General features: G+C 37.3%; 1 protein-coding gene across 5 annotated transcripts in view; it reads right to left on the bottom strand.

Moving 5' to 3' along the window:
* Positions 1 to 857, bottom strand: part of LOC122790431 (C-terminal-binding protein 2-like) — a 1,897,537-nt gene extending 1,896,680 nt beyond the window's left edge. For 3 of the 5 annotated variants that reach the window (XM_044057966.1, XM_044057962.1, XM_044057963.1), the window contains exon 1: positions 2 to 210. The gene's annotated coding sequence lies outside the window, so the exon portion shown is untranslated. Of the gene's footprint in view, position 1; positions 212 to 838 lie in introns of those variants that run through there. The other 2 variants (XM_044057965.1, XM_044057967.1) reach the window with 2 other exon arrangements.
* Positions 858 to 72,089: the final 71,232 nt, after the last annotated feature.

Raw genomic sequence — 72,089 nt, forward strand, 5'->3', positions numbered from 1 at the left:
CCTAAAACTGTTTAACGAAGCAGCAGCAACAGTACCGGTCAGTGCTCCCTGAATCTACCGGAAGTAACAAATCCGCCCGGAAACTCGCCAAAGAGAGAGACAGAAAAAAAACGTAACAACAAGCACAGCTTTCCCTCCCCCGCAGATAAAATGTGTCCAGAATGGCAGCAGCGCCAGCAAGCTGTTACCAGCGAGAATTTGTAACGCGCCCGCCCTGTTGATAATGTGCAAAGTGAAGCGACAACTGCTAATAGTCTTTTTAGAGAATCTCGAAGGTTTTTTGGTATCGCGTTACAGATCGTGACATAGAAACATACTCAAAAATTACAGTCTAAGGCAGTGGAATGATTTACTACCCAAACGCAAGTCTGTTTACCAGTGAAAACGTTTATATTGTAGAGCTGTCAGTCTCCAATAATAATACTAGTAACGTCAGATGTTGACAGACTAGGAAAATGAAAACAAACATGCATCTGAAGTTAAAGAAATGTTTGTAACTGTAATTATTGTCGTTATTTATTAAGTGCAATCCGTCGCATTTGCTTCTAAAATCGCCAGGTTTAGGAGGGAAAGAACAACGTTGTAATAAAAAAATTAGAAACGGGTAAACAATATGTCATATGTGTCAACATTGTATGCCCCAGATATGAAAAAATACACGCTAAATAGGATTTCAGCAACCGTAACTTTGATTAAAATGTGCCGCTGTGCACTTAAGAATATATGATCCACAGAACAGCATTACTTCAAGGAATTTTACTAGAAAGACAACGCATATATAAAAATATATCGTTATAGAACAGACATTTCTTTATGAAGTAGTAGTAATCGTTTTTACCAGTGCTTTGGAGTGTTGTGAAAATGCACTGCCGTTTCACCATCTTCAGAAGTGAGCTATCCACTCAAGTTTATTAAAATGTAATGTGCACAGCATGACTGAAATTATGTGGCTTGGTACAGCTGTAACCTCACTGATGAGACGCTACCCAGAAATTAATATTACAAACGGGAACTTCCCTTTATACTTTAATTTTCAGACCTGGGAGAATTTCCAATTTTCCAGAGGTGAACAGATTGACACTGCAAATGACTACCCTGAGTGCAGTCACTTTTAGGTGCGACTGGCCTGCATGTAGTGCGCCCTACCTCCCCATTCATCTTTTCCAATCTCGTTTTCACCTCACTTAACTACAACAGTTAACTTATTCATCGTGCTGGAGAAATTAAAAACCCCACGAGGAGAATAAACATTTCAAACTTCCAAGTGTGAAATCCCTTTAAGATTGCAGGGCCCTTTAGACTTCTTTAACACCTTTACTGAATTATCACTTAAAACATACATTTATATTATATAAAAGAAAACAAATCATGTTGATCTATACTATACCACAGAATTACAAAGATATACTTCTGGAGGGTTTTTCCCAGGGCCTCCGATGAAAATTGGCTTCGTTCCAAGTCGGGCTTTCCCGATAAACAAATGGTAAATAAATTATGCTCACAGTTACAAACGTAGTATATCGCATTTATTCTTTTATACAGTTATCATACATCTAATATTATATACATTACATTTATCTCTCAAGTGTACCTTATTACGAGGAACGTAACTCATTTGGGGTCTTAAAAAGTTCATGTTCTTCAAAGTTCCACATTGAAAGAGTGTCACACATTCAGTGTTAGGAATATTTTAAGTGAAATCCATGATAAATAGAAATTAATTAGATTAATTCATTAAAGGACCTTCTTTATAAGTAAAACCAGTATACTTTAACCATCCTATGACCTTCCCAGTTGAAGTTGTTGGTAAGCCGTTAGCAAGGGTTCCACATTTTGCACATTTGTTCCACAGTATGAAGGCGATTGTTCCTCATTTTGGAGATGGAAGGTTGAGAGCTATGACATTTATCAATTCCTGCATTCTCACAAAACTCACTCCTACTCCAAAACTTTATTCTGCATATGTTGTTACCACACTTTCCACTTTTTCTATGTAATTTGCTCCTAATCTTTTCTAAAGATCCCACTTCCAGCTATTTTATCTCTGTTGCAATATTCACTACTTCAAATACAGACTCGTGGGTGCTGGAACCATAGGGGGGGGAGACTCATGGGTGCTGGAACCATAGGGGGAGTCCTCCCCCCCATTTTTACAGCTTCAAGACCTGTCGAAAAAAAATTAAGTGGAGTTTTCACGCTAACGTGGATTCCCATGTGGAAGTTAAATTAACTAAACTAGCTGTTCCTGTTCTCTTATTTGCTCTTACAGGACTTATGCTGCCACTTTTCTGGTACTGCCAGACCCAGAGTCATGCCAGTAAGGAGAGTTTTGTTCTTTTATTTGCAGGGGTTATGCTGCTCCCGTGTGTCTGTGTGCGTGTATATAAAATGTCCCAGTTAGATATACCTGGTGGTTAGTGTTACTCAGGCTCAGACAAGAGCCTGAATTCTCTACCAATACCACCACTTGTGATTCAGGGAGTTGAGTCCATAGCTCTCAACTGTCCAGATTTTCACAGAATATTTGGCTCATACTTTTGGTCTGTTCCTCTTAAAATTTGTGGTTTTCTGGCAAATCAGTGAGAAATGAATTCACTAAATAATGATAGCCCTTTAAGTTTCAGTCTTCCTACCTTTCAGAAAGCACATGGTAACACAAAACACTTTATTTTAGCAACTTTCTAAGATTATACAAGCAATATTTAAAAAGTGCCCCCGGTTTTGGGCCTTTGCCACCCCCCCACCACCACCACCAATACATTCTGGCTTTTTCAAGATTTCTTGCCCTGCGAAGCTGAGAGATTTAGTTGAGTGTCAAGTGGATTTTACAAGTAGCTGAGAGTTTCAGAGGAAGAGAAGTTCAGTGTTACTTATGCTGTTGTTTGTGTTAGTAGCACAACAGGTAGTGTACTTGTTTTTGATGTAGAAAGCTGTGGGTTCTACTCTCACAGTATTCAGATGGATCACTGATACTGTACTTTGTTGTACGTTAAAGGGAGTGGATGCTGCAGTCCTATGAATGGCCTCCTTTGGAGGAGTTACCTAGTAACTATGTTTCTGTTATCAGTTTGCCATCCATTTCCCATTGCAAAATTACTAGTTTATCATTTTTTTTAAATGTAGCATAGGGAATTTATTCTTCAAGGGCAACAGGCACTTTATTTGTAGATGAAACTATGAAATATAAAGTTGTTTGCTAGCAGCAGCCTCTTCATTAGTTACAGATCCCTTTAATGTGGAATTATTTAAATGACTTACTTCTGCAGAGATTTTTAATATTTACTGATATTGGTGGATTGTAATGACAGAACTTTGAGTGACCTTTAATCGTTGAAATTTTCTGAAATGGGTAGTTTTGTCATTATTGGTTCATACATTTTGTTTCATTGCTTACTGGAAGAATGTTCCAAACTACAAATTTAAAACATTCTAACAAGTGGTACTGTATTATGCAAGCAATATAATTTAATACAATCAGGTTAATACTATCAGGAAGGTGAATCAAATAATGCATATATGTATGCTTGCTCACAGGATGCAGAAGATCAAAACAAGGGAAGAGACCAGTCACCCATGGACTCCCCCAGGGTTCAGTGCTGAGACTTTTTCTGTTTGGCATATGCATTTCAAAAGTAGAAGGAAATACCAAAGAGCTTTGGCCAACTAAGTTTGAGATGACTGCAAGTTAGGAGCAGTTATTGAATCCCCAAATGACTTAGCCATCATGCAGGAAGGTTTGTCCCAAACAGTAACTGGTGCCAGAATCATGAATTGAAACTAAACTCCAAGAAGTACATTATCGTATCCTTTGGGAAATTATCTACTCCAGGGAACTACCAAATTGACAATGCCCCCTGAGAAATAACCCAGTTGTTTGGCATTTGGGAACTTGTGTGTACAGTGACCTAACCTTTGATCAACATGTGCCCAGAGTCATAAGAAAGTCTTTCTATATTGCACAGCTTATAAACAAATTGATTTTGACTTGATTTAGAGATGTTATTGTCCTCCTTTACAAAGGCCTCATTAGGTCAATCATTTTGTATAATGCCCACTTTGGCATGTATCTGTCCAAACCCATGCAACAATTGGAATACCCACAGAGATACCTTACTAAAAGGATACAAGTCCTAAACAATAAGTCTTGCATGGGCCACCTCAAAGATTTATCACTATACTCAGTATCCTAGAGAGTCCTTAGAGGAGACATGACTGGTATACAAGGCATCCTCCGACCTAATACAGATGGACCTACTGAACATCAGCAAGTCAAATGGCATCAGAAATACTCAGTCCAGGTATCTAAACTGAATGTTGTGGAGAGATGGATATATATCACAGAGGCTACCACTGTTCCAGAACAGACTATCCATTCAAGTAAAACAAAGCTCATCCATGTCCACATTCAAATGCAACTTGGATCTAAGGATGGGTAATAGAAAATGTACTCCAGGATTGCCCGTCATGCCACTAATGGATAGAGAAAATTCTGAAATGCTGCATCCCTTACATGGGTCCCCTCAAATTATCTGTAGTATGATCACATTTATTCTCACTAGTGCTAATATACGATTATCAGCCATGGGATAGGTAAGACCAATCAGGAAATGCTAACTCAAGCAGCAAAAGGGAAAGTGCCTAAGCTTAAAATGTCCTCCAAGTGAAAGTATGTTGTGGTAGTAAATAGTTTTAAAAAAATGCCCTTTTTAGATCACTAAATGCCCCTCTCGCCCTCTGCCCCCCCCCCCCCCACTACCAGTTGTCAACAGCTTCTGGCACTTCTGAATACAGTTGGTTTAGACTTTGCTTTCCAGTTTTTAGTAAATTTTTTTGTAGCCACCAGAGTTAAACTTAACAAGGCCTTACTTTGTCTAGGCAGTTCAGATCCTGTATCCCAGCACCAAAAATAATTTCAGTAGTTACACCCTTTTGCTCACCCAGTATTTCTGGCAGAATACTCAGTCTTCCAACTCATTACACTTCCAAAACATATGTTCCCAGTTACCTCTTTCTTCACTATCAGACCTCCAATATTTGCCATCAACCTGAGAAAAAATCTTTGGAGTCTGCTTGTGGTATAGAAATACCTATGCAAAGACTTCCAAGCAAAAATCCTAAATCTTTAGACTGTTACATATTTGTGAGTCACACATACATCTTCCCATTCTTTCCTTGTGAATTGTGTATCCAGTCTCTCTCTCTCTTCCCAATCTTTTCTGACCTCCTCTGACTGATTCCTATAGTTATTGTACAATGTTTTATATGCCCTACAAATTATCCCTTTTTTATACCAACTTCTGTTTTAGATTAAATTAAAAAAAATTAACAGAGCAGGTCTTTTACTTAGGATTCCCCATCCTGTTTCTTTGCCTGTACTCTGATATCAACCCCATACACGGAGGCATTCTGTAGTATGTAGACCAAATGTCTTCTTGGCGTCTTTCCATTCTATTACATTTCCATCTGTAGTTATTTATTCCCAAGTTGCCATTTTTCCTCAGTAAAGTCCAGCCCCCTCTTGCCTATTCTCTGTACCTCTAATTGAAGTCAACTGCAGTAGCTATATTATTTTTACATTTATTAATGCTTACTTTAACATACTTTTAGCTTAAAAGTACTGCAACTGTTTCATATAGTTTTCACTTTTTAGCTGAAAAGAATGGTTTGACTTTGTTAAAGTTTATTAGAGTTTAGGAAACAGCTGATAAATTTTTCTTGTACTTTTATAATCTTGAAAGGATTGGAATGTCTCTGAGATAAACATGCTGAAAGTAAACACATAAACCATGTCAAGACTGGAGCTTGAGAATGTTTTAAGCTATCCTCCCATATGCATACATTTTTATCTGTACTAGGTTCATAGATTCATAGAATGTTACTAGGCTAATGGACCTAGAGCTCATACAAGCCTAGCCATGTTTATTTCTAGTTGCCCCAGTTGTCTGTGGTTAGGGGAGTGAAGTTTGCAGAGGTAAGGGTCTGTGGTAGTTAATAATGATATCCTCTGTCTAAGATGGGCACGGGCACCACCCCATTTGTGAATTTGCAGTCACCCATTCACTGACCTAGGTTGCTTTTAAAGAGGGCCATTGAGATGCTCTGTTTCACATGAATTGGAAGCTTGTTCCAGAGAAGTAGTAGTTTCTGGGAGATGTATCAATCTCTCCAGCATGACCTGTCAGAGGCTAGGTTTTGATGTAAGAATGTGCAGCATTTCCATCAGGGCCAGGTCAGAGACTGCCTGTAAGCCAGGCTCAGCTCAACCCTTAGAAATTTGTAGGAGACAGAATACAGTGACAGGGCTTTCCGCGTAAGATTTGTTTTGTGTACCCTATAATTTCTTGGTGAGAAACCTCTGTGGTCTCTCCAATTGTTGCAGCTGTCTGGTGAGATGCATATAAAAGGGAGCATGCACTCAATTATTCGTCTCATGAGGGCCGAGTATAATGGAATTATAACATCCTTGATCTAGATATGATGCCTTTACGTATAACATGTGCCACATAGAAGAATTTCCTTACTACTGTGGATATGTGGTGGTCAAATTTCAGGTTGCTATCAATCAACCTGAGTACCCAGATCACATACCATTGGGTCTACACTTGGGGAGGTGCTGTCTATAATGTAATTTGCAGGAATGTCAGTTTTTCCAAAGTGAAGAATAATAATGCATTTTTTGCATTTAGCTTTAATCCGTGGGTTTGGCATCAGTCATTTGTCTGTGGTAACACTCTCTGCAGTATGTTAATATAATTGAGGGACTCGATGATTGCTCCCAATTTGCAATTATCAGCGAACTTGGTTAGCCACAGGTCATCTAAGTTTGCAGGGACTTCTGAGAAATAAATTCCGATCAGTAAGGGACCCAGCATAGAAACAAAAAAAATTCTCTTTTCCCACCTTTGCTGAACTAGATTAGTCCAGTTTTCAGGTTTTGCTGAATTCCGGACTGTGGTATAGTTTCCTGTGTTGCCCATATCCTTACTTGGATAGGAGGAAGCTTCTCTGTTCACCAGTGAAAGTGGGGAGCTTTGAGCAGCCTATCTGTCCCTGGAGGAGTGGTCTCAGCCCTGAAACTAGTAGCTTATTGACCGTTTTGGGTCAATTCCTATCTCTTTCAGTTTTCCTGCTTTAAAACCCACATTTGCGTGGGTTTGCACGATTTTGCGCATAGCGCAGCATCGGGCAGTGCCGCTTAAACGGGTTTAAAGTATTCCCGGCTCCACAAAGTCTGCTCTTCACTTTTTCCCTTAGAACTCTTCTAAATCTCAAAGTAAGCACTCTATTTTCATTCTAAAGCCCTGCAGTTGCTCATATAAGTAATCTTATAAGTAAGCACTAATAAACTAAAGCACTGCACCCTCTTAAACTCCCTTTAAGTACTTGGCTCCCTATTGGTCCTTTTTGATCAGTCAAAAAGTAGTTCCTTATACTATTCTAGCATGTCCAAAAAGTTTCGGGTTTACTCTCCAGTCCAGCTGGTGAATCTGGGAATCTTGAGGCAATGTTACAACTGCCTTATGTACACAGACCACTCTCTCCTCCTCCCAACAAGCTCAAATATATGTGAGAGATGCAACTATATAGCCAAACTGGAGGCTGAGCCCTCTCAACCCAGTACTGGCACAGTCAGTCAGGAGGAGAAGGTAACCACACACACCACAAATCCAGTCTCACATAGACCTATTGCAACAGCAAACCAAACACATAAACACACAAAAACATACTCGGAGGTTCTAAATAAAAATCTGCCCAAGCAGCAGAGACCTCCAAAACAGACATCCAAGCAACCGCTACCTGGCATTTTAACAGGGGTGTGTACACTTCTTAAATCCCCAGTATCACTATAATAGCTGTGGAAGAAATTACTGAATTAAGGTAGTGGCCCCAGAAGCTATGTGGGTTCTAAATATTCTGAGGTGATTTTAGAGTTTGCTCCCAACCTTTTTTCATCCGTGATGGCTGGAACAAAAGTCATAACCAAGGAAAGAAATTCAGTTTTCCTTTTCAAGTTTGCTTTTTCCTGCATCCGTTCAACACGCCCTGCCCCATCCAGTCAAGAGTACAGCATAATAACTGTAGAATAAATATTCAAATTAAGCTGGGGAGTCTGGAATCAGCTAGGCTCCCAGAAGATATAAGTTTTTAGCTGATCTGAGGTGCATTTTAGAATGATTTTACAACATGTTGATCTAATGAGAGCCTGAACAAAATCATGATCAAATAAATAAATTCAGTCTTATTATATTTTTCTTTCAAATAAGAAATAAGTTCTTTCTGACACAATAGCAGTTCAATAGCAGTTCACAATAAACTAAGAATCTAAATGCTTACTAGGATATGTACATAATATTTGGTAATGGTGCTTGCCCCTCAGAAAAATAAATAGAAAGTCACTTTCTATGTATCTAGAGTTAGAATGAAATGATGACATACACTGCCACAATCATATATGTCAAGTGGCGTCTTTTAAACACATATACAACATGCCTCTTTACCACTACCAGCAAAAGAAACCAACCTCTGTGTACCACTCTGATGTCAGACTGGAACAAAATTGAAAAATCAATTTGAACCCAGTAATGTTTTCAAGCTGATGCTTTCAGATGCATCTAACAGCATATTTCCTTACCCCTGCCCCCCAAATAGCCGCTTGTACAAGCATTTGATGTTTGATTGTGAGTAAAGTGAAAATAATAACAATCACACTAAGATATTACAGCTTGCTGTTCCTAAATGGTGCACTGCCCCTAGCAAGCTATAGCAACCTTCTGTGCACGTCTTGAGCTTTGTTTGGTTTGATTAAAGAAATAATGAACACTCTGTCCTCTGCACCTAAAAAAGCTATAGTGACATTCTCTCCACACACCAGAGGGTTGATTTGTAAAAAAATGAAAACAGGAATGACCACAGCATCCCTAGCTCCCCTACAAAAGCTACAGTGATCTATACACACCTTTAAGCAGAGCCAGTTTTAAATTAGATCAGGTTCAGAGCAAAGGCCAGTACTAAGCTTGAATCAAAATCCAGTTGTACAGTATAGAGTGGGTCAGAAAAATTGATAATTCCAAAAGAAATTTAGTTCAAAAAGAAGTTGTGACTGAGAACCATGTGGCTTTTGGGTAGAAAGCAGACTGGGTTACAGTTGCTGTAGGACTAGCGTCTTACTCATTGAAAAATAAACCAAACACATGCTAAAATGTACAAAATCAGTGGAACACTGGATAAATATAACAAATCTGATAACAACGCACACAGTCTGATGATGTAATGAAAGTGCAGAAGTCAAAGGTTGGAATCAAAGAAAGAATAACAGGATATGAAGTTTCCCAATAAGATATAAAGCAGAAATTAGTGGAATTGGAAGATGTGCCAAGAAGAGGGAACCTGAGATTACCATCTAATCCTGAAAATGTTGAGAAAGCTGACCACATTGATTTTCAGAAAATTCTTAGGACCAGATGAAGTGGTGTTCCTCATCATAATCTACTGACTAAAACTTTGCAATTAAGAAACAACCAAGTTCAGTACAAGCAAAGTTGCAGACATGTCAGCAGGCAGACTTTTTACTAATTAAAATGGGGCAAAAAGAGGAAGTACTGAAAATTGGAGATATCACAATCTCTGTAGAGAATATTTTTTCTAAATTTTCCAGACAGAAAAGAAACTAAGTCATTGCAACAACCAGGGATTGCAAAGAAGTTGGTCTGTTGTTTAAAGTGTTATCTTAATCTTTTACAATATTTTTCACCAGTGCCACTCAGGCATTTATGGAGGCATAACAAACCTTAGGGGAGTTAAGAAAAGTTTGTGCAGCATGCAAAGAACCAGAAAGTGCATGGGGTCTCTTCAGATCAGTCTTCCACTATGAAGTCTGTTTTTTTCAGTTGTCAAAATGAGAATATGCTTGTCTTCAAGATGGCTACCCATTGATCAATGGGTGGATTAGAACCTTCCCATTGTGAAAACAGAAACTCTGGAAAGCAGCCAACGAAATCCATTTATTTGGGGAACATTCAGTCATTGGTTTGTCACTATACTGCCAGGATGTCAGCAGTGAGGAAATATGGAGAAAGAAAGGGAAAATCCACTTGAAAAGGAGAAAAAATGCTGAGGAGGAGCCCTGCAGCTGTTCAGCAAATAAATAAATTAAACTTCAGAAATAAATGCAATAAAATTATTAAAACTTAGTCAAACTAGAATAAGCTTTAATTAACTATCCATATGAACTGGTAAAGCTGCAGAAATTAGATGCTGAAATGAAAGAAAGACCGGTTGAATATGAAGTTACTCTAGGAGAACTTTTTAAAAAAATAGTAAAGCTGGAAGACAGAGTATACAGCAAAAAAATGAGATTTTTTTTTTGCTGTACAAAAGAAACTGGAAGGAAAAATTGCTTTAATTTTATGAAAGTGCAAATAAACATCTGGACTGGTGTTCCCAAGTAGGGCTATTTTAACTGAAAGGGCACATCGTGTCTACGCTCCAAATGTGGCTATGAGAAAGAAGCCAAGACCTACAGTGATAAAGATGCAGTCATATCAGCAGATAGAGCTGCCCCTGTCAAAACTGTGGCAGAAGAGTTTGTGGTCTGCACTGTAGTGGCAGAACAGGTAGCTTACATCCTTCTAGGTTGGGAACTGCTGATTGAGGGCTCAGTGTCTGTTATTCTAAAAGTGTATTAATTCTGGTTTAAGCACTTGGGCTTTCAGGCCAGTTATCTTACATTAAGAGGGTTCATGGTCTGCACTCTTGTGGGAGGAGAGGCTGGACTCTGCCCTTCTGAGCTGGGAATTTCTGGTTAAAGGCTTATAGTGCAGGCATATCTGAACTGCTTCTTACTGAAGTTGGTGCGCCTTGTTTGCTGTGGCATAGACTGGATTCGGGCCTGCTGGATCTAGTTTTGTTTGTGTAACTTGAGCACTAATCCAGGCATTCTCTAAAGTATTCAATTGTATTTATTACTGCTTGGTAGTAACTTGATTAAAGTGTAGCTATCATTCTAAGTCTTTTGGATTAAGCACTTGGGCTTCAGACCAGTTGTTTTACATTAGGAAGGTTTGTGGCATGCACTGTGGTGGCAGGACAGGTAGCTTTCATCCTTCTAAGTTGGGAACTGCTGATTGAGAGCCCAGTGTCTGTTATTCTTAAAGTGTATTAGTTCTGGTTTAAGCACTTGGGCTTCAGGCCAGTTATTTTAATTTAAGAAGGTTTGTGGTCTGCACTCTTGTGGGAGAAGAGGCTGGACTCTGCCCTTCTGAGCTGGGAATTTCTGGTTAAAGATTTATAGTGCCTGAATATTTGAACTATATCTTACTGAAATTGGTACACCTTGTTTGCTGTAGCATAGACTAGATCCAGGCCTGCTGAATCTAGCTTTGTTTATATGCTTGTTGTTTGTTTGCTTGTTATTTCCCTGGAACGCTAATTCCACCTAATACGCGGCTTCTCAGCGCTTCTGTGGATCACTAGTGATATCTGAATTGCTTACTGTACTTATTTCTTTGTTTCACTTGAAAGAAAGTTACTGTTTGTCATTTTTGCATTTAAGTTACCTGTAACATATTGCACTTAAGTTACCTGGCACTTGCTCACTAAAGCAATTATATAAGTCAGCACTAAAAATTAAAAGCACTACACCCTCACTCCCCACTGGCCCTTGTTTTCAATTATTAAGGAATTCCCAATATTATTCTAGCATGTCCAAAGGTCAGTTGTCAATCTCCTCTCTGGTCCAGCTGGTGAATCTGGGAATCTTGAGGCAATGTTACAACTGCCTCATGTACACAGACAACCCTCTCCTCCTCCCAACAAATTCCAACACTTGTGAGAGATGCAACCATATAGCCAAACTGGAGGCTAAGCTCTCTCAACTCAGTACTGGCATAACTAGTCAGGAGGAGAAGGAAACCACACTCACTGCAATTCCAGTCTCACATAGACCTACCACGACAGCAAACCAAACACATAATCACACAAAAACATACTCGGAGGCTCTAAATAAAGATCTGCCTAAGCAGCAGAGACCTCCAAAGCAGACACCCAAGCAACTACTACCCCAAAACAAAACACGTGCAACACATATCTCACAAAGCCAGTGTGCCGAACAGTCACGGCCCTTAAGGCTAAACAACACACCTGATACACTTGTAATAGGTGACTATCGTCAGGCACACTGATGTCCCGCTCACCAGGCTGAACAAGGAGAGGGTCACGGTGAGCAGCCTGTTGGGCGCTAGGATCCGCCACATAACAAAAGCACTCAGGTCACTCCAAGGCAAGTACAAATATGACTCAGTCATTGTCCATGTTGGTGTGAATGACCTGAGACGTACCTCCCTGGACTACATGAAAAGAGACATAAAGGAGCTCTCTGAGCATATAGTCCAGGCCGGTATGACCCTGACCTTGAGTAGCATCTTACCCTCACCAAGAATGATGCCACAATATGAAGACAAGATGATCAATTTCAACAATTGGCTTAAGTACTGGTGTCATTCAAAGGGGATCCAGTGCCTGTCAGCTTGGGATGATATGCTCGACAAGCCACGATGCTTCACTAGGGACGTCTTGCACCTGTCACCCCTGGGCTTTCGGATATTGGCAAAGGCTCTTGCTACCCCCATAGTGCCTTTTTTAGGCAAGGCTCAAAAGACAAACCCACCTCCATAGGTATCACAAGGGATACGAAACTAAGAGTAATGCTACTCAACGCCAGAAGTCTAAACCTCAAGATGCACGCACTCAAAACTCTCCTTAGCATGGAGAACATCGATATCTGTGCAGTAACAGAAACCTGGTTCAGGGCTCCCGAGAGCACCCCAGCACTACCAGGTTATACCTCATACCATGCTTTTCGGCCCAAAACTTGGACCGAACCACAAAAGGAGGGGGAGTATCGATATTCATCAAAGATACCCACACCTCCAAGTTGGTGGCAAAGCACGAAGCATCAGGGACTATCCATGTGCAACTAACAGTGGGTAAAACTGCCTTCCAGTTTATAGCCTGCTACAGACCACCCTCCCAAACCCAGGAACCCCACTCGGCCTTCCTGAGAACACTGGAAAATATGAAGGTCTCTCCAAACACCATTATATTGGGCGACTTCAACTACCCAAACATAGACTGGGAGCATTGCTCTAGCTCCAACACCCTAGCCCAAAGGTTCCTAGAATTTATAAAATCAAATGCTATGGAACAACTTGTTACCACTCCCACAAGAGGGGAAAACATACTGGACCTGATCATCACCAACATGGGGACTCTATGCTCCAGACCAGAAGTGTATCCCTCACTGGTAAGATCAGACCATAAACTAATCTCACTGGATATTCACATCCCGACCCCACCCCCTGCCCAGAAAACCACAGTGAAAAACTTCTCTAAAGCAAATTTCACACTCCTCAAAACCGAGGTGGAATCCTTCAAAGCCCCCAGGCCTGTGGAAAATACAGCCCAAACCGCAGAATCCTTTATAAACGCATTCTATGAACACCTTCAGGAATGCATGGATCATGCGATCCCAAATAAAACCAAGACCCAATCCTCCAAAGGCAGACATCCTGTCTGGTGGACCCCAGCCATAAACAAACTATACAATAGAAGGAGGAAGCTACTAAATGATAGAGCAAAATCCCAAAAAGGGAAGGCATCACTGATCAGTATTAGAAAAAAACTACGGGCACTCATAAAATTGTCTAAGGCCAGCTTCAAGAGAAAAATTGCACAGGACACTAAGGATAATCACAAGGCTTTCTTTAGTTATGTTAGGAACCTGGGTGGTAATTCCCAGATATGCTCAGAATTAGTCCAAAATGACAAAAAATACACTGAACCCACAGACATTGCCAACATCCTAGCTGACAGGTTCAGCGCAAACTTCTCCCCCCCCCTCCCCACCAAAAGGGCAAATATCTATCCCAGCAGAGTGCTGCCCCCCTGACATCTCAGATGCTCAGGTAAGAGCTGCCCACTCAAAAGCAAAAAACACAGCATCAGTGGGACCAGACGGTGTCCCAGGCTGCATCCTACATGAACTCCAAGAAGAGCTAAACCCAAACATAAAACTACTGTTCAGTCTCAGCCTTACTACAGGATATGTGCCCAAAGAGTGGCGTACAGCAACAGTGGTCCCTCTCCATAAAGGTGGTGCCTCAACGGATCCTGGAAACTATCGCCCCATAAGCCTGACTAGCTTGGTCTGCAAAGCTATGGAAAGGATCATCATGGACCTCATAAATAAAGATATTGGGGACCTACAGACACTGGATCCTACCCAGTTCAGCTTTGTTAAGGGCAGATCCTGCCTCTTAAACATGGTTGATTTCTTTGAAACAGTCACCAAGGCCATTGATGAGGGGAAGGTGGTCCACACAGCCTACCTGGACCTCGCAAAAGCCTTCGATACAATACCCCACTTGGGCATTATAGATAAGCTCACCAGCTTAAATATAAACCCCTATGTCACTAGATGGATTGCAAACTGGCTCAAGGACAGAACCCACATGGTTAGAATTGCTGGAGCCATGTCAGACTCCAAACCAGTTACAAGTGGTGTCCCACAAGGCTCAGTCCTGGGACCACTCTTGTTCAGTATATATTTCTCAGAGGTACAGGCCAACACGGAAGGACTGTGGCTGACCAAGTTTGCAGATGACTGCAAACTGGGTGCCATAATCAACTCTCCAGCCGACACAAGCATCCTCCAAAAGGGCCTCATAGAAACAGACAACCGGTGCCAGAGCCATGGCCTCAAGCTAAATGCCAAAAAGTGTATAATCCTCCCCTTTGGCAAAAACAAAGTTCCCACAAATTACCACATAGGTGGTAATCCATTAAGTACAGAAGAAGTAATTAGGGACCTGGGGACCCAAGTTGATAGCAATCTCTCATTTGACAACCACGTGGCCAAAGTGGTTAGAAAAACATTTTATATAGCCCACCTAATCATGAAGGGATTCACATCTAGATCAGGGGAGGTCATCGTGCCTCTTTACTCATCCCTCATCAGGCCCATAATTGAGTACAATGCCCCTTTTGGGATGTACCTTACCAGACACCTGCAGCAACTGGAAAGACCCCAAAAGTACCTCACCAAGAGGATCAAAGGGCTCAAACAGATGCCATATGCTGCCCGGTTAAAGAAACTCCAGCTCTATTCAGTGGCATACCACCTGTTCAGAGGCGATCTGTGCCTGACGTATAAAGCCATGTCCAGCCCAGAATTAATGGACATAGTGCACCTCAGAAAATCCAAATCCCATCGAGCTATGCACTCGAGAGACTTGAACCTCAGCACTGAAATAAATAGGACATGCTAGAGGGACAGATTCATAACCCAGAGGCTCCCTTCACTCTGGAATAAAATCCCAGTCCAAGTTAGGCAGAGTCCCTCATTGACTCTCTTCAAGAGGAATCTTGATGAGTGGATGGGAGATCGTAGGTTTACCCCGGGTATCACTTCTGTGTCACTGTTAGACAGAGGCACAGTATACTAACCTCGAAAAAGCGCATAGCAAAATAAATTTAAAATGGGTGGCGAAGGCCAAACACATTCTGGCTAGGCTTATAAATGCCCTAGGGCAGATAGCCTAGTATGAACCTATGAACCTATAAGAGTAAAGTATTACTAATATGGGACACCAGAGTATCCATGGGAAATGATTATTCACTGACCACCAGGCAGAAGAGAAGTGAGTTTATCCATGTAATCAGAAGGCAACTAGAGGCAGGTAGGTATAAGATTCAAGTTGCTATATCCATACATCTTTAGAATATTTTTGTCAGAAGAAGCAAAGATATTTTTGGATGCAGAACAGGCAAATAAATAAATAAAAAAGTTTACTCAGCAAAAAGTAAGCCAGCAAGTTCAAGGGGATTCTGCTTCTCATTCTTCTGATAATGGCACAGACCTTATACAGAACTTGTCAGTAAAACCTTTTTTTGGTGTTCCAAAGGAAAATGAGTGAATGACAGGAAAAAACTCAAAAATGGACTAGAAAGCTTGAGCCAAAGACTGGTGTTAGGTGGTCTAGATGATGAAGAACATGGCCAGCAGAGATATGAAAGTAGACAATAAATGGATGAACTGTAAAGTGTCATTTCCATAAAGTTCAGTTTGGGCATGAGAATTGTCCATCTGCAAGAAGTAGAAAAAGACTGAAAGCTGGTGGAAGAACTTAACAGTATAATTCCCATTTTGTCATTAAGGTTTATAAGGATAATAGGTTTATAGGCAAGTACTTGGCTAGCTGCCCTTGTGGGCAATTTTAAGCCTATACAATTTCCCCTCAAAGGTAAGAATCAGACAGCGCACCTTGTGTTTCTAAAGTAAATACCTTAACCATTATACCAACCCCAATGCATGCCAGAAGTGAAGTTGTAACTTTAAGTAAAAAAGTACCTTTTTTTTAGTAATATGTTTTGAAGTTGTGTTCCTATTGCATTGCAAAGTATACAGAGGTACTACAAACGTGGGTGCGGGGGGTTCATCAGTGACTGCTGATAGTACCAGTGATGTTAAAGTCAGACAGTCAACTGCAGTGTATCTGGGGTTTATATTGTGACGATAAAATATAGATATAAGCAGTATAATGTTGTGATCTAGGGTTGCTAAGGGGAAGAGGTTGAAGTGAGCTGATCATACATGTGTATATTAAATTATGCTAATTCCCCTGGTGTTGTGCATACAGGTAGAATTGTGCACTAAATCATATCAAATGCTAGTTTTCTAGCATTTCAGATGAGCTATGCCATGCACACATGTAGAACCATTAACTTGCCTTTTTACTCTACCAGTGGAGCTTTACAGGTACATATAAACTATATGCAGGCACAGGCAATTAACCAGGAAATTATTGAACAGTGAACTTTGAGGCATCTCTTTGGGGAGTCACTAAACTAGTACTTAAAGGAGATCCAATAAGCACTTCAGTGAATATAAATGAAGTGTGATATATTGAAGAGAGTACACGCTTAGATGCATTCCTGGTAACATAAATCTCTTCAGCATAACTTGCAACATTACAGAATCTAGTCAATTAATGGTAGCCAGTGCACTTTTTCTAATGGCTAAACATAAGTTGACTGAGAGTATTCAGGTTGTTTTTCACATCTGAGAGAAGAATTGAGATTGGACAAGAATGGATGTAGGATGGAAAACTAACTCTAACATGCAGTTTCAGGATTATTAAACCTAATTTTAGAATGGGTAAAGCTTGAGGGTGTAGCTGGAGATAGGGTTGGGGGATTAGTATAATGATTAAGGTGTTTAACTTGAAGACACAAAGTACAGAGTTTGATTCTCATCTTGGGAAGCCAGGTAGGCTTAAAAAGACCCCACAGGGTCATGAGCCTAGTAACTACCTATGAACTTATGAACTGCACATAGACAAAATGAAGCATAACAATTTAATAAGGAAAGGATTCCAAGGAGATTATTTGGTGGAGTGCTAGGGATTTATAAAAAGTGAATTAATAATACTAAGATGGAAAGGTGCACTAGTAACAATAGAAGAGGAAATAAAAGATAGTCATGGAAGAGTTGTACGGGTAAGAGGTTAGTGGATGTGAAGAAAAATTATATTGACATCTATTTACAAACCTCTTAAAAGAAACACAGTAGAGCTTAGAAAGATTTTAAATAAGATAACTTTCTTTCAACAAAGTCTTCTATTTATGGGTTTGACTGGAATATGCTATGCCCTAAGCAGGATATACGGGGGGGGGGGGTCAAGAAGAATGCCAAAGAAGCTGAAAAGTTAGGTGCACAAAACAGTTATGTGATCAGTACTTCTGTACAGTACAGAAACTTGGGCAGTGAAAGCTGCAGCTGAGGAAACTAGAGGTTATGGAGATGAAGTGCCTGAGATGAATAATAGGATACACACTGTGGGACAGTCAAAGAATGACATCAGTGAAGGAACCAAAGTAGCTCCATTTGCAGAGAAAGTCAAAGAGAACAGATTACCATAGTTCAAGCACATGTACAGGAAAACAGAAGATGATTTAGTGAAGAAGAATTCAGAGAAACAGGAAAAATTCAAAAGGAAACTAGAAAGAGGTGACAACAGTTTATACAACATGTCACCCCCATGTAAAAAATGGGAAGAAGGGGGTTGATGATGGTGATGATGATTATCAGGAATGCCAAGCAGTCCCATGTAGATTATAACTGGAGAAGAAAGGTTCTTAAAGACATGTGTGAAAGTATTTTGGCATAGAGGATGCTTCATGATCATTCAGGGACTGACAGGAGGTACATCATCTGTGCCAGACTAGTAAGAAATGATATTTCATGGGAGTATGTAGTGTGTGTGTGTGTGTGTGTGTGTGTGTATTACACATAAATATTATTTTTTTAATAAAAAGTTTGAGACCCATCCAATAACTGTGTGACTCCATGCTCCTTCCTTTTCTGACAAATTTGAGGACTTTGAGGAAATAAAAGAAAAGAAAGGCATTTCTGTACTTATCTCTTAAAAGAAAAAACTTGGTAATGAACAAACTATGGGACATTCTGGGAAAGAAATAAACTAATTTGGATGGTTTAGTTCTTGTGTGGGAGAAAATTAAATCAGATTTCAAAAAATCTAGTAGAAACAGAGACTAGAGAAATATGGGAGAAACCAATTTGGAAGGCTTAGCTCTTGTGTGGGAGAAAATTAAACTAGAGTTAAAAAAGAATCTAGTAGAAACAGAGACTAGTATTAGAAACTACTTAGAGGAGCTAACATATGTAACGATGTTGCAAAACAGTTAAAGGAGATTAAAAAAAACAGAAGCATGTGCATATAGTTAAGGAACAGATTAATGAACATGTGGACAATATAAAACTACAGAAGCATAGTAATTTAGCAAACATATTGGTAGTAATCTAAGAGCAAATACATTTTTAGATCAAACTATTATGCAACAGAAAGCAGAAAGGACAAAAGTAAACCTCAGAGGTCCATTTATAAGAAAAATAACAAGGGATCTGGAAGAAATACTAGAAATTATAAAGTAGAGGACCTAGGAGATTGAGCTAAGGAGCAGTTTGAAACATTTATGGAAGACCTAAATTTGCCAGCAATAATGGAAGAGGAGGCAAGACACTTAACAGCACATATCTGCAAGGACAAGATAGCAATGGTCCATAATCAGGCTACAGGAAAATCCTCAGGAGCAGATAGTATCACTGTATGTATTTTTAAATTAGGTACCAAGGAGCTAATTAAGATTTGGCTTATGTTACGCAATAGTATACTGAATGGAAAGAGGGATCTTTAGAAAATGGAAGGAATAAATTACATATAAGTAAATGGAATTTGTAAGAACAATACATGCAGAATAATGTTCAGGAGGAGGAGTGAGGTTTAAGGGAAGGCAGGAACTAAGCAATTTACATAATGTTGGACTGAAACATAGTTGTTATAAAGAAAGACAATGTAATATATAATGTGTGTAAATGAAAAGAAGTTAATACTGTATGTTTACTTTTCTGTTAATGTATGTATCTATGTGTTAAGCAATGATTTAATAAAGGTGTTTAAAAAACAGTATATTGATTGGGGGTGAAGAACCCAAAACATGGAAAAGTGCAGAGGTGACAGTACTACTAAATAAAGGTAGGGACCCAGCAGATCCTGTACTATACAGACTAACTTTAGTCTTGAACCATTGCTATAAAGTCTTTATGGCTATATAGTTTATATATCCCTCATTGTCTCTTTGTGAATTGCTTATCCAGTCTCTCTTCCCAATCCTTTCTAAGCTCCTCTGATTGATTCTTATAATTATCATGCAACATTTTATATGCTCTACTAATTATTCCTTTTTTTAACAGCAGCTTCTGTTCTAAATTCTATTAAAAACTGTACCACTGCTGGTCTTTCATTTAGGGCCGCCCTATTTCTTTCTCTTTGCCTATACTCTGATATCAATCCTTGATAGGGAGGGCAATCACACCTGCAGTCCAAATAAATTCTTGGTCTCTTCCCATTCTATTACATTTCCCTTGCTGGTTATTTGCTCCCAATACTTTCATTCCTTTGCCAGTTTTCTCCAATAAATTCCAGCCCCCTCTTGCCTGTTATCTGTATCCCTAACCACAGTCATCCCTATCAACAGAATCTCTTTTCTCCATTCTCGTGCTGGTTGAGTTCTTAGAATACTCCCTGCTATTTTATGAATATAATACTCTGTATGATTTTTTTTGTTCTCCTTAAGAGTCTGCATCAAAATCCCAGTCTCTCCTTATTTCATGAGCTTCACCCCTATATCATCATTATCATTCCTTTCCACTTTGAATTATAGTTTTTTGCTTGTGCTATGTATAAGAGCCTTAAATGTATTGCTCTAAAATACCCCCACAAATTGGGTAATCCTAGTCTGCCTTGTTCTATTGGAAGAATCAGCTTATCCCACTTGACACTTGCTGTCTTCCCTTCCCATATAAAATTCTTCAACTCTTTTTTAATTGCTATCCACAGCATCTCCTCTGGTTGATAAAAATATACCTGGCCTGTGTATAAGACTAAAGGGGCTAAAACATTTAAAATTGTTTGAATATTAGTATCAATATCCATATAACAAAGCTTCCAGTTTCTCAATTTTTGTATTATCTTGTATTTAGTCTCTTCCTACATATCCTTAGCTTCCATAATAGAGTCATTTCTAATCCATACTCCTAAATACTTCATTTTATCATGTCCCCATAATTATGGAAATTGTTGGACCAATTTGTGTGTGGGTACATAATTTACTGCTATTGCCTTTGTTTTAGCTTCATTAATTGTGTGCCCTGAGAAGATCTGAAGCTGTCTTAAAATGTTCCACAACACTGTAATGTCCCTTTTTGGTTTTGTCATGTATTAAATAATATCATCTGCAAATAGAGCCAGCTTTTTCTGACTACTATACTAATTGTATCCTTGAATTTCTGAGTCCATTATTTTCTTTGCTAATGGTTCAAAGTATAATGCAAACAACAAAGGGGAAAGCAGACAACCCTGCCTAGTTCCTCTACTCAAGCAGAGGTTATCAGAGAGGACCACACCCACTTTAATTTTCACCTCCGATCCCTTTTATATACTACTAATCAACCTTATAATTGTATGAGGGAAAGCAAATGCTTCCATTACCCTGTTCATGAAGTCCCATTCTTTTCTGTCAAATGCTTTCTCTGCATCACGTCCCAGCAATAACAGTGGTATTTTCTTATATTCTGCTTCCCTCTGTATCATCTATGTTCTGTTAATGTTGTCAAATGTTTGCTGCCCCTCCACAAAACAATACTCATCCACATCTATCAATTTTGATATCACTTTTGCCATTCTTTTAGCCATTATAGACATAAACAGTTTATAATCATGGTTTAGTATTGAAATGGACCTGTATGAAGCTGGATCCAGTGGTTCTTTACCCTCTTTAGGTATTACAACTACTGCCACCTTCTTCCAGGATGCTGGTACTTCTCCTCCTCTTAAAATAATGTTAAACAAACCTTCCAGCTCTTTTATCAGTTTTTTCCTCCTAGCTCCCAAACTTCCACAGGAATACCATCTATTCCTGGGAACTTTCCTGTAGATTGGTTATACATAGCCATTTTATCTCATCTCTTCCTATCCTAACTGTTGGTAATTGAACCTCATCTACCTCTAACCTTGGCATATTTAGTTCTTCCATTAACATTTCCATTTGTACCATTTCTTGATTTCCATATTTCTGTGCTTTATTCAAACTTTTATAACACTTGTGAAATATATCTAATACATCTACAGGATCTCTGGTTATCTTCCTTGTTATAGGCTCCCTAAGCTTGGTGACCGCCCTTTCCACTTTCTGTTGCCTGAGTCATTGTGCTAATAGTTCTTCTGCTCTAAAATTATTATCAGAAAACAGTTGTTTAATAGCAATCTTTCTAAATTTGTGCATATTATCGAGGTAATCCCTTATTGTCAGTTTAGCATTCTGCAGTTGCTGCTTTTCTTGTTTAGAGAGATTCCCCCTATTTTACAATACTTTAACATTTGTCAGTCCCACTAAATAATTCTTGATACTTCTTAGCCATATCTCCCTTTCCTTTATTTCCATCCTAGTTTAAACTCCACTTTAATTTTACTCCCTATTCACTCCCTAGCTGTGCTTTCAGAAGAAATTTCAGTCTTCTCTAGTAGCACCTGAGTTAATTCCAAAATACATTCCTTAAATTCGTCTCTTTTCAGCTGATAGGTGGGAAAGCGCTGGTGCCTCATTTTTATTTCATTACTTTGCATTTTTATTTTAGTCATTATTGATGCATGATCTGACATAGTTATTGGGTGCGTTTCAAGAACTTAATTTGAATGCACATGTTCCTGTGAGATATAAATTCTATCTAGCCTAGCCCAGTCTTTACATCTTGGAGAATAATATGTAAATTCCCTCCAAACTCCTGGTACTGAATTTACACCTTCCATGTCAAACATTTTCATAAAATTCATCAGAAATCTAACCTCCTTTGTTATATTTTCCCTTCTAGGCCCCCCAGACACATCTTCGCTGTTGCAAAAAAAAAAAAAAATCCAGTCTCCACCTACAAGTAATATTCCTTGCTGAAAGCTGATTATTTCTCCCACAATTTTCTTAAGCGCCATTATAGCAGTTTTAGGTGGGATGTAAATGCATGCCAGTGTAATTCTCCTTCCTTGCCAGTAGCCCCTTAGTACTATATATCTTCCATTATTATCTTTTTTCTCTCTTCTGTCAATATTGGAGCTCCTCTTGCAATTAAAGTAAGTACTCCTCTTTTCCTTTGCCCCAGATATTCCACTGAATAACCATCCTGAAAACCTTTCTTTATCAAATTCACATGTTCAGTTCTTTCCAGGTGTGTCTCCTGTAGCATAGCTATTTGTACTCTAGATTTTTAATATAGTTCACCAGTCTTTCTTTTTTATATTTATCTGTAAGACCGTTCAGATTAAAAGACATTACAGAAAGCATAATTTTCTTATATAGTTATTATTACCACCTTTTATGTATAACTGCTTTTTTGTTAGTCCCAACTTTTATGTTACATGCATATACTATTTGGCAGGTTGGTCTTTTATACAGTTGTTTCTTGTCATATCCACTTGAGACTCTGCCACATATACATAACTTTTTTTGAAAGCCCTCAAACAGAATAAATAACCCCCTAAAACATATTAACTTAATAGTAATACACAAAACTATGTATATCTTCACATACTGAAGTTTTTGCTTCCTAATAAGAATAAAATGTCTTAATAGCCACACAGACAGGCTATAGTTAACCAAAAAGAAAGGTTAGTCATGCTAAGATGCATGGAACAGCTTGTGCTGTTAGTAAGTGCTATTTCATTTTGTCTATCTTTATAGCTCTCCCAGCTGAGAAAACACTTCAATGCTTTCAGTAAACACTTTCTCAAAGCCATTTCTCTTTATCAGATTGTCTTCTAGTGACATGCAAACCAGAACCAAAACTGCTAAGGGTATCTTGTTTACTAGAAAAAAAAGCCTGATAATATTCAATCTTCTTCTTCTTTTTCTTCTTCTTCTTTCGGCTTTTCCCGGTTAGGGGTCGCCGCAGCGGATCACCTTGTCCGCACATTGAATGGCAGTGGAGTTTTATGGTGTCGAGTTGCCAGCCCGGCGCCCAACCTTCCACAGAAGGCACACTCACATGCACACCTAGGGCCAATTTAGAATGTCCAATCCACCTGCAGCATGTCTTTGGGATGTGGGAGGAAACCGGAGCACCCGGAGGAAACCCACGACCACAGGAGGACATGCAGACTCAAGACAGAAGGCACCCCAGCCAAGGATCGAACCGGAGAACCTCTTGCTGTGAGGCGGCAATGCTAACCACTGCACCACCGTGGCCGCCCTTCCTGATAATATTCAATATTCTTTTTCATTTACATGCTTTGTAATAAAATTGTCACTGGATAACACCTAGGGTCTTAACCTAGTCATTTCCCCATGCAAGCACTGAAAAAAGCACACAGATTTTTCTTTCATCATACTCTCTCAACCAGACCGTTCCTCTCTCCCCCCTTTTTTAACATTGCAGTAGAAGGGAGAAAAAGGGGGGAGCACCTGTTTATATTAGTATTTCCATTGCATTAAAAAAATTTAGAAAACTTTACTTCAAGTCTAATTGGTTTGTCTTATCTTTAAAGCCCTCCCAGCTAGGAAAACCCCTGATTGCTTTCAGAGAACATTATGTCCTAGCCAGTTTCTCTTTACTTTTTTTTTCTTTTCCCTCAGCCAAGCCTCTTCCATCAGACTGTCTCCAGTTTCTCTTTATCAGACTGTCTCATTGGAGACATGAGAACTAGACAGCCAGTTCTCTTTATCAGACTGTTTCCATGGAAACATGAAGACCAGCTGCAGAATTGCTACTAAGTGTATACGCATTTGATAGAAAAAAAGCCACATAGTATTCAATATTCATTTCCATTTACTTGCACTCTCGTAAAACCATATAATAATATAATATATATAATACAGTATATATAATAATATAGTATATATAATAATATATATAATTTTTGTAATTCTTATAATTTTTACAATTTTATAATCTCTCCATTGCATTTTACTAAATTGTACATTTATATACCATGTTTTTTATCTGTACTTCTGTATTACTATAGCATTAATAATGTGTTTACTATGTACTTTGTCTCTATGGAGCTTTTCTCCCTAGGACTCCATTGAAAACGGGCTCTTCTCAACCCAATGGACCATCCTGGCAAACAAACTGCAAATAAATAAAATAAATAAACTAATCAATTTAAGGTCCTTAATGCAGTCATTTCCTCATGCAAGAATGAAGAAAGCACATTAATTTTAACTTTGCCATGCCTTTTAAACTAAGCCTTTTTTTACATTGTATTGCCTATATTTCCTAAAACTGTACAAGAAGAGAGAAGAGGAGAAAAAAAGAGCAATAACAGCACCTGTTTACAATCCGCATTCCACTTAAAAATAGCATGCAAAGAAAACTATACACTACAAATACAGTACTATTAAGAAAAGAAAATGTTTTATTTACTGACAGGTAGCTTTCTCCCCTCTCTTACCTGCCCAAAGCATTTTTCTGAACATTAATGACATGAAGTAGAGCGTATACTTTACAGTCTCCCACAAATCTAAGAAATTTTGAAAAAGTCCAATATTTCCAGATTTTCTTGTTCTGTCATATTTCACAAATATAATTATTGCACTGTAATCCCACAATCAGTTACTGGTTTTATAACAGTTCTTCTCCATCACCCAAATCCTGTCTCTGCTTCATTTCCAATGTACTCTCAAATTTTCTAGTCAACTCTCATGCTCCCTTCCTTCTCCCCATTTTCCATTGAAATACTAGAAAAGGTTTCACAGGTTCAGTCTCTCTGTGGCCGTTCTTACTGGAGAACAAGAAGCAGAATCTGCTTCTGTTTCACAGCTCACTTTTTGTTGGACAAACTTTTGTATTTCCTCCTTAGAATGCACTTCATTAAAAAAGATTTTGTCCCTCCAGGGAAGAATACTTTAAAGACAGTTGGATACAGCAGTTTGAATCTCACATCCATGTCTTGATATTCCCTGAATAGTGTAATTAATTAATTTACTCCTCTTCTGCCTGGTGTACAGTGAGTAATAATTCTCCGCAAACACTCTGCTGTCTCCCACTTTTAGTACTTTGTCCTTTTGCCACAGTTTTGTCAAACTCATCTCCTTCTGCTGTTAGAATTGCATCTTTACTGTTAAAGGTCTAGGTTGCTTTGTTTGAAGCATACATACAATGTGCCCTTTCAACTAACAATTCCTGCTGCAGAATATCAGTCCAGTTGCTTATTTTTGCTTTCATAAAATTAATGCAGTCTGTTCCTTCCAGCTTCTCTGGTATAGCTGAAAATCTCAAGTTTTCCCTATATGCTCTGTCCTCTAATTGTATTATTTTTGAAACATTTCTTCCTGAGAAGTCTCATACTCAGCCAGCCTTTTCTTCATCTCATCCTTTGATATTTGCAGCTTTATCATCTCAGCTGAAACTCAAATTTTCCAACCTTTTGTTGTTTGTGTTGATATACTCCATCAAAGTTTTCTTTAGTTTAACCAGGTCTGTATGGAGTTGTCTTATATCTTCCTGTAGGTTACTGGAAGTCATGTCTGAAGGTTGCTTTGCATTTTGCTGAACAGCTGCAGAACTTTCATCAGTTAGTGTTTCTTACTCAGTTTTTGTAGCTGATTTTTCCAGGTCTTCTGTATTTCTTTATTCCTGGCATCTAGCCAGTTACTGAAATTTACCCATAAAAACAATTCTTCTGATCTTTTCTGCTGAGTTTCTGTTTTCACACTGGGAGAGCTAGAAACACGCTGTTACTCAGTGTGCAGCCATCTTGGAGGTCCCAAAAATAAATGCCAGACTTGAGGGTTAGTTTAAGGCCACCAACTTGAGACTTATATACATATATTACATAAGTAGAAGGCTACAGATTTAAATGGAAAAAGATCATGTTAGCATGAGGTGGATCTAGAGATAAAGAAATAATCTATTTTTTGGATATAATCACTTAAGGAGAATATTAATATGTATACAAAATATTACTTTTACAAAATTGGTAGAAAACATTTTAAGAACAAAAGAAGTGAAAGTTTGGAGAAAATAATTCCTGGCTATGGAAATGCCTGCAGTTAAAAATAAGTTAGACTGTCAAGGGGCTGTTAGAAACAATTGAATAAGATTCATAAAAATGTGTATTTTGAGTAGATTAGCCATTCTAGAAATGTAATAAGCTGGGACAAAGCTAAAATGGTGCTTGGTTTGCTTAACAGAGATACCTAACATAACAAAGATTCATAACAGAGTTAAACAGAGACAGGGAAAAGCAGAACAAATGAAATATCAACAGTAGTATACGTTTTGGTAGAACTATGAATAGAGAGTGCAGGTAAGAAAGATCACACAAAATAATGTATGACAAGTACAAAAATCAGATTAGCTAAGGAGGGAATGGAAAAGCAAAACTGATAAGACAAAAAAATAATAGGAATAAATTTGCAAACATCTAAGTATACAATAAAATCCAGGCAGTTTAGAACATTTGTTTGAAAATTTCAACACAGGTACTTTTACGCTGGCTTATAATTTTATTGTGTAGATGTTTCAATATTGTTATACAGAAACCATCTGTAAAACTACTATGTACCTAAGAATATTTATGAAACTAGAAGAGAATACTACAGAGAGTTGGGGGATAGTTGAGGGTAGAAGAGAGAGTTGAAGAGAGAGTGAGAGTGAGAAAAATGGAATGAATGTGAGGGGTGAGAAGGGATTATAAAAGATAGGGAGGGTAGAAAGAGCAGCAGTGAGAGGAGGAAGGGAGAGGGAGAAGAGAAAGTGATGACAGAGGAAAAAAAGGGTTGTGTGACAGAAAGAGAGAGCGAGAAATGCAGGTACAGTGAGACTGACTGAAATAATGTGAAAGATTTTATACAGAGGATAGATACAGATAATAAGAATTAAAAGATTCCTGTAGTGGAAAAAACAAGCATATTTTGCTTTTATCTGAAGAAGATTTAAAGACTTGATCAGAATATTGGATAATACTAGCTGTCTCTTAAAGAGGATGGGAATGATTTCTAAAGTTGAGGGGCAAGAACAGAAAAGGTGTGTTCAGTACAATTTAATTGTGTGTAGAGCAGGACTAAGCTGAGGGACAGAAAAAATGTTATGCACAGATGTCTGGATGGTGAGGTGAGAGGAGATTTTTGACAGTCGATATTTATAAGAGAACAAGCCTGTGGCTTATATTAATATTTACAAATGACAGAATTATCTACAAAATTCTATCTGGCTAGGCTGGCAGCCTTCACATATCTTCACAACAAGTAAACCAAGAAGTAATTTAGCTTTTTTTCTCCCATAACCGGAAGCTATTTATTTATTTTTTAAAATATTTATCAAATCATGACTTAAGATAAAGGCACAGATATTAATAGAAAAGAAAACAAACCATATTCCAATTATTGAATTTACATACATTATACATAGCATATGTTTCTTTTTTCTTCATAACAACTCACATTTAGCTCATTACATAAATTCCTCAATTTCACTTAAACCTCACATCTCCCATAACTATTATTTGCAAGTATTGTTCCCACAAGTTCCATTTATTTATCTGTAAATTGTTTCTTCTCTTTTCTAAAGATCTTTCTTCCAGTTCAATTATCTGTTCATAGGTTCATAGGTTTATACTAGGCTATCTGCCCTAAGGCATTTATAAGCTTAGCCCAAATTTTTGTGGCTTACGCCACCCCTTATATGAAAAAATACTGTGCCCATTAGTTTGTTGTGCCTCTGTCCAGCAGTGACACAGAGATGATTCCCGGGGTAAACCTACGATCTCCCATCCACAGGTCAAGATTTCTCTTGAACAGAGCCAGCGAGATGCTCTGCCTCACATGGACCGGGATTTTATTCCACAGCATAGGGAGTCTCTGAGTGATAAATCTATCCCTCCTATTTATATCCATGCTAAGGTTTAAGTCGCTTGCTCTAGTGGTTTTGGTGGATTTGGATTTTTTGAGGTGGAGCATGTCCATTAATTCCGGGTTGGACATGGCCTTGTATGTCAGGCACATGTCACCTCTGAGCAGACGGTATACGACTGAATAGAGCTGGAGTTTCTTCAATCTGGCAGCATATGACAGATTTTGGAGTCCCTTTATCCTTTTGGTGAGGAACTTTTGGGGTCTCTCCAATTGCTGCAGATGTCGGGTGAGATACATCCCGAATGGGGCATTGTACTCGATCATTGGTCTGATAAGTGAAGAGTACAGGGGAACAATGACCTCACTAGATCTGGATGTGAATCCCTTCATGATCAGGTGGGCAATGTAGAAGGTCATTCTAACCACTTTAGCAACGTGAGTGTCAAAAGAAAGGCCACTGTCAACCTGGGTCCCCAGGTCCCTGATAACCTCTTCTGTGCTTAGTGGATTGCCACCTATATGGTAGCTTGGGGTTACCTTGTTTTTCCCGAAGGGTATGACTATACATTTTTTGGCGTTTAACTTCAGGCCATGGCTCTGGCAGCAGCTATCTGTTTCCGTGAGTCCCTTCTGAAGGATATCCGTGTCCGATGCACTTTCCACTATGGCACCCAGTTTGCAGTCGTCTGCAAACTTTGTCAGCCAAAGTCCTCCCATGTTGGCCTGTACTTCTGAGAAGTAGATGCCGAACAATAGGGGGCCAAGGACCGACCAACTGTACTGTTGTACAGTATTTAATACTTCAAATACATTTGGTTTAAATTTTGATTTACATTTTTAGTAATTGTTTTTCTGGCAGCCAAGAGAATTAAACTTAATAAGGTCTTACTATATCTAGACAATTGAGATCATGTGTCCCGACTCAAAAGAATAATTTTTTTAGTTATAGCCATTTGCTCCCATAATATTTCTGATGGAGTATTCTGTAGGGAATTTTTTTTAAATCTGCCAGCTTATTACACTCCCAAAAACACGTTTCCAGTTACCTCTTCCTTCCCCATCACACCTCCATCTGCTGCCTACCTGAAGAAAAAAAATGAAGTCTGCTCAGAGTAATAATACCTATGCAAATACTTCCAAACAAAAATCCTAAACTTTCTGGATTTCATTGATACTTGGGAGCCATACATATGCCCTCCCATTGTTCCCTTGTAAATTGATTTTCTGGTCTCTTTTCCCTATCTTTTCTAAATTCATCTGATTGCTTCTTATAGTTATTGTGCAATATTTTATATGCCCTTCTAATCATCTTTTCTAACAACAGCTTCCAATCTAGATTTGACTAAAAACTCTACCAAAGCAGATATTTCACTTTAGATTCCTCAGTACTTTTCTGTTTCCTAATACTCTGATATTAGTCTCTGTAAAGGAAGGCAGTCACTAACCTGCAGTTCAAACTTCTTCTTGGCCTCATTCCACCTTCTTATCTTTCCCTGTCTAGTTATTTGTGCACATGCATTGGTTCATTTGCCATTTTTACTCTAGTAAATTCCAGCCCTTTCTTGTTAATTTTCTGTACTCCTTCTTGCAGTAGTCCCTATTGTCAAATTATTCTTTCTCCATTACAGTGTTGGCTTATTTATTAGAATGATTTCTGAAACTTTATGAATATAATATTCTGTATGGTTGTTGTTATTCTTCTCAGGGATCTTCACCCAAAATCTAACTCTTATTTTATTTCTTGAACTCTTCCCCCACGTCATCATCATCCCCTTTCACTTTGAATTGTAACCTTCTGCTTGTGTTATGTATATGAGCCTTAATTGCATAGCTCAAAAGTATCCCATCAAATTAGGTAATCCTAAGATTCCCTGTTCTATTGGGAAGATCAAATTATCCAGTTTAACTCTTGCTCTCTTCCACTCCAAGATAAAGTCCCTCAACTCTTTTTTAATTATTGTCCCCAACTTCTCTGGTTAATAAAAATGTGCATGTGCAGTATATAAAGACAGTGGGACTAAAAATATTTGCTTGCATCATACTATCCATATCCATAAACAAGAGCTTCCAGTTTCTCACTGTTTTGTTTTTTTAAACATCTTTTTTTTTATTTTTTAAACATCTTTATTTAAATATCACTTATGACATAGGCAATCATATATTTATATAAATGAAAACAAACCATAGTAACATATTTTCAGTTGCAAACATTATACATCACATATAATCTTCTAGACAGTCATTGTCAATCAACCATTATATAGCTCATTCATTTCCTCCCTTCCTTTAAATATCTTTCCTCCTCCAAAACATTGTTCTGCGCGTACTGTTTCTATATTTCCCATTTTTCTTTGTATTTTGTTCCTTTCCTTTTCTAAAGATCCCATTTCCAGTTCTTTTATCTTTGTTACTATATTCATTTCTTCTAGTATGGTTGGCTCCGACTTTTATTTTCATTGTCTAGTAATTGCTTTTTTAGCAGCCACCAGAATTAAACTTAGCAAGGCCTTACTGTGTTTAGGCAATTCTGAATCTGTATGACAGCTCAAAAATAATTTCCTTAGTTAAACCCATTTGCTCACCCAGTACTTCTGATAAAGTAGTCTGCAGGAAATATTTGAAGTCTGCCAACTAATTACAGTCCCAAAAATATGTTCCCAATTATCTCTTTTTTCCCCATCAACCAACATTTGCAATCTACCTGAGGAAAAAATCTTTAAAGTTTGTTTGAGGTATAAATATACCAATGCAAACACTTCCAAGCAAAAATCATAAATAATCTAGACTTTGTTGCACATTTGGGAGCCATACATATATGCTCCCATTGTTTATTTGTGAATTGCTTATCCAGTCTCTCTTTCTAATCCTTTCTAACCTCCTCTGACTAATTCTTATAGGTATCATGCAATATTTTACCTACCCTACTAATTATCGTTTTTTAAGTGCAGCCTATTATATAATTTTGACTTAAAACTCTTCCATTGCTGGTCTTTCAATTAGGATCCCCCTGTTCCTTTGTCTTTGCCTGTGCTCTGATATCAATCCTTGATTGGGAAGTCAATCTCTAAGCTGCAGTCCAAATGTACTCTTGACATCTTTCCATTCTATTAACTTTCCCTCTCTAATTATTTGCTCCCAATACATTGGTTCCTTTGTCAGTTTTATACAGTAAATGCCAGCCCCTTGCCTATTCTCTGTACTACTAATTGCAGTCATCCCTATTGGCAGAATCTCCTTTCATTCCCGTGTTAGCTTAGTTCTTAGAATACTTTATGCTATTTTATGAATATAATATTATGTATTTTATTTTATTTGTTTATCTTTGTTAAGTGGGATATACACCTATTTTCAGCAGAGGCCCAGGGGACTCTCCAATATTCACATGCATAGCCAATATACAGTATGTTTTCATTTTCTGTACTGTATATAGTATTTTCATCTTGGTTACATATACATTTTTGCATACATAATTAGGTGTAACAGATGATTAATGCAAACCTTGTATCATACAATTTGTGACTCTAAGAAGAGGAGAAAATAAGAGATTACCTGTGTATTTGTGTAAGGTTGTAGCATACAGGAATACAATGAAAAATAAGGGGATACAAATATTGACATTTCAGTTGAAATTAGTCCTATGATGAGGGAGAACAAGGATTAAACAGAAGTAGGTAGTGAAGAAATATAAGCAAGTAAATTATTACAGTAGTAGATAGAAGGGGAAGTATAATAATCACCATATGGGAATTTAGTACAGCCAGATATTGTTTTGTCAGAGGTATTAAAGCTTGGATTTTCTTCAGGATTGGAAATTATCTGTTTGTAAACAAGAGCAGAGCCAAGTGCCTTGCAGATGGTGTTTTAACAGACTTTTAAAGCATTTGTTGTTTTCTGTAAGCTTTAACTCTAATGGAATGGAGTCCCACAGTTTTGACGCACAGTGAAAATACAGTGAGTTTCTAGCAGAGATTTCTGAGTTAGTTACATCTAGGAGAGATTTCTTATTGGAGTGGTGTTCTGCTGTTGATGTATGGTAGTAATATGCTTTTTTAGAGCGCTGCAACTATCTACCTTGTAGATAGGTTTATGTGCAGTGGTGAGTTGAGAGTAGGTTATCTGATTTTGAAGTTCTAGCCAATTTATGTCTTTTAGAGCTGTGTAGTGGTGGGTGTTATGAGATGAATATGTGGTGAATCTTATTTTATTACAGCATGTATCAAGTTTGGACTTGAGGGTATTGTTGCAATTAGTGAAGATAGGTGATCCATACAATAGAGATGGGAGTAGGTAGATTGCTGCTATGGATTTTCTTCTGGATACTGTAAGATATTGATTTGCTCTGTATAGGGAGCCTAGTTTTTTGTGTGTATTTTTGATAGTTTGGAGAATATGTTTGCTGTACTTGAGTTTGTTTTCTAGGAGTATTCCAAGCAATTTGGCTTCTGTCATTGTTTCAGTTTTTGAATTGTCAGATGAGACAATATGGAAATTGTGTTGTTGAGTATTAAACTGTTTTGGTAAAAAAACAGCATTAGTTTAGTCTTTTTGCATTTAGAAGTATGTCTGTAGTGCCTAGCCAAGATTATACAGATGAGAAAGACACTTGTATGATTTCCTGGAGGATGTGTAGTGTTGGGGAAGAGCAGATGAAAGTTGCATCATCTGCATACTGAACTATACTTAACTTTTTTTGTGGCAGTAAGGAGTGTGTTTACAAATATAATAAATACAAGTGGGCTCAGTATTGATCCTTGTGGAACTCCAACTGTGACAGGAAGAAATGCGAAAAATTGTTCTTTCCAATTTACTGATTGTTTTCTATTTGTAAAGTAGCTATGAAACCATGTGAGAGATGATTTATTTAGACATAGGGATGATAATTCACGGAAAAGTATTTGTTGGGAAACTGTTTCAAAGGCCTTTGACAGATTCAAGAAGAGTGCTGATACTAGGTCACCATTATTTATATTGCAGTTAATAGCACGAGTAACACTAATAAGAGCAGTAATTGTACTACGACTGGGGAGAAGCTGTGTTGGGTCATAAAGAGAAGATTATTTTGGGTAAGATATTTGAGGACCTTGGAGTGGATACATTTTTCTAATATTTTTTGAAAGTGGTGGTTTAGTTATAGGTTTGTAGTTGGATAGATCAGTTGAATTTCCACTTTTGTGGAATAGAATTAGGAAAGATTTCTTCCAGATGGCTGGGACATGGTTTTCTGTTATGGATCAGTAATTTAGAATAGAAAAAAAGGAAGTCTAGAGCTTTATAAATGAGTTTTAGTTACTCTGTTGGTAGATTGCTGCAATGCTTATTGGTTTGAGATTTTATAGGTATTTTTATGGTGCTAGTTTGGACTGGTTGGAAAAAGAAGGATATAGTATTATTATTAAATGAGGTTGGGGTAATGAGGGTTGTGGGACAACTTTGTTTAGTAATAGAGAGTACTGAGTTTATAAAGTGGGAATTGAAGTGGGTGGCTGTATTGTCTGGGTTATTACTGGCTGTTGGTGTGTGCATAGTTGTTTGGCCAGGGTGTAGTAGTTTGTTTATGAAGGACGAAAATACCTTGGGATTGTTTTAGTGTGTTGAATTGTTGAATGAAGATTGGTGAAGTTGGATTTTTTCATTGTTTATTAAGTTTTTTGCAAAATTCCTTAAGTATCTAAAGTGTTGGTAGCTGGATTAGGTTTTGATTTTGGACCATATTTCCCATGTTTTGTCTCTTTGAGGAAGACTTTGCCAGGTGTCTTTTGTTAACCAGGCTACAAGGTTTGACCTGACTCTCTCAGTTCTGAGTGGTATGTGGCTATTGAGGATGTTCAGGAAAGTATTATTGAAATGGGTCACAGCGTAATCTAGTGGCATGGTTTTTAAAAATTCCAGTTGTAGAGTTTGATTGTGGAGATGAAGTTGCTTGAATTAAAGTATTTTATATTTTGCACACATTTGTAGGCTACCTGTTTGCATATAAAAGACCAATGGTTAGACCACAGCTGAAGACAAAAATGGAATAATCCACGTCAGGAAATAAATCACTTGCAGCTTCACAGTAGTGCCCTTTATAAAACCAAAAGTTGTAACTGAGATGTAGTAGTCAAGGTAGGAAATGGTTCACTTGCAGTTTCACACCACTTTATTAAACAAGAGTAAGGGCTTTTGCGATCTAAGTCAGCTGATCGCTTCTTCAGACTCATAAAAACAGTTAAAACATTGGTATTTAAAATATGGTTCAACCAATGAAAACACATATAGAACTATGACATAGACTAATTAAAATTGCATACATCAGTACATTATATAAGGCAAATTAATGTACTGATGTATGCAATTTTAATTAGTCTATGTCATAGTTCTATATGTGTTTTCATTGGTTGAACCCTATTTGAAATACCAATGTTTTAACTGTTTTTTATGAGTCTGAAGAAGCAATCAGCTGACTTAGATCGCGAAAGCGCTTACTCTTGTTTAATAAAGTGGTGTGAAATTGCAAGTGAACCGTTTCCTACCCTGACTACTACATCTCAGTTACAACTTTTGGTTTTATAAAGTGCACTACTGTGAAGCTGCAAGTGATTTATTTCCTGACGTGGATTATTCCATTTTTATCTTCAGCTGTGGTCTAACCATTGGTCTTTTCATTTTTTTTTTTCGCTTGAGGTGTATACCAGGCATTTATCCAGCTTTTGTTTTCTTTCACATGTTTCTTGGACTGTATTTAAAAGCTGGGACATGGCTGAAGGTAATGACAACAATAAGAATCAATGTGAACGACTAGTTGGACTACTACATATATATTCCAACCCCTTGATGCTAAACCCTATTTTTCCAGTGAATGAAAGAGAACAAGTGGACTATGATACGCATAAGAAGTTCACTGAACTGTATAGAGATCTGGAGAATAAGTTATATAGCTTTAAAAGGCTACAGTGGCAAAGGTTTCATCTAGAAGCATCATTGAAATATAAAATAGTGCCAAGAGGTCTCAGAGTATTGAATATGCCTACTTATGGTGAGACCTACCCTGAATTACTTCAAATATGGCAGAATTTAAATTTACAGCTTAGCTATGATTATATGCATTTGCTTATAGAATTTTTTAAACCACAAGAAAAAGAGCTAGCCGATGAGATAAAGAGGCTACAGGAACAACTGACTAATAATTTTCCTATAGAGGTACTAGGCAGTAAATTAGATGAACTTGCTGACAGTATACAGGGCTATAATAAGAGGTTGCTGAATACTAAAACTAAAAAATTGCAAAGGGACCTCAATGACTTTCAATGTAAAGAGGTCGTTTCATGGCCAAAAAGAACAGCTGTGAGTACAGAAAATGTAGAAAAAATGACTACAGTACAGATTTCTGAAAATTCAAATATGCATAGTACTGCCCCTTTAAATCAGAATCCCTGTGAGAACAGTGATGTCATCACAGAGAGAGTATGTATAGAACCTACCACATTTGAAAATGGTGGAATGGCAAAAGAAACTTTCCAAATGGCTTGCACTAACAGAAGGATGGATTCCATTGTTAATTCTGATTCAGTAGCTTTTTTGGAGCAAAAGGAAGCTACACAAACCTCAATCCTTCCATTTGTGTTAAAGAAGGCGCTGCCAATAAGGGACAGGTCGAGCAGCAGGAATCAAAGAGGGAGAACGCGATTACAGCAGAGAGAACGAGTGACTCCTGCATATATGAACATCAGGAGCAAAAACCAACAGAAAACTTGGTAATTAATATATCTAGCTTTTCTTTAACTGATGCACAAGCCTCGTTGTTAAATAAGAGGCCTGAACTTTATTCCAGCACAGAAAACAGTATTAACTGATTTATTAAAAGAGCTGAAGTTATTTTCTCGTAATCTAACACTTAAAACCATGTTTAAAATAAATGTATTTGATAATATGTTTAAACAACCTAGTGCCTTTGTACCCAAGATACATCCCACAGTTGAAACTTTCACTAATGTGTGTGAGCATGAAATTAGAGAGATGCATGCTAAAAATATTCCACCTAGATTTTATAACTTGAGTAAATCAGAAACTGAAGCACTGTCAGAACTAAAGGATTCTCACAGCATTGAAATTAGGCCCGCTGACAAGGGGGGCAGTGTAGTAGTAATGGATAAGGTTTTTTATTACAAGAAAATGATGGAACTTTTGAATGATACAGATACTTATGTTGAACTAAATGAGAGACAAGTATAAGGTATAATTGACAGGATATCTGTATATATTTTTGACTTATTGATTACTAATTATGTATCAGAGGAATTGTTTGACTACTTTCAGGTAGAACATCCAATTATACCCATTATGGTCTACCTAAAATTCACAAAGACATCACACAGCCCCCTATGAGACCTATTGTATCCAGTAAAGGATGGGCCACAGAAGCCATCTCAGTTTATATTGAACAAAATTTACAAATAGTCCTAAAATCATGTGAGACTATACTAAGGGATACAAAGGCATTTCTGTGACTGTTATATAATAAGACCAGGAATATTAATAGAAATTATATGTTTGTGCCAATGGATGTCTCTTCACTGTTCACAGTGATACCGAATAAATGGGGTATTGAGAAAATATGTGATATTCTGACCTTGAAACAAGTTTTTCAAAGCACTAAGATTAATTTGATATGTGAGTTGCTTGATATTGTCCTAGAAAATAATGTCTTTATATTCAATGACAAGTTTTATCTACAGAAAGTTGGTGTAGCAATGGGCACGGCTTGTGCTAACAGCTATGCCAACTTAGCATTGGCTGCATGGGAAAAAGATCATGTATTAAGTGCTAGCAATAAATATGCTGGCAAAATTGTATGGTATATACATTTTGTAGATGACGTCTTCCTGTTATGGGATGGTACTAGTGAAGAGTTGCAAGAGATGGTGGAGTACTTACATAGCACCACTGAATTTTTAAGATTCACTAGTCAACATTCCAGGGACTCTATTGAGTTCCTAGATGTTTTGGTTAAGAAGACAGCATTAGATGAACTTACAACAGGGATGTATAGAAAATCTACATGGAGAAATAGTATCTTACATAAGACTAGTATGCATCCAACATTTGTACACAAAAATGTAGTGAAAGGACAATATATGAGAATAAGCTGCTTACATAATACAGATGAAGGCTTTGTGAAGACAATGACTATATTAGAGAAAGACTTCTTAAACAGAGGTTATAGTAAGAAAGACATAAATGAAAGCTCTAAATATACCATTGAAAATAGGGATGGGAGATGTAAACCGCTCTTCTCAAATACTATAGAAGATGTTAAAAGCAAGGAAGGTCATGATTTTAAAGTTAGATTCCCTATAACTTATTCAAGTGATATCAGAAGGTTCTGTAATATTTTTGGGAAGAATTGGAATGTTTTATTGTCGGATCCTGACTTGAGAGAATTGTTAGAAGATAGACCCAGCTTTTCTTTTAGAAATAAGAGGTCCTTAAAAAGACAACTCTGTTATAAATCCAGAAATAATGAAAGAATGATCCTATCTGATAGGCAGGGGACTTTTCCTTGCAGAAATTGTACAGCATGTGACTATTTATATAATAAATCTACATATAAACATCCTACACTAGGATTTATAATTGATATAGATTTTTATGCTGACTGCAGAACACACAATGTGGTTTATTTCAGCTTCTGCACTGCCTGTCATGCCTTTTATATAGGCAAAACTAACAGGTGTCTAAAGGAACGTATCCTTGAACACCTTAGAGATATAAGAAATAAAAAAGACACAAGTGCTTTAGCAAAACATATGGAAGAAGAAGATAGGAAACATATTTTTAATTTCATGGTTTTAGAAATAATAAATAAAAGTAAGAGGGGAGGTGATATAAGAAATAAGGTACAGGAAGCAGAACAAAGATGGATTTTATTACTTCAGGCAGATAGGTCTCCAGGATTGAACAATGCTGTTTCCTTGAAACCTTTTTTAAAATCCAGACCACTAAAACATTAAGTAATATGGATTATTACATAAAATGTGTCTGTTATATGTATATTTTATTTCATCTTATGCAGAATATAAGGCAAATTAATGTACTGATGTATGCAATTTTAATTAGTCTATGTCATAGTTCTATATGTGTTTTCATTGGTTGAACCATATTTTAAATACCAATGTTTTAAATGTTTTTATGAGTCTGAAGAAGCGATCAGCTGACTTAGATCGTGAAAGCGCTTACTCTTGTTTAATAGAGTGGTGTGAAACTGCAAGTGAACCGTTTCCTACCTTGACTACTACATCTCAGTTGCAACTTTTGGTTTTATAAAGGGCACTACTGTGAAGCTGCAAGTGATTTAATTCCTGACGTGGATTATTCCATTTTTATCTTCAGCTGTGGTCTAACCATTGGTCTTTTCATTTTTTTTTTTCGCTTGAGGTGTATACCAGGCGTTTATCCAGCTTTTGTTTTCTTTCACGTGTTACCTGTTTGCATATGTTGGGATGGTTTCTGACAGCATACGTTGGTAGATAGTTACTGATACTTTCAGCAAGGCAGCCAGAGGAATTTTATGTTATTTGATTTGTTTGTAAGAAGCCAGTCTAAGATGGATTCCTTGTTTGTGTGTTAATGTATACTGGTTCCATCTTTTATTTGAGAGAAACCAAATAGATTATTTGATGGGGTGTTTGTGTCTTTAGGGTCCTAGTTTATGTTAAGGTCATTGATTAGAATGGTTTCATGGGGCATGTTGTTATATAGCCAGTGCAGAATTCATTCTGCTGTGATACTGTTTAGTTCTTGTGGGATGTAAAGCCTAGTGATGCAGATGGCTTTTCTGCTGCTAAGTTTGAAATGTGCTATGAGACATTCTGCATTCTTAAATGTGGGTAAAGGATAAGCTTTAGGGAGTTTTTATATATAACTGCTACTCCTCCATCTTGTTTGTTTGTTCTGTTAAGTCCGAAAATGTTATAACCTGAAGTAGTATTTCATTGTCTTTTATGTGAGGGTTTAGCCAAGTCTCTGTGACTGCAGCTATATCAGGGTTGTAAAATGCTAGGTATGCTTGGAATTTTTGGAGTTTATTGCAAATGCTTCTGAGATTAATATTAAGTAGTATTATATCAGATTTCTTTGTAACTAGAGGATTTGAGCATGGATAGGATATTGATGCAGTTTGTGACATAGTAGTAGGCCTGGGTTTGGATGGATGTCTCCGCTGAGTTTCAGATCACTGACTGAGTGATAGGGATGAAAAATACCATTTGAATTTGAATTTGTTTATAAGGAGGTGGTATATTGTTTTCAGGTTAGTTTTTACATATTTGTAGCTAAAGACGTTAGAGGGATTCGGAGGGTGTATTTGTGACAAAATGAAAAAGGAGGGTGCTGTTGTAAGTAGTGTATGTAGGTGTGGGTTGGTGGGTGATTTGGTCTTTGGAAAGATGCAAGTTTGATAGTCATTTGCATAAGTGTGGTGAGGAATAGTAGAGAGATTAGGTATAGGTATCTCATTGTTGTATGGTGTATTGACTGTAGGATTATTTGAGGTATTTGTGAGATATCAGTGAGATGTGAATGACTGATGGTTGACAGTATATAGTAGTTACATTTTTGTTTTGTTTAGAGAAACATCTAGAAGATAATCCAAATCTAATGTTAAATATTTTCTTTCTTTGTATTGTTTTTATCAGACTGGTTGCAGGGTTGCTGCCTGCTATGTTTCCACAGAGCTGTTTGGTTATAGGGAGAAATAGATTGAAGGGCAGTATATATCTCCAGGGTGACAAGGGAGAATATTTGTAGGGGACAGCTGCTCAACTGAAGACAGGGTAATCTACTACAAGATATAGCAGAAACAGTGCATTTAATGTACTGCTTAGAATTAAGGTAAGACCAGCTGGGTGTGGGAGAAAATTGGCTCTACTGGCATAACTAATAGCAGTTGGGCAGAAGCCAGTGTTTATTTGCTCTATTAATGCCTACTCTTTTTTTAACTTTTCCAAGAGATGGAATAATCAGGATAGACAAATCTTGTCTTATAGTTGTCTTGGAACGATAATCAGACCCCTAGCAGTAATGGGATATGCTTAGTTCTCCTGTGTTGAGCAGCTGAATTATGGGGGGGGCTCTAAATGCATTCTCTATGAGGATAGATAGTGAGCAATATGGTTTTATTCAGGTGATAGTATTGTGATGGATGGTATAGGGTGGATTAATGTGTAGCTGTGTCTTTAAGCAGCTTTGTGATGCCATTAAAAAGTGTAAGGAAAGCAGTGGGATTAAATGTGTGACTTTGGGGTGGCTGGGGAATTGGAGGTGGGAGGAAGTGAAGCAGTTCACACCTCCTACTAATGTGGGAAACGATCAGTCTGGGCCTTCTCAAACCTAATGGTTCTGCACACCCAGCCCAACAAATGTAAACAAATGGCCCGAGGCAGAGTTTTGCTGTGCCTGTTAAAAGAAACTAGAAGTGAAGGTACACTACTGCAAACTTGTGATAAGGCACACCCCCAAAAATGGGGAGCAGTATAACTGCACTGATGTAAGACTGGGTGCTCAAGGATGCTTAAATATGAAAGCAGCCCACACAAAGGGAGATTACATCAGTAAAACAGGGGTAATTAATTTATGCTGTCTGTACATGCAGTCTTGGTTGTGGCAATGTTATTAATATAATTAACTAAAGTATTTAGAGCAGTAAAGACACATATAGGGGTAAATTGCAGGTGCTTCTGAATGCTGATATGTAACTTTTCCCTTAACTGATGGTGGCATGTCAGACTTTAAGCAGTTTCTCCCCATACATCTCAACATTTTAGTGCAAGAAATCTGGACAAAGCCCAACAAAATGGGGGGGGGGGTGCAAAGGCCCCAAATAGGGACATATTTTAAATACTGCTTTTATAAACTTAGAATGTTGCTGAAGTAACAGGGTTTGTTTTAACATACATTTTCTGAAGGATTTGAAGTCTAAAATTCAAAGTTATGCCATTATTTAGTGACTTAATTCTGCAGATAATTCTAGTGATTTGCCAGAAAACCACAAATTTATGAGGAACAGACCAAAAATATGAGCCAAAAGTCTGGACATTCAGCATACATCTCAATGGTTGAAAGGTACACCTCTCTCCTGCACTTGAATTCCTCCTGTTTGTAGGATTATGGATGGCAACCAAAGTATAGTTATTGTTATTCTCCTTAAGGATATACATCCAAAATCCCAGTCTCGCATTATTGAGTTTCCCCCTGTTTCATCATCATCATCATCCCTTCCCACTTCGAGTTACAGCTTTCTGTTTGTGCTATGTATAGAAGCCTTAACTCTGTAGCTCTGACATACTGGTTCAAATCAGGAAATCCCAAAATCACCTTGTTCTGTTGGAAGGATCAACTTATCCCACTTGACTCTTCCCTCTTCCCATCCTAGATAAAATCCTTCAACTCTTTAATAGCTGCTATCCAAAACTCCTCCTCTGGTTGATAAAAATATGCCTAACCTATGTATAAAACTAAAGGGAGTACTTACATTTTATTGCTTGTATCTTGCTATCCATATCCATAAAACAGAGCTTCTAGTTTCTCAGATTTTGTATTATCTTTTGTTTAGTCTCCTGCCATATATCTTTAGCTACCATAACAGAATCCCTTTTTAGCCCCATACTCCTAAGTACTTTATATTGTCATGCCCCAGTAAATATAAGTATCGCTGAACCAATTTGTGTGTGGGTGCATAGTTTATAGCTTTACCTTTGTTTTTTTCTTCATTAATTTTGTATCCCAAAAATATCTGAAACTGTCTTAGAGTATTCCACAACACTGAAATGTCCTTTTCTGATTTTATCAGCTACAAAATAATATCATCTGCAAATAAAGCCAACTTTTCTTAATTACCATACCAATTATATCCTTGAATTTCTGAATCCCTTATTTTCTTTACCAATGGTTCAAAATGTAATGCAAATAACAAAGGGGAAAGAGGACACTCCTGCCTGGTTCCTCTTTTCAAACAGAACTTGTGAGGGGCCTCTACCTGTGAGGCCATTCACATTCCAAAATAATATGTTTAGTGTAGTCATTTTGATAAGAAGTTATTATTCCCAGCCATTATATATGACAGCTTTTTTAAATGACTATTTTCAGCTTTTGTGTTACATGCACCCACTAATGAATGGCAGGTTGATCTTTTATACAATTGTTTTACACCATCTCCATTTCAACCTATGTCAAATTTTACAAGACTTTTTGTTTCAATGAAAACCCTCAAAAATAAATAAAATAAACACAAATACACCCCCAGAATACCCCATTACATATCAACTTAAAACAAAGACACAAAACTATCTACATCTTCAAATAATGAAGTTTAATTTTCCTGATAGGAACAATTGTCTCAAATTGACAGCTGCATACATAGGCAAAACCTAAATTAAAATTAATGTTATTCAACTTAAGACGTGTGTTACATATGTTTTGGGAGTGTAATGAGCCGGCAGATTTTAAAAAATCCCTACAGACTACTCTGTCATGAATTTTGGGTGAGCAAATGGCTGTATTTAAGGAATGATTCTTTTCAGCTGGGCTACAGGATCTGAATTTACTAGACATAATAAGGCCTTATTAGGTTTAATTCTGTTGGCTGCCAAAAAAGCAATTACTAGAAAATGGAAATCAAAGTCTGCACCAACTGTATTTGAGGTATTGAATATTATAAAAGAGATAAAAGAACTGGAAGAGGAATCTTTAGAAAAGGGAAGGAGCAAATTACATAGAAGTAAATGGAACTTGTGGGAGCAAAACATGTATGATGATATTCAGGAGTAGTGAGGTTTAATGCAAGGTAGAAATTCAGCATTTTTTTGCAACATTGGACTGATAATAGTAGCAAATAAATATATATGATGTATATGTTATATCACATTTAAATGGAAAAACATTAAAATGGCCTGTTTTCTTTTCTGTTAATGTATGTCTGTCTTAAGTTATAATTTAATACAGATGTTTAGAAAAAAGTCAATAAAAATCCAATTTTTTCAACCACTTTTTCTTGTAAAGCCATATTTCCCAAATGTAATCAATGCTTTATAGTCTCATATTTATTCATTAAGTTCAGTGTTGCTGGTTTTCTTCCTGTTCCTCTGCATCTCTCAACCCCAGGCTTTAGTTCAAGTCTAAGGTGCTCTGGAACCTTGTAGTCAACTCCTGTGCTTTTTTCTGTCTCTCAAGCATTTTTCATTGGAACACTGAAAAATGTTTCACTAGCAAATTCTCTCTATGAGCATTACCATTAGAAGAATGAGAGTCAACATCCCCTTATGTTTGATGGCTCACCCCATGCTGGACAAACTTTGCATTTCTCCTTTAGCCTGTTCTGCATCAAAAAATGACTTTTTTTAAACAAACATCGTTATTACATTTTCACATTTGACATAGGCAATGTTACATTTATATAAATGAAAAACAAACAAAATGACACCAACTTAATTGCAAACATTATACATCACAGATACCATTGAAACAACTGTAGTTGCAAACATTATACATCACTTATAATCTATCCAGTCATTGTTAGTTAAGCATAAGTCTCATTCAAATCCTGCCTCTTAAACCTTGCTCCTTTTCTGCATATATTGTTCCCAGAATTGCCATTTTTTTCCTATGTAGTTTGCGCATTCCCTTTTCTAAAGATCCCAATGCCAGTTGTTTTATCTCTGTTACTATATTCACTACTTCTAGAAAAGTTGGTCTAGACTTTAATTTCCATGTTCTAGTAACTGCTTTTTTGGCAGCCACCATAATTAGACTCAGCAAGGCTTTACTATGTCTAGGCAATTCCGATTCTGTATCATAGCTCAAAAAATCATCTCCCCCAGTGAATCCAATCTGCTCACCCAGCATCTCCATCAGAACTGTCTGCAGGGAATCCCTAAAGTCTGCCAGCTCATTACACTCCTAAAAATATGTTTCCTGTCACACCTCCAACATTTGCTATCCACCTGAGGAAAATTCTTTGGAGTCTACTTAGGGTATAAAAATACCTATGCAAACACTTCCAGGCAAAGATCCTAAATCTTCTAGACTTTGTTACACATTTGGGAGATATACATATATCTCCCACTGTCTCTTTGTGAATTGCTTATCCAATCTCTCTTCCCAGTCCTTTCCAAGCTCCTCTGATTGATTTTTATAATTATCATGCAATATTTTATATGCTTTACTAATTATTCCTTTTTGAATGGCAGCTTTTTTTCTAGATTATATTAAAAAATCTACTAATGCTGGTCTTTCATTCAGGATCCCCCTATTTTTTCTCTTTGGCTTTACTCTGATATCAATACTCAATAGGGAAGACAATCTCTAACCTCCAGTCCAAATAAATTCTTGGCCTCTTCCCATTCTATTACTTTTCCCTTTCTAGTTATTTGCTCCCAAAACAAATAATGAATTGGCACGGCACACATTTTTTTAAGTAATGTTAGCACTTTCGTTCAATATAATACTAAACTTCCTCAGACATCTTTACAATACAAAAACACAGCCTTAAATACCATTTGAAAGTCTGCCAAAAATTCAGAAACTGGAAATTATGTATTTAAAAACTTTTCTTAAAAACCTATACATACAAATTTGTTTTCTTTACTATATCATCATCATTAGAATAAATCTTAGCAATAATTCAGTCATCACAATTCAACAACATGCTTCTACCTACAATATCTAATATTTACATAAATTAATAAATATTGAACCAAAACATAACAAAAATGTCAGCAACTATATTGCATCCCTTACTACAAATCTTAATATAATTCTATTATTTGCATACATAATAGACATTAGCACATGGGTGGCAACAGTGGTGCAGTGGTTAGCATCGTCACCTCATAGCAAGAGGTTCTCTGGTTCGATCCTTGGCTGGGGTGCCTTCTGTGTGGAGTCTGCATGTCCTCCCTGTGGTTGGATGTGTTTCCTCCGGGTGCTCCAGTTTCCTCCCACATCCCAAAGACATGCTGTAGGTGGATTGGACACTCTAAATTGACCGTAGGCATGAGGGGTCTATATTACCAAAGCGAAAAACCCTATTCCTGAATACCTAAACATCGACACCTATACCGTGAACTGCAAAAATCCCAAATGCACTAAACCATGAAAATAATATATCGAACTGTCATAGTCGGCCAACCCCACCACCCGCTACATACTACCTACCCAAAGAAAATAAATAAACCACACACATACACTAACCAAACCCTACTTCTAACTTAAGGTAAAGCACCAAAACCCTACCTCTAACCCTACACTAAACCCCACATACACAACTAATTATGCACTATCCTTAACCCCTCCCTAACCCTAAGGTCTGTAACTACCGCATACATCCCCTACACACATATACCCACACAAAATAAATAATCCACATACATACATTTAACAAAACCCTACCTCCAACAGTACACTAAACCCCACATACACAAGTATCAATACACTATCCTTAACGCCTCCCCAACCCTAAGGTCCGTAACTACCGCACACTTCCCCTACAGACATACACCAAAACAAAATAAACAATACACATACACTTAAAATAACCCTACTTCTAGCACTACACTAAACCTTACATACATTACCTATCTATACACTTACCTTAACCGAAATCCTAACACAAAAGTCCTATCTATTGCACACTTACCTTACTGAGCTATACTGCAGACGGGTCAACCAAAACAAATGGACATTTCCAAATCCGTGGTTTTGTACGTTCGGGATTTCCATACTTCGCGCAATACGTGCCATTGTCTTCATATTCACTCATAGGGTTTTTCGCATTCGTAATATAGACCCATGTGAGTACATGCATGTGTGTGCCTTCTGTGAAAGGTTGTGCTGGCAACTTGGCGCTGTAAAACTCCACTGCCAAACATGAGCAGACAGGTGATTCGCTGTGGCAACCCATAACCAGAAAAAACTGGAAGAAAAAGAATAGATATTAGCACATATGTTATTTGCTAACTGATTTATCTACAAAATGCCAAGTTTTAAAATGCTGTTGATAGAGCTATACTCATTAAGCCCTGGCCATACATAAGAGTTTAACAGCATTTGCCATATTAATTTGTACTTCTCTAACTGCAAAGACCATGGACTCCCCTAGTGTTTTCATTCACTTGCTGAATAACTGAAAATTGAAAACCGTGATCATGATTAATGGCCACATGCTTGGCAAGAGCATTGGCTATGTTCACTTTCCTTATTGCATACTGGTGCTCATATACTCTTTCCTTTAATGATCTCTCCATTTCACCAATGTAATAAGAGGGACAATTTTTACAGGTGGCTAAGTATACAACCCTTTTGGTATTACAGTTAAACCGCCTGATATGCACATTCCACATTTTCTCATGCCAAATGTCTGTTATCTTTTATATTATTAGTTTCCATTAAAGTCTTCAAATTGGTACCTCTTCTTGCCACCATTTTCAAACCATGTTTGAGCTTTTCTTTAATTTCTCTGTCCTCCTCAATAATCACCCAATTCTTTATAAGTGTAGCTCTACTATCATAATAGTCAGTAGTGAATGTTGTAACGAAAGATGTTTAATGGTCATATTTGTCTGTTAACTGTTTCATAACAACATTGCTCCCAGCATTATTAATAATGGGAATGAAATACCCACTTTGTCTCTTATATTTAACTTCAGCATATAATTCATCCAACATATATTGCAGATACCCCCTTCCCAAAAACATTTCAATCAACTTATTACATTCATCATTAAATCCAAATCTAAACTGGCCATTCTGGAAGCTTGAACAAATTGACCTTTCACTACCACTCTCTTATTCTACAAAGGATGTCCGCTTTGGTAGTGTAAAAAGGAATTAGAATATGTTGGTTTTCTATGTATTCTAGATATTAACCTCCTATTTGTCCTGTCTTTTCTTAAATTTGCGTCCAAATAGTTGACTTCCTCAGCATTAACTTCATAGGTGATTTTTAAAAAATGTGTGGCCCCATTAATGAACTTCACAAACTGTTCTAACATCTGTAAGCTATCTGTCTATAAAATAAAAATATCATCCAGGTAACATACATACAAACATACTCATATACCTGCTATGTTCATGACAAACCATCTTTCCCATTATACCATGACCAAATTCACAAAAATAGTACCACAAGGCAATCCCATCGTCACTCCTATTTTCTGGGATAATAACTTCCATTGAAGAACATGTAATTGTTGGATAAGACCATATCAAATAAATCAACATATAAATAACTTCCTGCTTAGGGACCCATTGATTTATCAGATATTCTTCAATTTGTTCTATACCTAGTTGTTGTGGTATAACAGAAACTAGGTCTTTGACATCAACCATAAGGAAGAGCAAATCTTCCGAGTATTGTATTTGATTTAATAATTGCAGAAATTGCCATGAATCTTTACAAATTTGTTTTTCTTTTTCTATATATATTTTAAGTTTGCTATCTATTTAGCACAGGCATATGTTATAGAATTGCGGCCATCTGCTATTGGACGTAATGGAGGGTTGTTAATATCCTTATCTTTTGGGGGGGGTACCAAACATGATCAGTACAGTACGTGATATCCTATTTAAATAATTGTACAATCAAAATCAATTCTATTTTCCAAAAACATATCTTGAAATAAACTACCTATTTTCCTATAAGCAATAAAAACCTGATTCTTTATTACTTCTTCATATGTGTCCATATCCAGTAAATCATTTATTTGTTTATTATAGTCAAACACATCCATAATCACCAATCCCCCGCCCTTATCCAGTTTCATAATTCTAATATTTTGCCGAGCTAAATATGCTAATATTTCCCTTTCTTGTCATGTTAAATTGTCTTTGAAATTATTACTTCTGTTATCTAATAAATGTCTAGTATCCAGCTTGGATACCTTTTCATATAAGGCTAAAACCGGATGAAGTGGGGAGTTGTATGTACTAGTTACATAAATGTCCTTATCCGATTCTGTATTCTCACCAAAAAGTATTCTAAAATTCAGTTTCCTTAAAAAAAATTTTTTAGATCTATTAAGGTAATTTCCAATATCTTGGTTCCTTTGCAAGTTTTCTCCAGTAAATTCCAGCCCCCTCTTGCCTATTATCTGTATCCCTAACCACAGTGATCCCTATCAGCAAAATCTCTCTCCTCCATTCTCGTGCTGGTTTAGCTATTAGAATATTCTCTGCTATTTTATGCATATAATACCCTGTATGGTTTTTGTTGTTCTCCTTAAGAGTCTGCATCCAAAATCCCAATCTTTCCTTATTTCTTGAGCTTCCTCCCTGTATCAACATTCCTTTCCACTCTAAATTACAGTTTTATGTTTGTGCTATGTATAAGAGCCTTAACTGTGTTGCTCTAAAATACCCCCTAAAATTGGGTAATCCTAGTCCACCTTGTTCTATTGGAAGAATCAGCTTATCCCACTTGACCCTTACTGTCTTCCCTTCCCAGATAAAATCCTTCAACTCTTTTTTAATTGCTATCCACAGCTTCTCCTCTGGTTGCTAAAAACATGCCTGACCTGTGTATAAGAATAAAGGGAGTAAAAACATTTTAATGGCTTGTATCTTAGTATCCATATCCATATAGCTTCCAGTACCTCAATGTTTGTATTATCTTCTGTTTGGTCTCTTCCCACATATCCTTAGCTGCCACAATAGATTAATTTCTAATCCATACTCCTAAATACTTCATTCTATCATGTCCCCATAAATATACATAGCCATTCTTATCTCATCTCTTCCTAGCCTGTTAGTAATTGAGCCATATCAACCTGTAACCTTGGCATGTTTAATTTTTCCATAAAAATTTCCATTTGTACTTTTTCTTGATTTTTATATTTCTCTGCTTTATACAAACTTTCATAAAATTTTCAAAATATTTCTAATACTTCTACAGCATCTTTTATCTTTCTTGGTATAGGCTCCCTAAACTTGGTGACAACCTTTTCCACTTTCTGTTGTCTGAGTTATTGTGCTAAAAGTTTTTGTGCTCTATAATTATTATCAAAAAATAGTTGCTTAACAGCAATATTTATAAACTCGTGCATATTATTGAGATAATCCCTTATTTTCTGTTTAGCATTCTGCAGTTGCTCCTTTTCTTGTTCTGAGAGATTCCCCCTATTTTCCAATACTTTAACATTTGTCAGTCTCACTAAATAATTCTTGTTACTTCTTAACCGCATCTCCCTTTCTTTTATTTCTACCATAGTTTTAAACTTCACTTTAATTTTATGCCACTCCCTAGCTATATTTTTTTCTGAAGAGAATTCTATATTTTCTGAAGAAAATTCTGTCTTCTCTAGTAGCTCCTGAATTAATTTAAAACCGCATTCCTTAAATTCCTCTCTTTTCAACCAATAGGCGGGAAAGCACCAGTGTCTCATTTGTATTTCATTATCTTGCATTTTTATTTTAGTTATTATTGGTGCATGATGTGAAATAGTTATTGGGTTCAATTAAATGCACATATTCCTGTAAGATATAAAATCTATCTAGCCTAGTCCTACTTTTGTATTTCGGCGAATAATATGTAAATTCACTCCGTACTCGTATTACTGAATTCTCATCTTCCATGCCAAACATTTTCATAAATTTATTTAAAAATCTACCCTCCTTTGTTATTTTTTCCATCTAGGCCCCCTAGACACATCTTCACTGTTGCAAACCAAATTCCAGTCTCCACCTATAAGTAATAATCCTTGCTGAAAGCTGATTATTTCTCCCAGAATTTTATTAAGCTCCATTATAGCAGTTTTAGGTGGGATGTAAATGCATGCCAGTTTAATCCTTCTCCCTAGCCAGTAGCCCCTTAGTACTATGCTTCTTCCATTATTGTCTTTTTTCCCCTCTTCTATCACTATCGGAGCTCCTTTTGCAATTAAGTACTCTTCTTTTCCTTTGCCCCAGACATTCCTCTGAATAACCATCCTGAAAACCATTTTTTATCAAATTCATATGTTCAGTTCTTTCCAGATGTGTTTCCTGTAGCATAGCTATTTGCACTCTACATGTTTTAATATAGTTCACTATTCTTTCTCTTTTATATTTATCAGTAAGACCAATCAAACTGAAATACATTGACAAAACCATCATTTTTACATAGCTATTATTACCACCTTTTATGTATAGCTGCTTTTTTGTTAAATGTCTAGTTCCAACTTTTATGTTACATGCATATACTGTTTGGCAGGTTGGTCTTTTATACAATTGTTTCTTGTCATATCCATTTGCGCCTATGCCACATCTTGCATAACTTTTTGTTTTTTGAAAGCCCTTAAACAGAACAAACAACCCCCTACCCCCCCAAAACATATTAACTTAATAATAACACTCAAAACTATGTACATCTTCAAATACTGAAGTTTTTGCTTCCTAATAATAACAAATGTTCTATGTTGATAGCCACACAGACAGGCCAGAATTAACCAAAAACAAAGGTTAGTCATGCTAAGATGCACGGTACAGCCTGTGCTATTAGTAAGTGCTATTTGATTTTGTCTATCTTTATAGCTTTCCCCACTGAGAAAAGACATGAATGCTTTCAGTAAACACTTTCTTCAAGCCATTTCTCTTTATCAAATTGTCTTCTAGCAACATGCAAACTAGACAAAAAAACTGCTAAGGGTACGTTGTTTACCAGAAAATGCCTTACAATATTCAATATTGTTTTCATTTATATGCTTTATAATAAACTTGTTACTGTATAACGCCTAGGGTTTTAACCCAGTCATTTCCCTATGTAAGCATGGGAAAAAGCACACTGATTTTTCTTTTGCCATACTCTCTTAACCAGACCCTTACGCTCTCCCCCTTCTCTCCACCCTTTTTCAGTGCAGTGTCTACATTTCTTAAAACGGAGCAAAGAAAAAGAGAGAAGGGAGAGAAAAAAAAAACAAAGCACCTGTTTATATTAGTATTCTGATTGCATTTAAAAAAAATGAGAAAACTTTACTTCAAGAATTAGTTTTGTATTATCTTCACAGCTGGGAAACCCCCTGATTACTTTCAGAGAACATTATGCCCTAGCCAATTTCTCTTTTTTCTTTCCCTCACCCAATCCTCTTCCACCAGACTGTCTCCAGTTTCTCTTTATCAGATTGTCTCCATGGAGACATGAAGACCAGCTGCAGAATTGCTGTTTAGTATACATATATATATATATTTGTTAGAAAAACAAAACCTCATAATATTTAATATTCTTTTTCATTTACTTGCTCTCTCTTAAAACTAATCAATATAAGGTCCTTAATCAGTCATTTCCCCATGCAAAAATGAAAAAAGCACATTCATTTTAACTTTGTTATGCCTTTTTAACAGGCTCCTTTTTTATCATTGCATTGCCTATATTTCTCAAAACTGTACAAGAAGAACATGGGTACTTTTATACCCCAAGTAGACTCCAAATACTTTTTTTCTCAGGTGGATAGCAAATGTTGGAGGTGTGATGGGCAAGAAAGAGGTAGCTGGGAGCATATTTTTTGGGTGTGTAGTGAGCTGGCGGACTTTTGGGATTCCCTCCAGACCGCTCTGTGAGAGATGCTGGGTGAGCAGGGTGGACTGACTGCAGAGATTTTTTTTAGTCATGCTACAGAATTAGAATTGCATAGACATAGTAAAGCCTTGCTGAGCCTAATTATGGTGAGCACTAAAAAAGTTATTACTAGAAAATGGAAATCAGAGTCTAGACCAACTTTATTACAAGTAGTGAATATAGTAACATAGATAAAACAACTGTAATTGGGATATTTAGAAAAGGGAAGGAGCAAACTATGTAGTGAAAATCGGAATTGTAGGAACAATGTATGCAGAGCAGGAATGAGGTTTAAGAGGCAGGATTTAAATGAGACATACAATGCTTAACTGACAATGACTGGATAATTTCTAATTGATGTATAATGTTTACAACTACAGTTGTTTTAATGGTGTCTGTGATGTAAACAGTTTGCAGCTAAAGTGATATCATTTTGTATGTTTTTATTTATATAAATGTAAGATTGCCTTTGTCATATGTGTAAATTTAATAAAGATGTTTGGAGGAAACTGTACAAGAAGAAAGATAGAAGAAGGGAGAAAAATAAAAACAACAACACCTATTTACAATCCATATTACATTTAAAGTAGCATGCAAAGAAAACCATGCTGCACAAATACAGTACTATAAAAAAAGAAAGTGTTTTCTTTACTTAGTTACCTTTCTCCCCTCTCTTCTCCTCCCCAAAGCATTTTCTGAATATTAATGACATGAAGTAGGGCTTTAGAGACCCCCACAAATCCAACAAATTTTTAAAAAGTCCAATATTTCCACATTTTCTTCTGCTGTCATATTTCACAAATATAATTATTGGATTATAATCCCACATTGTTACTGGTTTTATTACTATTCGTCTCCTTTGCTCAAATCATGTCCCTGCTTCATTTCCAGTGTACTACTGAGTCTTCTAGTCAACTCTCATGCTCCCTTCCTTCTCTCCAACATTTTCCATTGGAATACTGGAAAACATTTCAAAGGTACAGTCTCTCTGTGGTCTTTATTACCAGAGGAATAAGAAGCAGAATCTATTTCTGTTTCACAGCTCACTTTTTGTTGGATAGACTGTTGTATGTTCTCCTTAGCATGCACTTCATCAAAAAATGATTTTGTCCCTCCAGGGAAGAATGCCCTGAAGACAGCTGGATACAACAGTTTGAATCTCACACTTGCATCTCAACATTCTCTGTATAATGGAATTAATTTGCTTTTCTTTTCCCTGGTGTTGTTGTTGTGTCTTTCGGCTTATCCTGGTTAGGGGTCGCCACAGCGGAACTCCAGTCCGCTAATTTTTGTGTAATCATTCTCCACAAACATTCTGCGCTGTCTCCCACTTTTAGTATTTTGCCCCTCTGCTACAATTTGGTCAGAATCAACTCCTTCTGCTGGTGGCATTGCATCCTTACTATGAAAAGTCTAGGTTGCTTTCTTATAGCTAGGTTTGGAGCATACACACAATACGCCCTTTCAGCTAACAGCTCCTGCTGTGGAATACCAGTCCAGTTGATTATTTGTGCTTTCATAAAATGAATACAGTCTGTTTCTCCAGCTTCTCTGGTATAACTGAAAATCTCAGGTTTACCCTATGTTCTCTATCCTCTACTTCTGTTATTTTTTGAAACATCTCTTCCTGAGCAGTCTCATATTCAGCCAGCATTTTCATCATTTCAAACTCTGATTTTTGCAGCGTTATCATCTCATCTGAATATCTGTTTAAAGCTTCTTCCATTTTTTTCCTAGCCTTTTGTTGTTTATGTTGATATACTCTATCAGTGTGTCATGTATTTTAACCAGGTCTGTATGCAGTTGTCTTGTATCTTCCTATAGGTTATTGCAAGTCATGTCTGAAGGTTGCATTGCTTTTTGCTGATCAGCTGCAGAACCTTCCCCAGTCATTGTTTCTTCCTCACTTTTTGTGGATGATTTTTTTCCAGGTCTTGGGAATTTCTTTATTCCTGTCATCCAGGCAGTGCACTTACTAACCAGTTACTGAAATTTACACTTAAACACAAGTCTACTGCTCTCCTCTGCTAAGTTTCTGTTTTCACACTGGGAGAGCTAGAAACAAGCTGTTACTCAGTGAGCAGCCATCTTGGGAAGTCCCCTAAAATCAAAAAATTACTTTGATCCTCCAGGAAAAATATTGTACAGACAGCTGGATATAGCAACTTAAATCTCACTCATGTCTCTTGACATTCCCTGATTTCTGGGATAAATTTGCTTTTCTGCTGCCTGGTATACAGCGAATAATTATTTTCCAAAAACACCCGATTTTCTCCACATTTTAATACTTTGCTCTCCTGCCACTGTTTTATCAGGATCAGCTCTTTCTGCTAGTACGATTACATACAGATCTTGTCTGCTTTCCCATGGCAAGGTTTGGAGCATCCACACAATATGCTTTTTTAATTAAGAAATTCTGCTGTGGAATACCAGTCCATTTACTAATTTGTACTTTCATAAAATGAATATAGTCTGTTCCCTCCACTTTCTCTGGTACAGCAGAAAATCTCAGGCTTTACCTATGTGGTCTGTCCTCTAACTCTACATTTTTTTGAAACAGCTGTTCTTGAGCGATCTCATACTCAGCCAGCCTTTTCATTTTAGCTTCTGATTTTTGCAGTTTTATCAGTTCCTCCGAATAGAATAGCTGTTTAAAGCTTTTTCCATTTATCTAGTCTTTTCTTATTTGATATATTTCTTCAGTCATTTATTTTAATCAACTCTGATAGATTTTTTTCCTCTAAATTACTGGAAACCATCGCTTGTACCAGAGCTGGAGTTTTGGAGCTTTAACTTTTTTTTTTTTTTGCCGAACAGCTGCATGAGTCTTCCTAGACAGTGTTTTCTCTTCCATTTTCTGATTGATTTTCTTTCAGGTTCTCTAATTTTCTTCTTTGCTGACATACAGGCATTGTACATACTAGCTGGTAAGAGATACAAGAACTAGAAGAAAGCTAAACTGAAATTGTGGGAATGCATGCAGAATAATGCTCAGCAGGAGGAGAAGTGAATTTTCAGGAAAGGCAGGAAGTGAACAAATTATGTAATACTGGACTGATGATAGTTATAAAGAAAGAAAAGATATGCAATGTGTTGTGTATGTAAAAAGAAAAAAATATTGTTTGTTTTCTTTTCTGTTAATGTATGCTTGCCTGTGTCTTAAGTAATGATTTAATAAAGGTGTTTAAAAATATTCCACAGCACCGGAATGCCCTGTTGTGGATTCATGAAGTATAATCTAATATTATTTGCAAATACTGCTGAGTTTTCTTGAGTACAATACAAGTACATGCTTGAATTTGTGAGTCCCTTATTTTCTTTGCCAGTGGCTATAATTATAAAGCAATTAACAAAGAAGGAAGAGGCACTCTTGCTGTGTACCTCTATTCAAACACAACTTGTCTGAGAGAAACCCTCCAAGCTTAATTCTTGCCTCTGACCGTTAACATAGCCTCTTAATTAACCCTATCATTCTGTCAGGGAATGCAAATGCTTCCATTATTTTACTCATAAAATCTTAGCTGACTCTACTGAATGCTGTCTCTGCATTAAGACCCAACAGTTGTGGCATTTTCTTACATTCTTCTTCCCTCTGGATCATCATTGTTCTGTTGATGTTGTCAGATGTTTGCCTCCTCTCCACCAAACCATGTCAATCCATGTCTATCAATGTTGGAAACACCTTTACCATTCTCTAAGCTAGTACAGACCTAAACACTTTATTATCATGATTTACATTAAGAATATGTTGGGAGGAGTAATTTGTGGGAGTTTAGATGAAGGGGGCTGATTGCTATATTTGAGACTTTGAGTCAGTTATATATGTATTTGAGACTGAAATTATGTTACAGGTGTTTTAGAGGAACAGGGTGGCAGAAGAAAGGGGTTGGAAATGAGGGAGATTATGAAGGCTATTTCTGCTCTCATTACCATTTACTGGCTCATGTTGGACAAGTAGTGAGGACTAACAGAGAGAGAGAGTAACATTACTAATAATGCTGAGAAAGAGCTAAATGGAAAAAAAATAAGAGATGATAGTGCAGAGATAAGGACCAAAGGATCATAGGAACTTCAGGATAAGTAAGTTATGAGACCATTTGTGCCTTACAGATGCACACCCCATGATGTATCTCCTGCTTCTATAAGGCAAAACAAGTTAGTCCAGGGTTGAATTTGCAGATGCACATCCAATCCTCAAGGTTTATCTTCAAGAATGCCAGGGTGTCACACTGTTTAATGCACTTGTATAAGGAAGGAAAGTAGGTACGTGAGTTGAGCAATGCTAAACGGGAAAGGGAGTTTTTATATATGTGGGAATGCATAAAAAAATAATGTTTGCAGTGTTTAAATGAGTCATCAAAGAATGTTAGTATAAAAGGTGAGGTGAAGCGAGATATGCATTGGGGTATTTAAGTTGATTAAAACTAATAGGGCATGGAATTATAATATTTTATAACCAAATGCTTTGTGATATATCAAAATAAAACTTTATAAGTGCAGAGTCAGGCAAAAATGTACTGCAAACATATCTGCTAATTTTTGGATAAAATGACATTAAAAGTGAAAACTGCTGTGTTTTATGAGGAATTGTTGCATTCTTAACAGAGGAGCATGAATGTGACTTTTTGTTTATATGGAGAGGGCTTTTATTCTCTCAATAAAAAAAAAATTCTTGCTAAAAGTACCCATGGCCACCTCTGAAATACTGCAACTAAATCATTTCAATTACACCACTTGTTTAGCAGTTACATCAATAATCAAAAATGGAATGCAATAAAATCTGATTTCCTGCTACCTTTCATGTTACCTTATCTTGGTTCTGTCAGAGCATATCTGGAAACCTGAACTGTGTGGATTTCTGTTGGTATTGCCAAAACCCCATGCTGGCTCCCTCTAGATTATATTGCATCCATGTCTGTCATCATACCACATAAGTATGGCTGACCACATTTATCTGTGATGCCATTTGTTTAGCTTCTACGTAAATCATAGTTATTACAGCATCTGTGACTGGAAATATATTTTATTTGGCTTTGATTTACAATGTTCAATCCTTTAGAAGTTTCTGCAGATGCTCCCACTGATGCAGCATGTGATTCCATGTAAGGAGAATGTGGTATGTACCCACTTGTACTTAAATCCTTGTCTTTTTTTGTACCTGGTGCACTGTGATCCCATTTTACGTATATGACAAAGGGGGATACTGCCAGCACAGCTATCTGGCATTTTGTAAATAATTATATGTAATTTATGAATATCAACATGATTTATGTAAGAGGCTTGTGTTACAAATGTATTAGAACTGCATGTCATGTGTATATCATATTGGTTTGTACAGACGTGTGTTAAAAATGTATTTTATAAAGTGCTTGTGCTTAAAATATAACCACAGTGTGCCCTACTGGAAAAAAAAAACAGAAATGTGCATCCACTATTGTAACTATTTAAATGTATATATTTTAACAGTGGAAACTGGAATATAGGAGTTTAACTTCAGAAAAAAAAATGAAATTGAATTACTTTCTGGCTACGTCATAAAAGATGGTATCTTTCAGTTTCAATGTAGCAAGGAGACACAATGTGTAAAACTAGGAAGCTTTCTGCATTGTCTCTACGGTGAAATAATTATTAATCTTGAAATGTAAAGGAATGTAATTGTTGTATGATTTCCAGCATCTGCTAAATATGTATTTTCACAGGTAGATGCTAAATACTGCCAGATTCCAGTAGTGAGGTGGTTCACCTGGGATAGAGTCAGATGACAAGAAACAATGTCATTCTGCAAAGAATCCCAGCAGTAATATTTGAGATATTAATTTGAGAAGTCTCTTAGTGAGACAGGGCATTCTGTATTCTGTCTTGGACCTGACAAGAACCGTTCACCACATCTGCCTTGCTCTGATGAAGAATGCTTCTAGGGAACAGTACAATTCTCTTGGATACAGTCAGGAATATAGCAAAGTTTAGTTTAGCTATTTTTCTTTATTCAACTTTATATATCTATTTATCATGTATATGATGTGGAGCTTTTCTCCCCGGGCATCCGCTAGAAAAGGACCTGTGTGCAGTCGGAATTTCCCGGTAAACAAATGTAAATAAATAAATTTATTTGAGACTGTCCTGCAAAGTTGTTTTAAATATTTCCTGTGATTTTGAACTCTGATGTCACTGTGAATATATATTTAGTATTGTCCTGTTCTTTTATTATTTATTATTAAATACATTTAAACATTTCACTGTGGCTAATCTGTGTAGAGATACTTAAGTTTTGAGAGTACTTGCATATTTATTTGATGACACTGTGTGAGCCACTTCTAATAGTCTAGTTCTTGATCAAACTACCATTTGTATTAATATTAGTATTACACAGTAAGATTGGACACCCTTTGTTAGGGTCCTTAAAGTAGCTGATAAGGAGTTGGCTAGTGGCAGTGATAACTACCTTACAGTCTGGGCAAAAGGGGGCATAGCTAGTAAACCTGTGCCAGCCTTTTCCAGGTGTGTCTGTGTCAGTTACTTGGACAGGGATGTGAAGCACTAGTTGGACAGAGAGGGTGCTGGAGGTCTTGGCTTGGCCACTCAGCTGAGATTTCAATTCTATAGCTGTGCCAATGGGGAGTCGTATTGGTGATATGGAGAAAGATGGAGAAATAAGCCCCAGACTGACTGTGGTCTCTGCGTGCTATTAAGGGAAATTGCACTTGATGCAGAGAGCTGCATCTGGAAATACTTTGTGTGTACCTGTTATCCTTCCAACGTACACCCCCCACTGTTGCCAGTGGTGAGGATTGAGGCTTCTTGATTACTGGTCCAGTGGTGGGGTGTCACAATGTAGTTGAAATGCTTTGTATAATTTCCCATGTCCATGGTCCTCTGGTACCAACTAATAGCCACCATAGTTATGCTAGCCTTAGCTAGGCTAATGCCTATATTACCAAGGAAGAAAATGTTATCAACTGACTGGATGGCACAGACCATGATAACTTCCATCCATCCTCTTTGCTTGTCCTTACAGAATGAAATATCCTTGACCTGAACAATACCACCATACAAATCGCCAACACATCAGCTCTTACTGCACACATTTGTTGATCAACATACCCCATGAGTGCCATAAAACCTGCGAGGCACCACTTAATCTTTTGTTAACTTCCTGAACCATTCCCACTGCAATTGAGAAAGAGAAGCTGCTTCTATATTCCCAAGCCCTGAATGTATTTTGCATTAACAGTTACATTCAGTATAGTTGAGCCCTGTGGAACAAAAGGAAAAGGCCTTACTGCACCTCACGTGATATGGGTTTGAATAGAGGAATGGGCACTACGTGACTGGAAGGAGCTGGATGGAAGTGAATGGCCGAGGCCAGTTTGTCCATCCTTGGGAGAGAGAGGCGGCCTAAGCTCACTGTATTAGTAGCATTAAGAGACAAATGAGGTCTATGCTGAAGGTGATATGCTACTTTGTTGGGAGGTGCGCATGCAAAGAGTAGTGCATGCATCATTCTATGCATGTGCAGAGAATGGTGTAGGCAGCAAATGCATTACCCACAAAACTGCCATGGGGTAGAAGAGAGTTAGGGCACACTCCCTGGTAGCAGTATGATGCTGCACCAGCATCCTCAAACTTCTCACTGGCTCCAGATGTGGGTTGGTCTGAGCCTGGGAGAGGTTAAAGTACATCTAGAGCAACTGGGTCTGGAACACTCAGTGAACAAGGGGAAGAGCTGACAGCTGATGGTCAGCTGCATACAGGGAGAACAACAACAAAAATTGCATTCAGTACCACACATCACAATGTGAAATATTTGATTAACCTATACAATAATGTATTCATATTCCAGTGTTTTTGTTTGAATATTAAAAATCTGCCCCTTAATCATTTATCCCATAGCCACAATGCTATTACAAGAGGAAAATTCTTACTCTACAGTGGTATAGCTGTTCCTCTTAAAGACTTTTTTCTTTTTATCCATTTTTTGCAAACCAGACGCTGCCACAATAATCCTGAAAGCCAGTCCCTCCAGCTCCATCTGCTTACCACTGAGACTATGAACTGGAGACCTACTTCTGCCAAACAGCAACCCCATTGCATTTTTCCAGAAATGACAACCATACCCCAAGATCATTCTTCAAAGTCTTTATGACCCTATTACTGTATTTTTATGTATAGAGAAACCCTTTTGCTTTTAGCTGTCTCTAGAAGGAATCATACACCACTATTATCTTATATGTAAAGTTTAATAACACTATGTTTATCCAACTCTTTTAATTTGGCTTTGGATACTTAGGTTCCTAGATTCATAGGTGTGTATTATGCTAATGGCCTTGGAGCCTTTACAAACCTAGCCCATAGGCTTACCCTGGCATTGTGCCATCTGACCTTAGTTTCCAGTGCCTTTGTCAAGTAGAGCCACTGGAGTGATCCCCGGGGTGAATTTTCTATTTCCCATTCACTCATCAAGATTTCTCTTGAAGAGGGCCAGTGAGGTGCTCTGTTTGACATGTATGGGAAGTGTATTCCATAGCATGGGCAGTCTCTGGGTTACAAACCTGTCCTTCCAGCACGTTTTGTTGATTGCGGTAATGAGATTGAGGTCTCTGGAGTGTGTGGTGTGGATGGAATTGGGATTTCTTTAGATGTAGCATTTCTAATAGAGCTGGGTCAGACATGGCCTTATAAGTTAATCAGAGATCACCTCTAAGTACGCAATATGAGACAAAGAATAGTTGGAGTTTTTTGAGTCTGTCCATATAGGACAAGTGTTTAAGGCCTAGGATCCTCTTTGTGAGGTACTTTTGTGGCCTCTTCAGTTGTTGCAGGTGTCTAGTGAGGTACATGCCAAATGGGGCATTGTAGTCGATGACTGGCCTAATGAGGGAAGAGTAGAGAGAGACAATGACCTCCTTCTTCCTGGATGCAAAACCCATAGTAATGTAATGTGCCACATAGAGGGACTTTCTGACCACAGTGGCAGTGTGGTGGTCAAAAGAGAAGTTGCTGTCAACCTGTGTTCCCAGATCTTTTATAACACCTTCTGTGTTCAGTGGGCTACCATCAATGTGGTAGTTCATGGGAAGTGGGTTTTTCCCAAAAGGGATGACGACACATTTTTTGGCATTGAGCTTAAGGCCATGGTTCTGATACCAGTCGTTGGTCTCAGTGAGGCCTTTCTGTAGGATGTCAATATCACTTGGGGAGTTAATAATGGCTCCCAACTTGCAATCATCTGTGAACTTTGTCAGTCAGAGTCCCTTCATGTTGGACTGCACTTCTGAGAAGTAGATACCAAACAGGAGAGGACCCAGGACCGATCCCTTTGGTCGGCAGTCTGACTTGGAGTCAGCTACTTTCACACTGTGGGTTCTATCTGTGAGTCTGTTTGCAACCCACTTGGTGATATAGGGGTTGATGCCTAGCTTACTGAGTTCTTCTTTGATTCCTGAGTGGGTAATGGTATCAAAGGCCTTGGCCAAATCAAGGTAGGCTGTATGAACCACCTTGCCTTCATCCACAGTTCTGGTGACTGACTCAAAGAAGTTGACCAAGTTGAGCAGGCATGATTTACCTTTCACAAAACCAAACTGTGTGAGATCCAGAGTTTGGAGATTCCCTATATCCTTGTTTATTAGGTCCATGATGATGCGTTCCATAGCTTTGCATATCAGACTCGTCAGGCTAATGGGGCAATAGTTCCCAGGTTCTGTAGTCACTCCTTCTTTGTGGAGAGAGATGACTATAGCAGTGCGCCATTCAGTAGGGACAAAGTCTGAGGTGAGGGTGTGATTGAACAGGGCACACAGGTAAGGTAGCATTTCATTCTGTAGTTCATGTAGAACACAGCCAGGGATATTGTTAGGTCCCACAGAGGCTGTATTCTTGGCCTTGGACACTGCTTTTTTAACCTGTGCAGCAGTAATACTGGGTGCCTGGCAATCTACTGGTATTGTGATTGGTCCTTTGGGGGGGGGGTTGTCACTGAATCTGTCGGCCAGTATATTGGTAATATCTGTGGGCTCGGTATAGGAGGTACCATTGTGCAGAAGTTCAGAGCAAATCGTGGAGGTTCTTTACATAACTGTAGAAGGCCTTGTGATTGTCTTTACTATCTGCTGCAATTCTGTTTTCATAGCTAGCTTTAGAGGATTTGATGAGGGATCTCAACTTTTTGTTGAGGCTGATAAGGGAGTTTTTCCAGTCTTGGGACTTCACCTTATGCCGCATCAATTTCCTCATCCTGTTGTAGAATTTGTTTATGGCAGGGGACCACCATATTGGCTTCCTTTTTTTGGAGGAGAATGTCTTGGTTCTATTGGGTATGGCAAAATCCATGCATTTGTATACGTGTTTATACAGTTCATTGATCTATGATTTAGCAGTCATGCAACTATTCTCCATTTGCATGGATGCCATGAAGTTAGCAACCTCTGTTCTTAGGAGCCCAGAGTTAGCTTTGGAGAAGTTTTTCATGGTGGTTACCTTTGCGGGGTGGGGAGATGTGGATTTCCAAGCTGATTAGTTTGTGGTCAGATCTAACCAGGGAGGATCACTAGGTTGAATGTGGCATTAGATCCAGGATTAAATGAGTGCTACTTCTCTGGCTTCTAAATGTTTTTACTAAGTTAATTACTTTGTCCTTCAGTAGCCTAAAAATGAAATGAAAGTGAAGATACCTTCCATCTTTTGCGTTAATGGTGCTCCTAACATTGGATATACCTGCATAAAGCCATGCAGTATCTGCCATCACTCCCTAGAAACACTATTATCTACATAAACGAAAGAGTGAACACAGTTTTTGGACCATATCATGAACCAATATAAAAGTGTGCGAAATTTCTCAAATAATGGGCAAGTCAAGTCATTTATCTATTTATTTTTGTTTGTTTACAATGTTCACTGGGTTAGTTCCAGTCAGCCAATGGCCTCTTTTCAGAAGAGACCCAAGGTGGTGTTTATACTGCTCAATCGCAAATAAGAAAATAACTGGAGTAAATTTCGAAGCAGTCCCAAAAAATAAAGCAAACAAAAAAATTCAAAACTGCTACCAGGAACCAAGCAGAAGAAAACTTGGTAATTATCAAAAATATACAAGTGCTTTCCCACAAGAATATGTGCTTTTTCAAGTATTGTAGAACACTTCTAAACACAACCACTGTTAAATAACAGTGGTAATAAAATCAAATGGTTATTATGAACCAATCAAATATCTTTCAGTGCTTCAATCTTCATTTACTCAAAACAGGTTTAAGGCTCTAGGACTCATTTAATCCTGAATCTAATGTCACATTCAACCAAATGATCCAGTTGCAGTCAGCATTTATAGTGGCAATCCTACTATCTCCACCTCTATGACTAACAGAATTAACCTGCAGCATCATAAATTTAAATGTATGCGTAGGACCCAAATTCAGCATGTTTAGCAAATGCATTATATACACTGGGTTTAACATCATAAAGATGTTGATAAATTTGTTCCTTAAAACACTTATTTTATCAACATAAAATTTCTTACAAATAACACATAAGGCAATAAATACCAAATGTGTATTACAACTTACATAATAATGAATTTCATATTTTGTGCCCATACCTGGGTGTATAAAATAATCCATTGTAATAAGTAAGTGCAGTAATTGTAGTCTCTGCAGGGATAAGTCCCTATTCTACTTGAAACAGGTCTCATAACTGAAGAGTTTTTTATATTTCAGTTGCTCCTAAAATTATTTTTGTTCTTAAAAGCAAAGGATAGCCGCTCTCCAACGATACATTGTACATTAATATCAACAGTTAATATTTGCAAATTTTTCTCAAAAATCTTACAATATAAAGTCCCTTGCATAAGTTAGTGGAAAACAAAAAATCATGTCCTTCTCCTCATTAGAATGATGTGCAAATGTCCACTTAATTTCAGACCTTTCACTAAGAAAGGTCTAGATCTATCATTTCAAGGATTGAAGCTGGGAATTTAGCACATTCTAAGATAAACCACAAAATACTGATTGAAAAAAAAAAGTCCAAAGCATTTAATGATACGTAATCTTAGCACTTTCATCCTTTAACTATCAAGGGACTTCTTTGGATCTATCATTCCTGTAACTTAAAACCTGTGTAGTGATAGACTGAACTTCACCTTCTGAATAACTCCTATGTAGAAACTCTAAATTCATGTGCTCCAATGTTACCTATTAAATCAGCGTTGTTAGTAGTAAGGCGTGCTGCTGTCATAAATTATTCTTTATGTATATTCTTATAGTTGAACTTAGAATGCATACTATTTCTATGTAGTATAGCATTCTTTCTGCATAACTTCACATAGATTTTAGTTGCCAAATTGCCATCAGCTTTACGTTATCATGATGTCTAAAAAAAAAAAAAACAGTACTATATGGTGAATTGTTAATATTAAATTCCAAAAAACTTGGTGTGTAAATATGTTAAAAATATGCCAAGCATGCCTTCCATACAAGAAAAACGTCATCCAGAAACCTAAAGTAACACACGATATTACTAACATGTTCATCTCCTGAAAAAGAAAAGGTGCAGTCTTAGACAGCATGTATAATATTGGCATTAATGGCACAAGCCACACCCATTGCAACTCTCATGGTTTGTAAAAAGCACTCAATCTCAAATATAAAACATTTTCTAAAATCAATTCAATCAAGGAACATAAAAAAGAAGTTATGTTCTTACCATAATGTTCCATCTGTGTTGTTGATCTTCATTAATTCATGACGGATGGGTTTCGGTTCTGTCCTCATAACAGACTCAGCCGATATAACATGATTGTGCCAGCCAAAAATACTCGAGCTAAGGTTACCCATAGTGCCCCTCTCCTAACCTTCTCAGATCAAGTTTGCCCATAAGAATAATAAAGCGGAGGCTTTGTCTGAGCAAATGCCCTAACATGTAACTAGGACCAAATTCAAACCTCCAGGAGTCTTTTGGATGGGGCTGGTGGGTGGGATGTCATGAATGAATGAAGCTCACCAACACAGATAGAACATTATGGTAAGAACATAACAACTTTATTTGATATTATTAATCTTCATTCATTCATGACTATCTTGGCCCCAGGAGGCCCTATAGAAGGATACTGCTGAACACCATTGAGCCAAAGGATGCTCTCCCCCCTGGAGACCAAATCCAATTTGTAATGAGTGATAAAGGTATGAGGGGTAGCTCAAGTGACTGCTGTGGAAATGTCATTCATAGAAGCTCTTGAATGAAAAGCAACCAAAATAGCAAATGATCTGGTTGAATGTGCTTTGATTTTGGTAGTTAAAAATATCTGGTTTTGTTGACAGACAAAAGAGATGCAGTCTCTCAACCATTTTGCCAAAGTATCTTTGGAAACTGATTTTCCTAATTTGGGTTCTGAAAAGGGCAGGAACAATTGGTCAGATTTACGGAAAGACTTAGTCCTGTCTAAGTAGAAATGTAGTTGTCTTTGTACTTCTAATAAATGTAAACAGTATTCTCCTTTATTAGAAAAGTTTGGAAACAACACTGGCAGGTCGATAGATTGATTGATATTTAACTTTGGGTAGAAAAGAGGGGTTAGTCTGAAGAGATACTCTCTCTTTGTGGAAAACTATGTAAGGGCATTTTATGCACAAGGCCTGCAATTCTTTTATTCTCCTTGGCGAGGTTATGGCTACCAAGAATAAAGTCTTCCAAGACAAGAATTTTATATCGCAAGTGGCAGAAGGCTCAAAGGGATGACGAGTCAAAGTTTGCAGAACCAGCATCAAATTCCAAGATTAAATGGGCTCTTTGAAGGGTTGTTTTATATGCATGACTCCTTTCAAAAAGGTTTTACAAAGACGGTGAGATATATATATATATATATTTTTTTTTTTAATTTCTTTTTATTAGGGTTATATCAAAACAAAATGAAAACAGGAAAAAAGTTAACAGAAAATAAACAATAACACTCAACACACAGCCATAAAAATATAGAGCCTATATACAGAAATAACCTATATACAGATCTCATCTATATCAACCTATGTTGCATACAGAGTTATGAAGTACAATCATGACAGAATGTGTTCAGATATCAGTTTCCAAGTGTCCTTCTGGGTCCTTTTATTCCTCATGGAATACCATATATATTTATGTGCTAAAAGCTGTTTCCTACCTGTTTGCTTAAATCCATCCCATGTTATTATGGACCTGTCTTTCCAATTTAGGGTGATGTAATATTTTATTAGCATAAATGTTGTTACTAGGATGTGCATATGATTATTATTCATTCCTAGTGGGGGTATGTGTAGGAGAGCAAATTTCCAAGATAAGGTTGATTTTTCATATCCCATTTTCTCTAATTTGGCTCTTAAGGCACACCAGAGTTTGTATGTACATTTACAACTCCAAAATATGTGTATAATATCAGCTTCTTTGGAGGGGCAGAATTGGCAGTGAGGTGGGAGTTCTTTGTACATCTTATTTAATATTGAGGGCGTAAAATATGCATTATTTAGGATCATAAGTTGAGTATATCTGAGCTTCTGAAGGAGAATATCTTTGGAGAATTTCTGAATTGCCTGTGCAACTGTATTGGAGGTAATTGTAGGATCTTGTTTTGTCCAGTAATTGGAGTGAATAGCTTATTTAGTGTGCCTAAGTGAGATAATGAATTTATAAGCATTTGAAATCATTTTTTTTCCCTGTCATCATATCCCATAGCGTTCTACATGTAGCTATATGTGGGTCTGGGATGTCAGTATCCCTCCAAAATCTGTAGCATAGTTCTTTCAGTTGTCTTACCATGATTGTATATTTAGATGGAAGATTAAGTTTGTTTCTAATTTTAGCTACAGATTCCTGCCTAAGGAGATAAATGTGTAAAACTTTTTTTTCTTTCAATAGTGGGTATGAATTCAGGTTAATCATCTTTTCATTTAATTGAATATTGGGGTTAAGGTGTAATGGTTGGAATGTCCAAAATGCAGGTAGTAGATTTAGTGATTTGAAGAGATTTTGTGTTATTTTAATTTGTTCCCATAAGTCGTTTTGTATTTTGTATCTTCTTCTAGACATTCCCTTTAGGAATGGGAGGGTCTTGGGATTAAATCGTAATGTTTTAATATAGTTGTGATATAGTTTCATCCAAGTTGGGCACCACATATTTGTTTGTTCCCTGTAATTTGCAATATTGATTAGTCTGCTACCTTTGGTAATTTCATAGTATAGTTTAAAGTCAGGCAGACCCACCCCACCTTTGCCCTTTGGATATATAAGTTTTTGATAGCTTATCCTGGTAGGTCTTGGATGCCAAACGAATTTTGAGAGGGTTGTTTGGATGTTATTAAACACTTTATTGTGAATCAGTGTATTGGTTGAGTTAAATATGTAAAGTATTCTGGGGAGGATATTCATTTTAATGATGGCTACTCTAGAGAGGAGGGGGAGTTTCAATTTTGTCCATCTTACCAAGTCTTTTTGTATGGTGTCCCAAGTTTTGATAACATTGTCCTGATATTAATTATGTGCATCGGTATAGAATGCTATTCCTAAGTATTGTATGTGGTCACTGATTTTAATATTAGGTATAGTACCTACATTTGGGTATTGTGCGTAGTTATTAATCGGGAATATTGTTGTCTTATCCAAGTTTACCTTATAGTTCGCGAATTTAGAAAATATCTCTATTGAGTTATTGATTTTGATAAGATCCGTGTTGGGAAGAGAATAATATATATTTAAGTCATCTCCGTAAGCTGACAGTGATATCTCAGTGTTAAAAAGGACCGGTATATTATGATATGTTCTTTGTTTTATTAGTAAAAATAAGGACTCAATATACAGATTGAATAAGAAAGGTGATAAGGGACAGCCCTGTCTAATCCCATTGTTAATTTTTATTTTTTTGGAGCTAAATTTGTTAATTTGTAGAGTGGTATATGCTTTGTTGTGTAAAGTGTTTATATAGTGAATAAACTGTGTAGAAAATTTAATTTTTGCAGAATCAAGGTCAGAAATGTCTTATTGATTCTATCAAATGCTTTAGAAGCATCTATAGCTAAGGTGTAAATAGGTGTTTGTTTCATTAGGGATAAAGATATCATAGCTTCAAGAGTAAGAATCTGATCGACTGTCTGCCTCTGATTGATAAACCCCGATTGTTCTGGGGAAATAATTTTTGTAATTATTGTCTTAGTTCTATTAGCCAATATTGCTGCCATAATTCTCATATCTAAATTAATAATAGAAATGGGCCTATAATTATTAGGGTTGGTCGTGTCCTTGTTTGGTTTAGGTATTAATATGGTTCTGGATGCATTTAGGTGCGGATCAGAAATACCCTCTTGTATTATGTGTTTATATAGGTGATATAGTATGAACGACATCTTAGAACTGAAGCATTTGTAGAATTCGGCTGAGAAACCATCAGGACCTTATTATTTTTGAGGTTGTTAATTGTTGTTTTGATGTCCACTTGTGTAAGTTCAGCTGATAAAAAAGTTTGTTGTTGTACCTCTAATCTGGGAAAGTTTACTCCATTGATGAATAGGAGTAATTCCTGTTCATTGAATGTCTTGGGGGTAGGGTTGTACACTTCCTCATATATTCTCTCGAAAACCTTAATTATATCTTGTGAGTTAGAATAACTGTTTTGCTGAAAAATAAGTTCCGAGATATGCGGATTAGGTTTATGTTGATTCAACAACCTTGCCAAGAATCTAGAGGGGAGTTGGGCCCACTGTGAGTAATTGGCTAGGTTTTTTATTTCGTGGAATGATAGGTTTTCTGCTTGTAGAGATAATAACTTAGCCTGTAGTTGATTAATGGAGTTCTCTACTTCCACGGAATAAACCTGCTGCAACCTAAGCTCAAGTTTAGATATTTCATCCTTGATACTTTTTTCTTTAGTGAAAATATTTTTCTTATAGAAAGCATATTTATTGATTAACATCCCTCTAATTAATACTTTGGTGGTAGCCCAAGTTATATCGATCGGAAAGGTGTTATCTGCAATGGATAAAATGCATTGGTCCAGTAAGAAGTCAATTTCTTTTCTAATATCAGATTTTTCTAATAGGTTAGGGTTCAAGTGCCAGTATCTATTATAGTTTTTCCGGGTGCTGAAATGTGACCAATCTATTGTAAGAGTAATTTTTGAGTGGTCCGATAGAGATCTGGGTTCTGTGTCTAGTGAAATCAGCTCTCATGCCTGATGTCTCAGAGTAGTGGATTGTGGCAGCTGCAAACCAGAGGACATGTATATATGGCATTCCGGTGCCGAGGGAGCCAACTGTGAGCCTGCTGAGGAGAGTGCCCTCTTCATAACCCGGAAGGCAGGCCCGCCCAAACAGGGATGGTAGCCCTGAACTGAGAAATACAGCCTTGGAACCAGGTTCACACCCTGCTCCGACGAGCCCACCTCCAGGGAAGGAGCCATGAGAGGACTCAGAGCTGTCAAAGCAATCGTAACTGTAGACGATGCCATAGAAAAAATCGGCTCCGTATTAGGGATCACAGTGCCGACAGACCAGTCATGGTCTCAAGGGTGGGTCGGCTCTGACTAATTTGTGGTCCACAGGGTAGGCTCCAGAACCAATTTAAGATCTGCCAATGCCAAAGATGTTAGCACTGGGTTAGGTGTCAGCATCGAGGGCTCCAAGACCTGCAGGGAGGTTGAAGGAGGAATGGAGGTTGGAGTCTGTGGAGAAAAACCTTTGGCTGCAGGTGGGAGGGAGGTCCTAGATGGAGTTGGGATGCCTCTGGCCGCCAGAAGCTGATCCACAAGTCTCACTACGTCGAGGTCCGAAAGACTTCTGGTGGAATGGGTTGACATCACCTGATGGAGATTCAGGTCGATCAAGGAATGGGCTTAGCTGTTGTCCGACAAAAGGGTTGATGGACAGAGAATATCGGGTCCTGGCCAGTTTTTCAACCTTCGGCACTGTGGTCTGGAGACCAGAAGGTTGCGATGTTAGGTGTGAAGTGACCAGTTTTATGGGGGTATCTATTGTTGGTGTCAAGAGGATCTGTGGTACTGTGGAAGGTTCTGGTACCGTAGCAGTAGAAGTTGTTGGTTCTGTAATCAAGGAAGGCACCGTGGATAGAGTTTTAGGCTCTGGTGCCGAGGTAGGTGTCATAGTCATTTTGGCATGCTTAGTTCTCAGTTCCATATGAACTTGTGCCTTAGCAGTTTTTGGATCCTGGGACTGAGGAGATGATAGGACCAAGTGGCTCCTCTTCTTCATGCCTTTTTTTAGATGGGGTTGAAACCTCCGCTTCAAGTAAAGCCTCTGAGAAAGGGGGTTTTAAGTGACCCTTTAAGATTAATTTGTTTTTGCGCTCAGTTAAGGTGCAGGCACTAAAGCCCTTGCAGACCTTGCACAGAGGATAGATCTTCAGATGTGGTACTCCTAGGAAATAGACGCAGGAGAGATGCCCATCGGAATTTGGCATCTTCCTGCTACACTTGTTACACTGTTTAAAACTAGTGCCCTTCTTGTCAGCCATTATCAACAATACAGCTAAACAGTAATTGTACAACAATAAACAAAATTAAATACTCTATTATTGGACTAGAGATACACTCGCACGCAGATAGAAGAAATGAAGATCTTTTTTTAATACCAACTATGGTAGTAGGAATATTCCCTGAAAAGTAAAGGGAAAGAAAGAAAGGAATACCAATGGTGGTATTTAAAATACCCAAAGGTAGAGAAGGGAGGGTTCTGTACCAGCAATGGTACGAAGAAATGCCAACATGGTAAAGAAAGAGAAAAGGGACAAAAAATTCATTGACACAGAGGGAAAAATATTTTTAGCTATAAATGACTAAGACTACCTCGAGAGTTTTTGGGTGGCGGGAGCTTGCTATATCATCCAAGTTGGTTCCAAGGACGGAACCAAAACCCATCCATCATGAATGAATGAAGACTAATAACATCAGATTTAATATTTGACTTAAAATATTCATTAATACTAGATACAAAAAGTTCTGTATATTTTCTATGCCACAGGAATTGGGTATTACAGTAAGTAAATATTTAATATCAATAGTCACTAAAATAAATCGTCCTTTATACACGTATTAGGAGACCATTCATATAAACTACATAAAAATGTTTAGTATCCCTTAGAGTCCAAGGAATATTATAAAGTAATGGATGCAGTTGTTTCTACACACACACATATTGGTGGGTCTACTAAGGATTTATGAATTTTGGGAAGGCCATAAGTAGTAGAAACCAAAGGATAAGAAACATTATAATAATCAAATAGGACAGAACTCAAAAGACCATTCATAAATATGTCATATAGCAAGTTCTTGACTTTATAAACGATTTTATGAACATTGTACTTATATACTCTTTGATGTGTATTTTCATCTAATAAAAAAGCATGCATCTTATCTAAATAAAAGGATCTGCCCATTACAATAATGGCTCCACCTTTATCAGTAGCTTTGATTTCAATAGACATATTACTTTTTAATCATTCCACAGCATGGTTTTCTTTTATAGTTAAATTATAAAAAGAATATATGTGCTTACCTCTGTAATTAAAGGTTTCATAAATCTTATTTTCACATGTTTTTAAATATGCTTCAACAAGTGGACGATTATGATGGACAAGAGTGCCACCGGCCTGCACATTATCACCGTCTTTAAACATAGGTTTCAGAGTTGTGTTTCTAGTAAAAAGTCTTAGGTCTGTCATAATTACAGTAATTATCGCTATTCATGGAAGCAGTAAATGACAGACCCTTTTTAGGTACTTTAAGCTGTAGATCATCTAACCTAGTAGAGCAGATGTACACCAAATCTGGTCTTTCAACAACACACTACGTCTGCATCTGATGACTGTCATCCCCCTCTGCTGTGGCTCCTTGACCTGCCTTGACTCACCAAATGTTGCCTCTAATTTAGGATAGCCACTGCCTCTGGAAGAAGTGTTGGAGGATCTTCTGGGGTAAATTCTAATGGTCTCTGTATAGCCTGTGAAGCAGTAGAATGGATGTTATCCACATTAACATTGGGATTCATGCCAGCCTGACGATGACTTCTTAGACCAAGAAAAAAATTTGATTATTCTG

The sequence above is a fragment of the Protopterus annectens genome, chromosome 16.part0, assembly GCF_019279795.1.
Source record: "Protopterus annectens isolate FY-2018-M chromosome 16.part0, PAN1.0, whole genome shotgun sequence".
Lineage (NCBI taxonomy): Eukaryota > Metazoa > Chordata > Ceratodontiformes > Protopteridae > Protopterus > Protopterus annectens.